Source organism: Pleurodeles waltl, chromosome 4_1, assembly GCF_031143425.1.
Source record: "Pleurodeles waltl isolate 20211129_DDA chromosome 4_1, aPleWal1.hap1.20221129, whole genome shotgun sequence".
Lineage (NCBI taxonomy): Eukaryota > Metazoa > Chordata > Amphibia > Caudata > Salamandridae > Pleurodeles > Pleurodeles waltl.
Genome location: NC_090442.1, coordinates 258,248,162 through 258,320,250, shown reverse-complemented (window position 1 = coordinate 258,320,250; position 72,089 = coordinate 258,248,162).

The following is a 72,089-nucleotide window of genomic DNA, read 5'->3' as shown; positions in this document are numbered from 1 at the left end:
CCATCTATGGCCTTGGCATACTTTGTAAACCCCTTCCTTCTAATTGACAATTGATATTTTGAGGCCCAATGTTTGTCCATATACTTTACAGAAGCCCTAAGTTCAACAGGGCAGGCAGGGTGACAGAACTTTAATGGGTAACCTGAAGGAATACTTGAAGCACAGAAAGGCAGGTTCCAGATCCTTCAGAAGAATTCAAACTCTTTAGTTTTGGGAGAAAAGACTCTTCAGTCCTTTTGTCTTCCTTTATAAAGGATGGGACTTGGCATTTCCCTGATGCTTGGAAGACCGGTGGGGATTTGCTTAACAAGGTCACCTGGGTATGCACAAACAAGCCTAGCCTATTCTTGTTTGGTTTGACCTTTTCAGCATAGGAAATAGGCCCTCTAGTGAATCTGATCTGAATGGACTCCTCTTGTGGTGAAGTTTCATTTTTGGAGCTTGGCTCAGGACCGTCTAAAACTTTGAGATGGAAAATTGAAGATCTGGACCAGCCCTTATATCTCTCCAGTCTTCTCTCCTGAAGCCTGTTCTCAATTAGTAACACTTTATTTAAGAGTCCAGAGACAGAAGTGGCCCATCGAGTTCTTGCTAGTTTGTCTTTTAGTTGTTTCCTTATCCCTCTCTGAAACAGAGTCATCTGAGTGCTCTCCATCCAAGTGGTTACACTGCCAGCCCTCGGACAGGGGTGATATATATGAGAACATCTGAACTTCCTTTGGGGATGTTGGACAAGTCATCCCCTGCAGAGACTTCTCAATCCAGTCCTTTGAACATCCTCGGAAATGTCTTCAAGAAGTTGAAAAAAGTTTTCATGGTACGTTATTCAGTGAAAACCAGAAGTGTAGCCCGGCTATCGTAGCACCAGACAAGAACCCAATCAAGTAACCAAACTTTCTCACACAAAAAATTGTCTAGGGTGAAAGACGAAGCTAAGCACAAGACCTTCCAGAAATTCTTTAAGTTTAATCAGATCACCAGAACATAGGCATCAAGGGACTAGTAAAAGGTATAGCTCCACTCCGAGACAAAACTCCTTGATGAAGAGCAGCTTTCTTGGGACCAGATGAACAAAGGATTTTTGTGGTCACAAACGGGCACATTTGTAAAATCAGCCCATTTCCCATGGGACACTGCCTGCTCTTAAAAAATTAAAATTAAACTTTCCAGTTTTTTTTTAAACAAAAGGAAAATGGGCTGCATTTACAAAACAAATTGCTGTACTTAAAAGCAATCACAGACACGATGGCCTGCTGTGGTCAGCAGGCCATCATTCCTGTGATTATAGCAATTCCCAATGGGTCGCAAACCAAGACCTACATCATTAATGTTCATGAGGTAGGTCTATTTGCGACCCTCTGGGAATTGCAAAATGTGTCAAAGACATATGTGTGCATTGGTTTTTGTGATTACCAAATAGTGAATCGCAAAAATTCGCTATTTGTGAATCACAAATGCTTAACTTTGTATATGTGGCCCTAAATGTTTTCAATATCTAACTCAACACACTGGTACCACTTTAAATTACCAACTGTTTTTTCCAGGTGAACAAGGGGCCAGATGTACAAAAGTTAGTTAGTGTTTGACACTTTCGTGCTTCCCAGTGGGCTGCAAATAGACCTACCTTATTAATATTCACGAGGTAGGTCTTGGATTGAGACCTATTGTGAAGGGCAAAAATCACAGGGATAGTGGCCTGCTGGGGTCAACGGACCACCATGTCTGCATTTGCTTTTCAATAAAGCAATCTCTTTTAAAACAAATGTAGACTGTTTTCCTTAAAGTAAAACAGGAAGTGTTTCAAAAAGAAAAAGAAAAAGTTTTCTTTTCATTTTATAAGAATAGGCATTAGTCCGTGGGACCACTGCCTGCTCTCAAAAAATATTTGAACATCAATTCCCAAAGGGCAAGGGATCCCTTGAAAATGACTTACGACCTACTTGAAGTAGGCAGTCAAATGCAAATGTTTTGTGACTGCATTTCAGTCACAAAAATTCACCCATGCCATCGCAATTCGGTATTAGGAAAGGACGCCCTAAAGACCCCCATTTTCTAACACTGAATCGCAAACCTTATTTGTGATTCGGTAATAGGTTACCGAATCGCAAAATGGGCCTTTGTACATGCCAAATGGCCCGATTCTGTGACCCAAAATATGTGTTGTACATCTGGCTCTTTGTGTATAAACACTAAAGGCCAGATGAATAAAATATTTTTCTGGCTGCAAATGGCTTGATTCACAGAATCGGTAACCCATTTACAAATGAGAAAGGGTCCCCTGGGGGAATTTCCCCTTAGAGAATGTTTAAAAAACATTTTGAAGAGCAGTTTGTGGTCCCAAGGATAACTGCCTCCTCCTTAAAATTAAAAATTAAACTTTCCATTTTTTCTTTTTATACAAATTCCATTTTTCTTTAGGAAAATGGACTGCATAAAAAAAAAAGATTAGTTTATTAAAAAGCAATCACTGACATGGTGACCTGATAACCTCAGCAGTCTACCACCCCTGTGATGACCTCGTTTACCCAAGGGTCACAAATTGTGAACTACCTCATTAATAGCATGAGTTTCATATATTCGGAATACCTATTTCCTAATTGCGATTCCGAGAGAATCGCAATTAGGAAATCGGTAGTCCTAATAGTAGCTCATCTGGCCCTAAACTAATAATTATATACAAATATCTTTATCTACAATGCCCACATAACACCTTTCCTTTATTTTAATTACATTTGTTCCTGCATTTTCTCAATCTGTACGCATACCTCTTTGTATAGCTGATACTTTTCATATGTTACTTTAAAAATAGCAATAAATTAACAAATTATCTCCACACGTTTTGCTTGTGATATAACAATGTCAACATGCCTCCTTTCATATATTTTGCCTTCTTCGCCATGAACACCTTTGTGTTCAAGTCTCCATGTACCAATTAATTACCAGACTTATCGGTTTTGTCGACACTTGCATGCATCACATCAGTCGACTTTTCATGTCAATGCAATACAAAGCAAAGCCAGCCAATTCTAAACTACAAGCCTGAGCATTCTTTTTTTGTTAAACATTTTTCAATGATGAATAATAAAATGCTTACTTAGGAAAAATATAAGATAAATAATAAATATGTGTAGCACTAAAACAGGTAATTAGGAATATTGAAGGCCAAAAAAGCCAACATAATAAGCCAACATAATAATAATAAGCAAAATCATTTCATAATTTTTTAATATCTAAAAAGGAAAGAAAAGAAAAGTGGGAATAGCAAGAAAGAAGATAAAAGAAGAGTGAGTAAAGATTATAGTATAGATAAATGGGAACATATATAGGTAGTGAAAGGAAACCAGTAAACATCAGATTTGATCTTTTGGTAAGTAGTCAATGAAGATACACTGGATGTTCTATGTTTATCACAAATAAAGTTCCTCCAAGCTAATACAGATAATTTGGAAATGTCTTTCCAGCATGAAACTATAACCTTAAAAGCAATACCAATGAAGAGGTCAAACAACTTAGGTTTAGGAGAACTATGCATAAAATCAGGAGACATAGGGGGTGATTCTGACCTCAGCGGTAAAATGCCCTTACCGCCGGTCAGAAGACCGCCATAACACCGCCGCGGCCGCGGTCAACCGCCACGGTCATTCTGACCCACAACAGCCAAACCTCCAAAAATACGTCCTCCACTGCAGCCCGCCACATCGGCGGGCAGCGATAAACTGGAGATGACCAAACCTCCACCGTCACGCCAACAGAAATACGCCCATGCCATTACGACCCACGAATCCACACGGCGGTCATTCAAACGCGGTATTCCATTGGCGCTACACACCGCCGCGGTCAGAATACACACACAGCACCAAAACACAGCCACATTGGACAATTTGAAAAACACACACCTGATACACATACACACACCACTCCCACACAATCAACCAACTATAAAACACACACCCACATCACCCACAAACCCCTGCGACCCCAATTAATGAGAGAAGGAGAGAGAGACACAGCAGACAATCCAAAGCAAGACACACTGAGGCACACTACACCATCACACACACCACATAGTAGCACAAAGCACCACTCACCAACACACTCCTCATCACATACACCACCCCACACCTCACCCACACCACCCCATGGCACCCCAAAGGCATCCACGATTTTCGGACCAAGAACTCCGGGTCATGGTGGAGGAAATCCTAAGAGTGGAACCCCAGCTCTTCGGCTCGCAGGTGCAGCACACCAGTATAGCCAGGAAGGCGGAGCTATGGCAGCGGATCGTGGACAGGGTCATCGCGGTGGGACAGCATCCCAGGAATAGGGAGGACATACGCAAAAGATGGAACGACCTACGGGGGAAGGTCCGATCGATGGTCTCCAGGCACAACATCGCGGTCCAGAAGACTGGCGGTGGACCCCCACCTACCCCTCCCGAATTTACATCGTGGGAGCAAGAGGTCTTGACCATCCTGCATCCTCAGGGCCTCGCAGGAGTAGCCGGAGGAATGGACTCTGGTAAGTCCCATCTCAACTACTATATCCCCCACACCCCACCAGCATGCCAACCCACACCCCCACCCTCACCCCCAACCCCCCAGCACACATCCTTCCTGACAATGTCTCACCAGCACAACCCACCCATCCCAACACCAACTCCTGCATGCCAACACAAACCATGGGCACCCATCACCTAAGCATGACCACTGCACTAACCCCTCCCCCCCACTAAATACCCTCACAACACCTCCCTCCAGGGAATGCCTGCACTGGGGGACAAGGGCACCCACAACACGCATGCTATTGCACACACAGAAACAATAACCAAACTCTCTTACCTCATGCAGGACCCGAACGACAACACACCAGCCAGGAGGGTCCAGAAGTGTCCATCCCACCACCGGAACAGGCCCACACTGAGGATAGCAGCTCTGTCGACAGTGAACCTGATGACCAGCCCGGACCATCGGGGACCTCTGGGCAGTCGGTTCCCCTCACCCAGACACAGGCCACACCAGACCCGACCCCCTCTGCCGACACCAGCACAGCTCCCACCCAGCGGGCCCATGCCTCTGTCTCTAGGACAGCTCAATCAGCGGTGTGTCTGCCACTACAGGGCACCCAGGCTAACCCGACACCCCAACAACAACAGGGACCTGGGGGCAGTGGGAGCGGGCACACCGGCCAGGGGACAGAGGCCGGGGGAAACCGGGCAGCTCGGAGGGCTGCTGTGCGACAGGGGGGGGAGGAGAGGCCCAGGGAACCCACTCTCCAAGAGGCCCTCACCACCATCATGGGGGCATACCACCACTCCCAAGAAACGATGGCGACGGTACTGGCCAGGTTCACTGAGATCCAGGCACAGCAGGAAGAACGCTACATGGGGTTCAGGGAGGAGCTGAGAATCATCGGGACCGCAATGGGGACCATCGTCCTGGCCCTCCACAGGATAGAGGACGCGTTGCGGGACCATGGTGCACCACACAGGGCCCCTGTCACTAGGCCGGACCAGGAACAGCCTACCACCTCCGCCGGCGCTAGTGGACAGGAGGTCCCAACACCTCGACAGCCCCCCAGAACCCCACCTCCTGCTGAAGAACAACCACCCCGTAAGAGGAGCCTGAGACCAAAGAAAAAGACAGAGTAGGATGTCAAGACCCCCGCCAGCAGGACATACCCCCTCAAGTCTTCCCACTGTCCCACATTGCCACCCTGTCTAACGATGAACTGCCTATGCTCCATCCTTCCACAGGCAAAAGAACAATGCACCTGTGAGACTGAGAACTGGACTCTGCCATGGATATTCCTCCACCCCCACCCATCACCCTTAGAATCACATGTACCGGTATCTAGCACTGTAAATAAATCACATTTTGCACACAAACCTGTTTTGAGTCATGCTGTATTATTAACAAAGGGATAACATATTACTGTTCAATTTCTGTCCTGTCAATTAGTCATGACAACATACCAATGTCAATACGCTGTATTTCATGGGCGAACCAAGCAGAAGTCAGGTACTGAGTCAGACAGCACTGAGAAGGGAAGGGAAAGGCATAAATTAATAAAAAACATCTGTGGGGAACTACAGAAAGTATAGATGCAGGAGGCTAGAAGCAATTGTGAAATGGCGTGGGTGATTCTTACCTGGGTGTTACTGGAAATACTGTTGTATCACTCTGTCCCTATTGTCTGTGTCGTCCTCAGAGTCTTCCTCCTCTTCACTCTCCACAGGCTCCACGGCTTCTACAACACCACCATCTGGACCATCCTCCTGCAGGAAAGGCACCTGGCGTCGCAAAGCCAGGTTGTGAAGCATACAGCACGCCACGATGATATGGCACACCTTCTTTGGTGAGTACATTAGGGATCCACCAGTCATATGCAGGCACCTAAACCTGGCCTTCAGGAGGCCAAAGGTTCGCTCAATCACCCTCCTTGTACGCCCATGGGCCTCATTGTAGCGTTCCTCTGCCCTTGTCCGGGGATTCCTTACTGGGGTCAGTAGCCACGGCAGGTTGGGGTAACCAGAGTCACCTATTAGCCACACACGTTGTCTCTGTAGCTGCTCCATCACATAGGGGATGCTGCTATTTCGCATCACATACGCGTCATGCACTGACCCTGGGAACTTGGCATTTACATGGGAGATGTACTGGTCAGCCAAACAGACCACCTGGACATTCATCGAATGATAATTCTTTCTGTTTCGGTACACCTGTTCATCGTCTTTTGGAGGTACCAAAGCCACATGGGTCCCATCAATGGCACCAATGATGTTGGGGATATGTCCAAGGGCATAGAAATCACCCTTCACTGTGGGCAAGTCACCCTCCTCGGGGAAAATGATGTAGCTCTGCATGAGTTTCATCAGGGCAGACAACACTCTGCTCAAAATCTTAGAAAACATAGGCTGAGACATTCCAGATGACATGGCCACTGTGGTCTGGAATGACCCACTGGCCAAAAAATGGAGGACTGACAAAACCTGCACCAGAGGGGGAATCCCTGTGGGTTGGCGGATGGGGGACATCAGGGCTGGCTCCAGCTGGGCACACAGTTCATGGATAGTGGCACGGTCAAGTCGGTATCAAAGGATTATATGGCGTTCTTCCATTGTCGACAGGTCCACCAGCGGTCGGTACACGCGAGGATTCCTCCTTCTCATCCCAAGTCCCAGCGGGCGGTGCCTAAGAAGGACAACATGGAGCACAGAGTCAGCCAAACCACAGGTACGTACAGACAGCTTGCACAGTTAAAGAATGGCAATGGGTTGAAAGGCGTGTATGTGTGGCAATGCAAGGCCTAGGCCTGTGTGTCGCAGTCAAAATTAAGCCATGTGGGCCCTTGAAATGGCGGCTGCCTGACCTGTGAAGTGGGACAATGGGATGTGAGGTCACTGCGCTGGCGGGGCACACCGTGGCGGTAGGCGGTCGAAGACCGCGGCGCAAAGCCGCATTGGTTAACATTGAAGCCTATGGGTTTCAGGAGCCAATAACGAAGTGCGCCGGCGGTCGCGGTACGTGCCGCCGCGGTACGCACCGCCGCGGACGTGACCGCCATTTTCTATCTGCTTAATCACTCGAGACCTGATCATCCACAGGAGAGGACCTATACTGCAAGTGCTGCTGTGACCTCGGTCTGGAAGATACAATGGCTGCTATGACTGGGGAAAGGGCCCCTGCCTTCACGTCTGAAGAATTGGACAAGCTCGTGGATGGGGTCCTCCCCCAGTATGCGCTACTCTACGGTCCTCCAGACCAACAAGTGAGTACCCCGGGTGCTAATGGAATGGGCTATGCCTGTGTGGATTGGGGTGGATGTAAGTTGGTGGGGTGGGGGGCGAATGAGGAGTGCAACGCCCGACAGATGAGAGCATGTGCCATATGGCAAAGTGGGTGGGGGGGGGCCAATTACATCTAACATGCAGGCCATTGATGATTTCCTCCTTTCCACCCTGTACATGTCTAATAGGTCAGCGCCCATCAGAAGATCGATATTTGGCGTGCCATCGCCAAGGAAGTCCGGACCTTGGGGGTCCACAACAGACGGGGCACCCACTGCCGCAAGAGGTGGGAGGACATCCGCCGCGGAACAAGGAAGACCGCAGAAACACTGCTGGGGATGGCCTCCCAACCTAGGAGGGGTGCCAGTCGCACCATGACCCCCCTGATGTCCCGGATCCTGGCGGTGGCCTACCCTGATTTGGGCGCTTTAAGACATCACAGCAGACACAAGGGGTTGAGTATCAGCACATTCTCCTATCTTTCTGCGCAGTGGAGGCGTCTGGGTGGGGGAGGAGGGCTGTGGGTGACATTAGGCCAGGGCGCTTTCTGTAGTGTAGTCCTCTCCCTTAGGCATGGCCCTGTGCCCCCGGCCCCCACCTCTGTAGGGTGACAAGTACAGCCATTGAAGGTCCAGCATCTCCCATGTGCGCGTTTGACGTCTCTTGGCCTGTTGTCTTAGTCAGTAGTACTGAGTAGTGTACCCCGAATGCGCGGCTTAGTGCATTAGGCACCTGTGTCTGTCCTCTCCGCCAACGGTGTTGACATTGCATGCACTCAACCTGGTCTTCTTCTTTTTTCTCCCCCCACCCTTTCTCTTCATCTTCTTGTGCATGTGTGCATTAGCATCATCAGGCGGAGGAGATATGGCATCGGAGCACGAGGGAGCTGCAGGACACAAGGCCCCGGTGGGCCCAGGAACAGACACCGAGGGCACCAGTGATCCGGAGGGCGAGGGGAGCACCACGACGGGGACCGCTGGTGAGAGCAGCGAAAGCGACACTTCCTCGGATGGGAGCTCCCTAGGGGTGGCAGCAACATCCGTGCCCCCCGCCTCTACAGGTACAGCCGCCACCCAGCGCAACAGCCCGCCCTCCCAGCAGCCCCTCAGTCTTCGCTCCGTGCCGCTTCGCCCAGGAAGGCGCGCGTCTCCTTCGCCCCAGGCACCTCAGCCCCTGCCCCTGTTGCCCCTGCTGCCCTCAGTGCGGAGCTCATTGACCTGGTAAGGACGCTCATTGTTGGGCAGACGACCCTTCTGAATGCCATCCAGGGTGTGCAAAGGGAGGTGCAACAGAGCAATGCGTACCTGGAGGGCATTCATTCGGGTCAGGCTGCCCATCAACGAGCCTTCACTGCTCTGGCCTCAGCACTGACGGCAGCCATTGTCCCTGTTTTCAGCCTCCCTCTTCTGACTGCCTCCAGCCTGTCTCTGTCGCCTATCCCATCCACACCATCAGACCAGCCTGCACACACCTCAACACCCAAGAGCAGCTCATCCAAACACAAGCACCACAGATCCCGCAAACACTCACCCGAGCAACACCCAGATGCAGACATGCCAACAGCCACTGCCACCCCTGTGTCCCCCTCCTCCTCGTCTCCCTCCTCCCTCCCTGTGACGTCTACACTCACACCTGCATGCAACCCAACATCAGCCAGTGCTTCCATCACCACCTCACCCTCCAGTACAGTCCACACTCGTGCAGTCACCACCCCCACTGCCATGTACACGTCCCCTGTGTCCTCTCCCACTGTGTCTGTCACCCCCTCTTCCAAGACACACAAACGCAGGCAGCCACCCACCCAACAGCCATCCACCTCACGACAGCCTACAGCACCAGCACCTTCACCCAATGACAGCACACCTGACTCTCCTACAACCACCTCCTCTACCTCCACTTCCATCTCCACTTCTCCTACCCTTTACCTTGGCCCTAAAAAACTTTTCCTGGCTAACCTTAACCTCTTTCCCCCCGATGACCTCCCCCATCCATCTTCAAAGAGTCCCAAGAGCACCGCAGCCACCACCAGCCCAGCTTCGGGTGTCACTGTTGTGCCTGGGTTCTGGAGCCCACCCTTTGCCAGCAGTGACACATCGATCAGCAGCAAGGACACGTCCAGCCCCCCCCCGGCAAGAGGACCCGCAAAACCAAGGACCGCCGTGCGAGGACCGACAGGGCTGCCCCCAAGGAGCAATGTGCGGCCACTTCACCACCCACACCATCTGGGGGAGGCAAGGGCCCGAGAGCCCCATCAAAGGAGCGGAAGGGCAGCAGGAGCGCGGAGAAGGTGGACCCCACATGCCACATCCCAGCTGGGAAGGAGGACACTAAGGAGGCCAGGAGTCCGTCCCCGAAGGGTCCAGAAACGTCACGGTCCGAGGGCGACTGAACAGGGAGTCCAGGCCAGGTCTGGCTCCCTTGACCTGCTGGATGAGCACCGCTGAACAGGGCCCCGCCGTGGAGATAGGCACCGCTGAACAGGGCCCGCGGTGCAGAAGAGTACCGCTGAACAGGGCCCCGCCGTGGAGATAGGCACCGCTGAACAGGGCCCGCGGTGCAGAAGAGCACCGCTGAACAGGGCCCCGCCGTGGAGATAGGCACCGCTGAACAGGGCCCGCGGTGCAGAAGAGCACCGCTGAACAGGGCCCCGCCGTGGAGATAGGCACCGCTGAACAGGGCCCCGCCGTGGAGATAGGCACCGCTGAACAGGGCCCGTGGTGCAGAAGAGCACCGCTGAACAGGGCCCCGCCGTGGAGATAGGCACCGCTGAACAGGGCCCGCGGTGCAGAAGAGCACCGCTGAACAGGGCCCCGCCGTGGAGATAGGCACCGCTGAACAGGGCCCGCGGTGCAGAAGAGTACCGCTGAACAGGGCCCCGCCGTGGAGATAGGCACCGCTGAACAGGGCCCGCGGTGCAGAAGAGCACCGCTGAACAGGGCCCCGCCGTCGAGATAGGCACCTCTGAACAGGGCCCCGCCGTGGAGATAGGCACCGCTGAACAGGGCCCGCGGTGCAGAAGAGCACCGCTGAACAGGGCCCCGCCGTGGAGATAGGCACCGCTGAACAGGGCCTGCGGTGCAGAAGAGCACCGCTGAACAGGGCCCCGCCGTGGAGATAGGCACCGCTGAACAGGGCCCGCGGTGCAGAAGAGTACCGCTGAACAGGGCCCCGCCGTGGAGATAGGCACCGCTGAACAGGGCCCGGTGCAGAAGGGCCCTTCCTCTCAAGCACCGCTCCGCTGGGCCCCGCCGTCTCAAGCACCGCTGAACAGGGCACCGCCGTCTCAAGCACCGTTGATGGTTCACTGTGCCCACCATGCCTCCTCCTTGACCAGTGGAGACTGTCATCCACCTGATGGACTGTGGCTTTGCACTCCCCAGGATGGTCCAGTGGGCAGCCCACCCACTGTAGAGACATTGAGAGACTGTGGCTTTGCACTCCCCAGGATGGTCCAGTGGGCAATCCACCCACTGCAGAGACTTGAGAGACTGTGGCTTTGCACTCCCCAGGATGGCCCAGTGGGCAGCCCACCCACTGTAGAGACATTGAGAGACTGTGGCTTTGCACTCCCCAGGATGGTCCAGTGGGCAGCCCACCCACTGTAGGGACATTGAGAGACTGTGGCTTTGCACTCCCCAGGATGGTCCCGTGGGCACGGTGGCTCCTCGTGGATCTGGCGTCGTGGACTCATGTGGCTGTGGTGCCCCCCCCTTCCCTTCCCCCTGAGGTGCCTGTAGTTTTTACATCTGATGCCCCTGCAGTGTTCTCTCCAAAGGACTCAGGTCTCCTGTGTGGGCTTTGCCCTTGTTTCTCAAGACTTTGGCCCACGGACATGCTGAATTGGTAGGATGTGCAGGACTTGGTACTTCAGTTATACACTGATGTGTATGTCATTTGTTTTGTTGTGGATATCTTTCATGGTTGTACGCTAATTTTCTGGAGCTTTTTGGTACATAAATATTTATTCCAAATTTGATTATGTCCTAGCATTTTTCAGGGGTGTTTGGGTGGTGTCACTGTGACTTGGTGCTCTGCATTGGTGAGTACATGATTGGGGGGGGGGGGGGGTCGCATAAGTGTGTGCCCGTAACCTTTCGTCCTCCCCCTCCCGTGTGTCGTAGGTGCAGTACTCACCGTTGTCGTCTGCGCCGGACTTCGTACTCGTGGTAGATGAGAAGGTAGACGAGAGCAGGTAGGATGTTTAATTCGGGTTCCATGCTGTCCTCCGTACTCGTGGAGTGTGTTTTGGTGAGCGTTTTCCCGTTCGTAGTCTGTTTCCGCCGTGTTTTTATCGGCGGTGCTCCCGCCCCGGAAAAGGTATGCGGATTGGTGAGTTATGATAGTGTGGGCGGTACATTGTCTGCCGCCTGCCTGTTGGCGGTGACCGCCGCGCTGTTTGTCTGTACCGCCGCGGCGGTCGGAGTGTTAAGTTGGCGGGCTGTGTTGGCGGTTCCCGCCAGGGTCAGAATTCCATTTTTTGGACCGCCAGCCTGTTGGCGGGTTGGCCGCCGCTTTAACACCGACCGCCAGGGTTAGAATCACCCCCATAGTGCCCAGGAAAACATTTTGAATAGATAATTAGACATTATGGGGGTCATTACAAGCTTGGCGGGCGGCTACCGCCGTCCTCCAAGCTGTAACCGCCTTGCGGCCGCCAATACGGCCGCACTCCCATGGTCCCCATTACAACATCCCCGCTGGGCCGGCGGGCGCAAACCTAGTTTACGCCCGCCGGCCCAGCGGGGATGCGGCCGCAACATAGGAGCCGGCTCCTAATGGAACCGGCGGTGTTGCGGCCGTGCGACGGGCGCAGTAGCACCCGTCGCGCTTTTCACTGTCTGCTATGCAGACAGTGAAAAGCTGCACAGGGCACTGTTAGGGGGTCCCTGCACTACCCATGCCAGTGGCATGGGCAGTGCAGGGGCCCCCAGGGGCCCCAGGACTCCCCTTACGGCCAGCCTCTTCCTGGCGGTGCAAACCGCCAGAAACAGGCTGGCGGTAGGGGAGTCACAATCCCCAGGGCAGCGCTGCCCTGGCGGATTATTACCGCCGGGGCTAAAACGGCGGGAAACCGCCGGCCCCGGCGGTGCGACCGCGGCGTTACCGCCACGGTCAAAATATGGGTCTCCGTACTGCCAGCCTGTTGGCGGTACGGACACCACTTTAGCCCTGGCGGTCTCCGACCGCCAGGGTTAAAATGACCCCCTATGTTTGAATACATGTGTGCATTTAATCCAAATATCCTTCCAAAAATGTAAGACATGTGGGCAATGATAAACTAAGTGAATTAAAGTGCCATTAGAGATAGAACAAGACCAACATAATGAGGAGAAATGTCAATCACATCTAGCGATACATTCAGGAGTCATAACAGCTCTATTGTAAATAAAAATATAGATGGTGTAATCTGAGCAGCTCTGGAGGTACTGAATAGTTTTAGCCAAACATTATCCCACAGCTGGGCAGTAAGCAATACAGAAAGGTCCTTTTCCCAAAGTAGTTCATTGAGGGTTTTTGAGCATGACATTTTTGGGGATAATAAAAGTTTATAAATGAGTGCAACTTTAGGGATAGAATCATGGCTAATTTTATATAACAGTGTTGAAGGTGTAATTGGTGTAAGAGATGTCTGGAAATATTGGTGTTTAAGAAAGATTGAAGAACAGGAGATATAAGCTTATATTCTTGAAGAAAAGAGCTTGGTAAATTGTATTGTGTTTGCAGTTGAGTAAAAGGTATAGCAGAATTATGACTTACCAACTGATGAACAAACAAAATACCCTTTTCTTTCCAATGTGTAAAATAAAATGATTTGCGACGAAAGTTAATGAACTTATATACCAAAGAAATGAGAAAAGGAACTGTTGAGGAAAATCCAAACCTTTAAAAAATATTGTATGCATTAAATGTTGGGAATACTTTAAGATTGGATAATTAGAAATGTAAGCACAATTAGACATGAAAATTACATCTTTACAAGATAAATCTTTGAGTAGTAATCTTTCAAGTACAATCCAACATGGTATAGGGGAAATACAAGAGGTATTAATTAAGGCATAAGAATGTTGGATTAAAAATGCAGAGTGGTACAATTTAAAATCAGGAAAGCAAACACCACCTTCATTCTTAGGATATTTAAGCTTAGACATAGCTATACAAGCCTGTGTATTATTCTATAGGAATTTAATACAAATAGAGTTGATCTGGGAAAAATAATATTTTGGTATTTTAAAATGTATCATGGAAAGTGTAAAAAGGACATGAGGTACAATCATCATTTCGAGGGTATCCAGTCGTCCCCACCACAATAAGTGAAGAGGAGACCAGGAGGAGAGCAAATTTTGAATTTTACTTTTTAAAATATTAAAATTATGACTGATTATACTGGAAATATCAGGAGAAAACCAAACACCTAGATATTTAATTTTGGAGGGACACCAGGTATTGGTTAACATGTATTGATAGCATAGAGAGTTCATAGGTAAGATTTCAGTTTTAGAGAAATTTAATTTATAGCCAGATATGCTAGAATATAGTTTAATTTCATTTAAAAAGGGTTGTATGGAGGATTGGGGCTTAGACATATATGCTAAAACATCATCAGCATAAGCTGACAGTTTCATTTCAAGTGAATTATGGGTGAACCCAGAAATAATCTTATTTGTGCGAATACATTCCAGAAAAGATTCTAAACAGAATGAAAAGCAAAGGAGAGAGATGGCAACCTTGTCTGGTACCTCTTTGTAGAGTAAAATATGGGGAGGAACATCCACTAACAAAAATACTGGCACGGGGATCAGACTATAATAGCTTAATAAATGAAATAAAATGAGGGCCAAAACCAAACCATTGAAGAGTAATAAACATAAAATGCCAATTAATGTGATCAAAAGCCTTTTCGGCATCCAGAGGCAAGGCTGCAAGAAGGGAGTTAATTTTTTTAGCTAATTGCAAAATATTAGAAAATAACCTGCCTTTATCACAGCAAGCCTGCCCTTAACAAAACCGGACTGATCTGATTTTACAAGATTGGGAATTACATTTCCAAGGCATGATGCTAAAATCTTAGCAAACATTTTGCAATCATAACTAATTAAGGAAATGGGATGATAATTTTGACAAATGGTATGATCTTTATCTGGTTTAGGAATAACCACAATTAGTGCTTCCAGAAAGGAGCCCTTAGCTTTTGAGTTGGAAATCAGGGAATTAAAAAGTTCAAGGAGTTTGGGGCCAAAGATTTTAGAAAATGAGGAAATTAGTTCTGTATAAAAACATCTGGGCCTGGGGCTTTAGCTTTTCTAAAGTATTTATTGGCATCAATGATTTCTTGAAGAGTTATATCAGCTTCAAGAGTTTCAAAATGATCAGAAATAGGAGGTGTAGGAAGGTCAAAAATGATTTAATGTCATGTTCAGAGGGATTGGTGTCTTCAGTATGTCAGGATTTGAAGTAGTTTTGAAACCTGGCTCAATGTTTTTGCGTTCAGATATAGGGCCAGATGTAGGTAGGTTTCTTTTTGCGAGTTGCAAATTGCGAGTCCCAGCGACTTGCAATTTGCAACTCGCAAAAGGAAATGCAGAAAGGTGTCTCAGACACCTTCTGCGACTTGCTATGGGGTCGCAAAGGCCCACCTCATAAATATTTATGAGGTGGGTCGCAGTTTGCGACCCCATAGCGAGTCTAGGCACTCACGGGCATGGTGGCCTGCTGGAGACAGCAGACCACCATGCCCGTGACTGCTTTTGAATAAAGCAGTTTTTTTTTTTCTCTTTGCAGCCCGTTTTCCTTAAAGGAAAACGAGCTGCAAATAGAAAAAATACCGAAACCTTTTTGTTTCAGTTTTTTTCAGAGTAGGCAGTGGTCCATAGGACCACTGCCTGCTCTGAAAAAATATTTTTTTTTGCATTCACAAAGGGGAAGGGGTCCCATGGGGACCCCTTCCCGTTTGCAAATGAGTTACCATCCACTTCAAGTGGATGGTAACTGCGAGTTGATTTGCGACCGCTTTTGCGGTCACAAATCAACTCTACATCGCGATGCGGTCGCAAATAGGAAGGGCACACCCCTTCCTATTTGCGAGTCGGAAACACATTTTGCGAGTCGATTCCGACTCGCAAAATGTGTTTCTGCATCGCGTGAGGCCTTTTGCGCCTCGCAAACGGCTACCTACATCTGGCCCATAATCTTTAAATAATTAGCTAGCATTTTACCAGCTTTGTTTTGGCCACCATGATATTTCGATTTAACTTTGAGCAGGATATTACATGCATTAATAGTCGCAAGTTTAGTGAGTGAAGATTTAGCCACAATTAATTCATGAAAAGCAGATAATGATTTAAAGGTATAATAAGAGTGTTCGAGTACTTTGATATGTTGTAGTAACCTAAGATATTGAGAGTTTCTATTCTTTTTCCGCTTAGCAGTGAATGTGATGGTGAAAGCACAGAAAGATGCTTTAAAAGCATCCCAGTTATTTGAAATAGAGATACCTTTGGGCGGATTAAATTGAAAAAATTCAGAGATAAAAGCCTTGGCTTCTGTGATGACATTTGTGTCTGATAAGAGAGAATTATTAAATCTCCAGCATCCAGTTTTAGAATTATTTCGAGATAAATCAAAAGATGATAAAACAGTGGCATGATCCGAAATAAAGATTGAGCGAATTTCGGAGGATTGAACGGAAGGCAATAGGGATTTAGTAACTAAAATATAGTCAATCCTTGACATAGTATGATGAACATTAGAGAAAAACGTAAATTCAGAACCATCAGGGTTACAAATCCTCCAGACATCAAATAATGGACAAGAGGCAATGGCCTACTGGAATGCTTTATGGGATTTATCAGGGTTAAATTTGCATTTGGATTGTCTATCAATATAAGGATCTAGCCATTGGTTGAAATCTCCTGCTACAATAATGTTTGGATTATCAATATTAGCCAATTTTATTTTAATAGAAGTCCAAAATTCAGGATCTGGTTTGACAGGACCATAAATATTAAGAAGAGATATTTGTTTATCAAAAATGAAAACATTGGCCAGTACTCATCGTCCATCATTATCATATTGAGTGGATACAATCTGTAGATTTAGAGATTTATGGAATAGAATAGCAACACCACCCTTACAATTAATGGCAGGAGAGAAAGCAATCTGACCTACCCATTGTCTTTTTAGCTTAAGTGATTCCACATCATTACAGTGGGTTTCTTGTAAAAAGGTAACATGAGGGTTAAATTTAGACAAATTAGAAAGTACCTTCTCTCTTTTAATTGGGTGTCCCAGACCACAAACATTCCACGAAACAACATTAAACATACTGGGAATTAAATGGGTAAGGGAGATAGGAATATGGATGAAGAGCTGCAAAAAAAATGAAATAAAATGAAAGGCACTGTTTATAATCACAACAAAACATATCAACACTGTAATTTTGATACTGACACATAGAAGAAAAAGAAAATAAGAAAGAATGAATTTATATAAATACATAGAGAAGAGAAAAGGGGTAAAAGGGAGGGACAGACTATGGATAGAAAGATGAAAGGACAGATCAAGGACAAAGATCAAGATCTGAGGTGAAGAATATAAAAAAATGAGCATGAGACATGTCGGCACCGGAAGAAGAGGAACAGCAGAGAGAGAAAAAGAAAAAATGTATATAAAAGAAAGCCTTTTATAGTAATAAGAAAAAACTATTAATATATATGTACATCATAAAATGATGTTAAAAACATTATGCATTGGTGTTTGAAATATTTGATGAAATATTCTGAAGAAATGACTTCAGCTTCACAGGATCATCAAAGGATCTTGAAGTGCCCTCGTATGTGATTTTACATGTACAGGGATGTAGAATGCCATAACGTAGATTTTATTGTCTCATTTGAGGTCGAAGGTCAAGAAAGTCTTTTCTTCTGGCGTTTGTCACATTTGAGAGATCTTGAAAAATGAAAATGTTATAACCAGACCAAATAAGACAATGTTTTTCTTCAGTAGCTTTCAAAACACACAATAGGTCAGTGAATTTCAGAATTAACATTATGATGCCTCTGGGTCTAGATGAGTGGGGTTGAAGACGGCCAAACGATGTGCTCGTTGAATATTCAGGAGTATCTTGGAGACCAAGCAGGTCAGGTAAGAGTTTTTTCAGGAAAGCAAGGAGATCATGGCCCTCAAGATTTTCAGGTAGACCATACAGGTGAAGATTATTCCTTCTATTTCTGTTTTCAAGGTCTTCAGTGTGTATTTTAATTTTTTTGAATTTCCTGCTCAAGTACAGAGATCTTAGTAACCTCATCCTGAAGATCACTAACTCTTTTTTTCCATTTCAAGTATATTACTTTCCATAGTAATCAAAAGGCCTTCGATTTGTTGCAATTTTTCTTTAGTTGCAGGCATAAAAGGTTTAAGGCCCCTCACTTCATCCAGTATGGTATCTACAACAGGGTTGTGAAAGGACAAGATGGGTGATGGGGGGGTCATTTTTGGCCCTTTTAGATTTTGCTCCAGATGAAGAAGGTTTCGAAGAAGCGATTAGATCACTGGCCCTTATGACGGATTACAGAAAACGCTGGGAAATCTTCTGAAGATGCCTGGTTCTGCCCATTTACTATGTAATAATGTATATGTGAAAATTTATTCGAAAATATATGGTGAAACAATAGTATTTGGGCCGGGAATCAAGTAGTACAATAGAGGAAAGTATCCAAGAAAATATATGCAAGCCCACACAAAGGGAAATAGATGAGGTACTTGTAGAGCGCAATGAAAGTGTGGAGGGAGAAAGAGTCACTTCATATTAAATCACATTCAGTAACTCATTATGAAAGTATTTGACTGTCAAAGTATATAGACTCATTCACTGCTTCAGTATGAATTACTACCACTCTTAATATTGATGAAATTGAAAGAAACAAAATGCAGGCATTGCATGAACATATTAGCAATCCCAAATGTCTGCCAGGAACTCACCGCCTCAATTCCAGGTTGAAGAATGGGCCTAGAAAGGTCACCCTATAGCTGAACATATTGTCAAAATAAAATAGTACCTGAATAGATCTCTGGTTCACAGCAGTACATAAGTAGAAGGCCAATGCATAATGTCAAGCGCAGTATTAAAGAAAAAAAAAGTAAACATGAGCAGTTTACAAAATGGCAGCCATTTACATCTGACAGAAATTCACCTCTGAGATTCCATAATAAAAGACTCAGAAAAGCCTTCTAGTGTAGTCAAAATGAGGCCACAGCAAAACAGAAACATTCTCAATGAAAGCATTGCACAAGCTTTAGGGCTTTAAAATAAAACAAAGGTCCACGGTGATACGGACCTCAGTAGTCCACCGCCATCTTGATTGGCGCAGAAGCCACGCCCCCCAAATCTGAGCTTTCTTATACAGGTTCATTTTAATTTGCGTTTTCTGAACTTTGCATGCTTTTGACTGTGATGTATCTGTTTCTCCTCTCGTACTGGCATGACTTTCTTTCCATTTTAGTTATTTTTGTTGAAGTCTGTAGTTTGCTTCTTTTGTAGGATAAAGTGTGCAATTAATTATCCAGTATGTGCCTGCAGTGACAACCATAAACGTAGGGCTTTTATGGCTTGCTAGCATTGCCTGTACACTTATTACGGCCAGTTTTCAGCTCACTTACTATAACATGCAAACATAAAACTTTCAAACCTGTAGTGATAAATATATCTGAAGGAGGAGAGGCAAACCATAATTAATCTGTTTCCTAAAGGAAGCACTCAGTTGCCCCTTTGTCTGTTCTGAGAACAAAGAAAGATGGAAATCAATGAAATATGTTAAAGTTGCCAGGATTCAGAACAAGTCCGCACTTCCAGTTGGAAGAGAGACACTTATAGGAACTACAGCGTGGAGGTCATACCAACTATACCAGTGTATATATGAATATTTATTTAACAGTTCCATAACGTCCAATCCAATCACTAGAAATCACGTGGGTGCTTTACATGTGAACAATACATTCATTATCAACAAGGTTTGAATAACTTGATAGTTGATTTGAATGTATGCTTATGGGCCAGATGTATGAACGAATAGCGACTTGCAAGACCTTTTGCTATGTACGAAAGCCATTTGCAAACCAAAAATGGCAATGAGACCAGTTTGTGAGTGAGTATTTTTGCAACCAATAAAACAGTCACAAACAAGAAATCCTAAATTGCAGATCATAAACAGGATGTTAGAGGCAGTCGGAAAAAGCGAATAGTCACTAAATGACCCCACTCATGCAATTTACCACCAGTTCAAAGCAGGTGGTAAGTGAGTACAAACTATACATGTTGGCCTAGAATGCATCAGGGCTGTCCACAATAGCTGTCCTGTACTTGATAGCAAGGAGGATGTGCATACTCGCTGCTCAGCTGAGGAGGAGGCAGAGACAAGAGAGCATTTTCAGAGTCAGGCTGACCATTTTTTTACCAAACATAGGAAGAAATTTATGACAAATACAGGCTAATTAGCACTGTAATTTTGGAATTACCAGCCCTTTTAAAGCCACACCTAGACAGCAGGACTCTGCGCAGCAATTCCATTCACACCCATGTTCAGATGTTGTTCTTGTTACACCTATTAGAATGTGGCAGCTGTTGCAGGTGGGGTGACCTTAAGAACACTTTCACGTTTTTTCCTCTCATTTCTCAATGTCATGCTTCTTTACATCCACCGCCACACATACATGACCAGGAATAATGAGGAAATGCATAGTACCAAATTGCAATTTTACAGGATTGTCAAATTTCCCCACGTCATAGGGTGTACAAGTGTGACACGTGCCCAGATGTCCTCCATACCATGTTGAATACCTTATTAAGAACAGAAAAAATACTCATTCCTTTAATATATAAGTGGTTTGCAATGCACACAATATAATAACTGACATTGTGTCACAATATCCAGGGAGCACCCATGGCTCCTTCCTGTTTATGCACAGCAGAATATACAGACGACTAGAAAGTGGGAAGTTTGATGATGAATACTTATTAGGTACTGATAATGATTTTAAATGCTGCTATGCGAGTGCCCAATCCTCACAATGTGTATGTTGTCTCACACTAATATATGTTTTTCAGGTGACAGGGCATATGCCCTACGCCCCTGGATTCTCACGACCTACCTTTCTGCCACCACCGAAAATGAAAGGCGATACAACACTGCACATCATCACACCAGGATTGTGATAGAGCAGACATTTGCACTACTCAAATCACATTTTCGCTGCCTACATAAGAGTGGGGGTGTCTCACAATATCTACAAGAAATCGCATGTAAGATTGTAGTAATGTGTACCATTCTACACACAATTGCACGCAGGAGAGACCTACACACTGCAGTGACTGAATCTGATTCAGAAAAGGAAGATCCTGGCCCACCTGCTCAACAGCCAACGGAGGAGAGCAGAGAAGTGGAGGGAAGAAGGCGCAGGGACCACATCACAACACATTACAGCACATATTCAAATTCACAAAAATTTAACAAAATGGCACCACACTTGATTGATTGCTCAAAGTAAAGATACCTTTAATGTCAGGTGTTACAAAACAGTTGTCAGACAAGCTTTCATTTGCATAAACGTTCACAAGATAAAGTCATGAAGTACGTCTGTTACAGCACCAACAACAAATGAACAAACTAATACAGATACTCCCTGATTGGTGCCTCTCAATCCATTTTGTGAATATTTCCAGAATGGGATGAGCCACCGTGCTGAGGCGTTGCAGCACAAGTGTATCTGTGGCAGAGATGCCACTGACGCTGGACAACTGCTCTCTAACCGGATGCTCTGCAAACACATAACTTCAATTTGCACTATTTTTGATTTGCTTCCACTACAGTGGTTATCTGGCCAAGGCCCCTCAACACATCCCCACTGAAGTGGCCCATATCAATCTGTAAAATCACATTACGCTTTGATAGGGTAGTGGTGGCTTGTGCAAGACTTTCAATGGACCTCGTCAAGGCAATCATTCACACACCACTGCTCCTCTAACTGCGCCTTTGAGTGCTAGTGTCCTCTGACATCTGTGTGCATAGTTTCTCAAGGACACTTGTTAGGTTGTCCACTTTAGTGACCCTCCTGGACTGATTGTCTTCAAACTGATTGGCCACTGTTTTGAAACCCACAGTCACGGAATGCTGCATGTTCTTTAATTTCCTATTGCCCATTTTGATTTGTTTCTGCAGGTGCCGAACATGAAGCCTCAAGCCCACCATACTCTGCCTTACCTGAGACGCAGAAGCTTGTGAAATGTTACAGCTCCTACAAGCATGCACTGTGTTACGCTGCTGTCAGGACGTGAGGACTGACTTCAGGATTGCAGTGGAAGGTTGTATGGAATCTACATCCTCAAATGATGGTGGCTATGGAGAGAAGAACACATCGCTAGTGTTGCCATGAGGTGTTGTAGGTGTTGACTCTCCAATACTACAGCTTTTTCATCAACCAGCTGTGCCTGTACTTCTCCCTCATCAATTGAGCATTCCATTTCTTCCTTAAGTGCATCTGTTTGAATAATGGAAATATTAATCATTTTCTTACTTGAGGAACACAGTTCTCTTTAGTTGTACAAATTAATTTAATAAATGTCTGACACTGACTGCACTGTATTTGTCTTTGACTACGAGTCCCATAATGCATCATGAGGACTATTTTTGCAATGGAATAATCCCATATTAATATATCTGATTTAGTTTGTTTTTACATGCATGTGGAGACCAATTTAGGTTCAGAAATGTTATAATTACTAAAATTGTGATGGTACAGGTGCAGATGTGTCCAGGTTGGCAAATTCAAAGACTACTTCTAGTTTGAGAGTGGTCTCCACCATTGCCTCAGTGTAGTGGGTGGATGTGCAGTTGTGGGTCAACATCCTGGAGCCTGGGACTCACTCAGGTGTTTTGCAACATTCTCTTTAGTGCGAGAACGGGGGTTGTACCTCTCTTCTGTATCTCTTCTATGGAGTGTTATGCCACACCTACAGCATTTATTCTCTGCTGCATTTTCTTGCACTTCTGTGTCTCAGGCACAGTCAGAGATGTCCAGCCAAACAAGAGGTTGTGGTTGTTGCAGCACTCTTCTGTCAGTATCCCAAGTTCTTTTTCTGAGAACTTCCATTTTTGCTTTCACCCCCTGCCTTCTTGCCTCCTTCACTGGCTCTTGGCTGGCCATTCTTGGTGTTGCAAAAAGTGTTATTTGGGATCCTCAGCTCACTGTCTGTGCACAGCAGCTCTCCAGCCTCTCTCTTCCTCTTTTCCTGGCTTCTGGGATCCCGCAGGCCCTGTTTTAGGGGTTATCTCCCTGAACCAGGAATCACTATCATACATTTGCAAATGTATTTGCTATTTGCGACCGCATTCGCAATTTCTCATTTGTGAGTCACAGTTTTCTCACGGCCATTGTTGATCCATGCCAATTTGCGGTTGCCAAATCGCAATTCACTAAATAACACTATTTAGTAATCGCAAACTGAATGTTTCGCACATCTGACCTATACTGCTTTTTTGTTTCCTTTTGTGACAATTGTTGATATTCCTTAATGAAGACTGTCTTTTGTTTGTTGTTGCTTCTAAATAGTGGGGAGTTTTGTTTTGTGAGCACTAGTGGCAACAGAACTCATGGAGTTTCACTCCACGGAATTCTGCGGAGTTAACATTAAAATTCCTTCAGATTCCGCGTAGTTCAGCAAGTGGGTGGAATCTGGCATGTTGTGCTGATTTTTAGCACTGGAAGCTTCTTCCCTGCTGTAAAATAGGCACTAACAACATCACATGGTGCATCGGAGCATCCTGGTTCTTTCTGCTATTTGAGTGGATTTTCTACTCGAGCAGCAGCTTTTTAAGGGCAAACAGTTGCTACCTGCTGCGACCGCCCACATTGAGTAATCTCACCGGGAGGTTACTAGCACCCATAAATTGCACTAGGGGACCCAAATCATCGCTCGTGTCTGCCAACAACATCAGAGAGCTTTGTGCAAGAAAAAACTCTGCCATGTGGAAGTTGGAGGAGTTTTGCAGGAACTCCGTGCTCTGAAAGCAGAGAACAGGGAATGGGCAAAGCTCCACAAACTTTGCCAGCGGAGCAGAATCCTTTGCCCACCTCTAGTGATCTCTCACTTACAATATATACCCTTTTCTTAAACACACTCTGATTACCTATCTAGGATGTACAGTGTCTGATGACTCACTGCTATCACTGTAAAACCAAATACATTATCATCACCATTGTGAAACTAAATGAGAACTGTGATCGTTTAATGGATTAACAATTTGTTGATTGGAAGGCCCTGATCCTAAATGGTTCTCAACTAGTGAATGCAACCCCCCACTGGGACTTCACAGGGTATTAAAACCCAGATATTAATTGTGCACGTCAGAGGATTTTGTCCTCCTGATTTTTACCACATCAAAGCTTGTACACATCAAGTGGGCAAATTTGTTTGCGATCTTCTGAATGGGGAATAACACACACTGCTAGCACAAAACAGATTACATAGTGAACACCAGGTTTATACAGAACCCTGTGTAATCCGTATTTTTTCGGGTGCACAATTCATGACCAGGAGGCAGTGCAGTTTGGAAGTCTCTCATGATATCTTCTAAATTTTGTGACCACACCAAAAGAACATATCATCAATCCAGTTCAATCTGCTGCAGAAGATAATGACATGATAATGAATATCCCAAACTCTTTAATATCTTGTCGACCTGTGTGATCAAAGTGTATTTAATGTCCACCTCTTTTTCAGTTGTGGGGTATTAGGGTATAATGAGAAATTAGATGGGAGTCAGATATTCTGATTTGCGAGTTTGATCACAGTAAGTTTTCTCTAAATAGTTCTTAATGAGTTATGTGGAGCACAAAAACTTGTATAGAGTCTATTAGCTACATTCTGGGTTAGTGAAAAGATCTTTATCTGACTCTGGGGGTCATTACGACCTTGGCGGGCGGCATCAGCCGCCCGCCAAGATCGGACCGCCCGGCGACCGCCAATGCGGGCGCACTCCCGCCACGACCATTTGGAGATCCCCGCTGAAACCTGGTTTCCAGCGGCCGGCCCAGCGGGGATCTCGGCCGCAACACAGGAGCCGGCTCCAAATGGAGCCGGCGGTGTTGCGGCTGTGCGACGGGTGCAGTTGCACCCGTCGCGCTTTTCACTGTCTGCTATGCAGACAGTGAAAAGCTCCAGGGGGCCCCCAGGGGCCCTGCGACTCCCCTTTCCGCCAGCCTTTTCCTGGCGGTTCAAACTGCCAGGAAAAGGCTGGCGGAAGGGGGACTCGTAATCCCCTGGGCAGCGCTGCTAGCAGCGCTGCCCAGGCGGATTATCACCGGCAGGGCAAATGTGGCGGAATACCGCCGGCCCCGGCGATGCGACCGTGGCGCTTCCGCCGCGGTCATAATAGGCCAGGAAGTACCGCCAGCCTGTTGGCGGTGCTTCTGTCATTTTAGCCCTGGAGGTCTCGTACCACCAGGATCAAAATGACCCCCTGTGATTGATGTTGGTCCTGCTTGTAGAAGACAACTTTTAGTCTTCTTATGGAAGTGTGAGAGATTTCAACCATTCTGAGAAAATGTTCCTGAAAAGTAAATAAGTAAAAAGTGAATTGTGTTTTAGATTGGTTAATGAATTAAAATCATTACAAAATACAAAGGAAAGGATTCATCATGTGATGGGAATTGTTCTTAAGAACACCACTGTTAAAGCAGTTGTGGGTTTGCCCAATAATATTTTGGAGCTAGCTTTAGTTAAGATTAAATGGATTTAGTGCCAGATGTACTAACATTAGGATTATCTGTGAATCACAATTAAGAAATTGTTATTCCTAATGTATGAAATGTTTTATTTCAAAATAGTGATTCCTAGTTGGTTGCAGATCCACCTACCTCATGAATATTATTGAGGTAAGTCACAATTTGTGACCCCTTTAGGAATCTCAGCCATCACAGGGATGGTGGCCTGTTTTGAAATGAGGCAATCTTTTTTTTAAATGCACCCGTTATTCTGAATGGAAAATGTGATGTGTTTGCAAAAAGAAAATGAAACTTTTTTATTTCATTTTTTATTTTTCATAGCAGGCTCCTAAAAGATATTTTTTAATATTTTCAAAGGAGATGGGCCCCTTCCCATATGTGATGGGTTACCAACTTCATTGTGAAGATGGTACAGTATTACTGTACTGGGACCAGGATTGGGTTTCAAAACAGTAATACACACCATATCTATTCGGTATTTGGAAGGGATGTCCCTTCCAAATACCGAATCGGTATTTGTTCCGAAACCTAAATTGTGATTTGGTAACAAGTTACAGAATCACAGTTTGTTGTTTGTACATGTCAAAAAGCATTTCTGCTGTCAAAATGTCCCAATTCTGTGAATCAGGCCATTTTGACAGCAAAAATTATTTGTACATCTTAATCCTTGTTGGTAGTGCTGCAAATGATTAATCTATGGAAATCTATTGGAAATAAGGTTGTGATGACATGGAGCAAGACAAAGGTACTTATTTAGAGGTTGGTGGGCAACCCCTTAGGTCTGGCTGAGGCATGCTGTGATATTTCCCAAATTCCATGGGCATAATTAGTTTGGCTTCCTGTTTCTCCTGTTTTACCCTGGCAGCCCTGAACAGGACACATGTACATTAGTATGTAAATTTTATTTGACGTACAATGATCAACTGCCCTACAGAATACAGATCATCAGTCAAATGTTTCAGGCCAAGGGAAGTACTGCTGCCCGAAACGTGGCTTTTTCCCCAAAATAAAGTGGGGAAATTGGAAGTTTGGCCGTTCGGATGTCAGTTCCTTTTTGAGAGGTGACATGTATCTCACAAACTTTAAATGAGCCATTTAATTTCTCTTTCAGCTAAGCAAAAGGTGATGTTTGAAAATAGATTATTTTGTATAAGTATGAGGGTATTTGATACAGTTTAATTACATATACATAAGCTGAGCTGGGCACAAATGTCTGCATAAAAGCGAAAGTGAAAGAATCTTATTTTTTTTAGTTCCCCTGTGGAGCATAGTGTGTTTTGTGTCACTGTTTAACTTCATTTCATGGGAGAAGTCAAGTAAAATACTCGATTCTGCACTTGAACTCATAAATCATCTGCCCATGTCTTTGTGGACTGCAAAACAGCACAGAAAGTTGCAAGCCAAAGCCATTTTTTATACAATTCCCAGCAGTCAATAAAGGTAGTCTAAATATAGGAATTGTTTATTGGAGGTGGCAGATCAAATTGAGTGAAAACAGGTGATTGCTAGCGTCCAATCAGTATAGCAGGGGATACACACTTCCTACTTTAAGGTGGCATGTGTTGTGCCACACAAGCTGGGTAGGCCAGCTGAGTAATAAGGAGGATGAGGAGAGAGGGAAAAGGAAAATCAGAGTGAAAAAACTGTGGGAATGGGAATGAACGTTCTTGAAATTAACTTAAAAAAAGTAACTTAAAAAAATGAAACGTCAACATCAACAGGAAAAGGGGATGAAGGGAAAAAGGATCCACGTAAACATAGAAAATTAACAGTAACAGATATTTTTCAAGATTAATAGTACTGACACCATAACATAGCATGCAAAAACTACAAGGAATATTTAAAAAGACATTCTGGGGCATATTTATCATTGAGTTGCGTTGCACTAAGTCAGATTTATCAAGCCACCCAACACCACCTTGCGTGGCCCTGGGTGGCTTGATAAATCTGGAGTAATGCAGTGCATTGCAAACAGTTATGTTGCAATAATCTTTCCCAGAGGGGCATTCCATGGGTGAAAAGTGGGTGTCCCCATGCATCCATCAATGGATTTTAGTGTATTCCCGAATTTACCAATACTGGCAAAACAGGGAATGTGTCAAAATGCTACACCAAGGGGAGCCACAATGAGGAGAAATATCTTTATTTCTCCTTGTTGTTTCCTATTTCTAAGTGTGCTGCAATCTGCAGTACACCTAGCAGTAGGAAAATTCCCCTGGTAATTGTTTTTGTGCATGAAGGCACACTAAATTAACCCTGCCTACAACACAAGCACCCCTGGCAACCTTGCACCACAGAGCAAGGGTATCTGCATTAGCTCTGGGCAACCAAAAGGGTGCCAGCTCAATGAAAGGACAGGATTGTACATATAATGGTAAATACAGCACATTACTGCCCTTTCCCTTTCACTCATCAAGGTTTCTTGCTGCGTGAAAGTTTGATAAATCTTCCCCTAAGTATTTATGTTTTGTGAAGCACAAAGCTGCCCCTAAGGCATCGCAGCATAGAGGCACGGTACTGGTAGAAGCTTATTAGGAGTAGAAGGCTAGAAAAGCCCAGGCTTCAGGTGGATTATGGTGAACGTGAAAGAATATGCTGTTCAGAGCTTGGGAGTAATGTGAGTAACCTCCTTGTGTAGCTAACCTATAAGGAGATATTTCACTAAGATAGAGGTTGCTGAATCAAAGGGGGTAGGACGTGGAGTAGGGGGACACAAGATGTCTAATGTACTGGAGACCAGTCATTGTCAGAGAACCTTCAATTTGGACCTCTTTGTGATGGTGATCCTATGCAGGGATTTTAGGTGAAAGGAGATAGGTTGGCACCTAGGTACATGGAGTAGAAGGCAAGCTGCTGTATTCTGAATGTCCTGTAGGTATCTGTGGAGGTTATGGACAATACCCAGGTGGAATACATTTCCGTAGTCTCGGTGGGAGATGATTGCCTAGATAATAGTGTTCTCTGTGGAGGGTGGTACTAGATCAAGAATTTTCCTCAAACATCCCAAGAAACTAAAACAGCATGAGCAATGGTATGTATTTGGTGGTTGAAAGAGAGCTTGTCATTTAACCAGGTGTCAAGATTTTTCACAACTTTCTTTGGACTAGGTGTAAGGTCAAAGTTATTGGGCCATAACCTGACTTGGCTTGCTATGTAGGATACACACAACACCTCAGTCTTTTCCCTATTCAGCTTCATGACATTGAGGCCCAGCAAAGTTGCAACAGCTGAAAGATAGTTTTGAAAATGAACAGAGCTAGAGGGGAATTTGTTTGTAAGAGAGATGAGTAGTTCAAATAATTCTCATAGCAAAAGCGGGCAAGACAAAAACAGTGGGTGATTTCTGCTAGGAGGAAATGATAGACATTGAACTTTTGAGCCTAAGGGAGGAGCCTTGGGAATCTCCACACAACTGGGGAAAGATAGAGATGCTTCAAGGCATGGGCAAGGTGGACAATCACCCAGGGCCCCCACCTTCTTAGGAAATCCCTGGGAAAGTGATCTCACTCTTTATTTGACCTCTGTCTCTTTTCACGTCGTGTTGAAATCTCTTTCCCTCTCTGTCTACCTCTACCTCTGACTCTCTCTTTCTACCAAGTGTCATCTAAAGGATTTTTGAAGTCCCAGTTAAGAGATATTACAGCTGTTTTTGTTTGACTCTATTAAACTTTAATAGATGATTTACTATTATGTGCATCATGTAGGCTTGGATTAGCAGCAAATAGTAATTCACTTTCAAAGTTATTCTCTATGGGGGTCCCCAAATTCCGTCTTGCCCAGTGCCCTCAAAATCCTTAAGATTGAACTTGGCAAAGGTAGCACAAAAATGTTTCATGGAAACTCTATAGGTTCTGTAGCAAAGGAAAAAAGAAACCATAATGAGGGCATATTTGCAGCTTCCCAATACAAGGGTCTGTTGGGCAGAGTATGGTAAGAGAGTGTGCTGAAAGGCACTGTGAGATCTAAGAGAATCAATGAAAGAGTTCTGCCTTGGTCTAGAGTAAAATAGAGGTCCTTTATAACTCTTAGGAGTGCTCATTCAGTGATGTCCATCAAGCAGAAACCCTATTGCAAGGAGTCTAAATGATTGTGAAATTGTAAATAGTGCCCAGTGGGGAATTTGATTTGACTCACTTTCTAAAGAGTCTTAATCAAAGGGGGACAATTTGGACAAGTAGCAACCCAAAAGGCTAAAGGGATCAAATGACACCTGGCTTCTGATGGAAAGACTGACTGGATGGTACTGACTTTTGAGGAAAGAAGTTGACCAAATTGTTGCACATCTCATAAGTGTCTGGGACGAAGAGGAATCTAGCAGCAGAATTCAGTACAGTTATGATAATCAAAATTATTTCCTTATAGGAAATTAGCAACTGCATTTATTTTGTCAGCATGAATGTTTGTCGGAGCAATCCTGATGGACTGATGATGGGACTTAATGGCTAATTTGAGCCTCAATTTGCTACTACAGTCCATATATTTTCTCTATAACGATTCAAGAATTTTGCATTTTCTTTTCAGAGAGTTAGGATGGCGATTAAACCATGGTGAAGTAAGGTTAGTTCTCTGTTTACAGTGAGTAATCAGGGGAAGGTGGAATCCATAGCAGTAGATATCCAGTTTGAGAAATTATTGTTAGTGTGGGTTATATCGTTAAGGAAGGTGGGTGGTGCAAGAGAGAGAGGCACAGAACTTAGCTCACGTAAATTTGGTCCAGCATTGACAAGAGGTAGGCATGGCTGCTGAAGGCACGATAGCAATGTCCAGAGAAACAAACTCAGGCACTACAAGGTGGTCTGACTATACAAGAGGTAAGAGAGGGGCCAGGGGAAATTAGATAATGCAGGGTCAAAGATATAAACAGCTGAGTGGGAATGAGAATTGATCAGCTGGGGGAGCTGAACATCAGCCAGATAGTCGATAAGGGTCTTGGGCCCTGATGTACAAACATTAGGAATACCAATCTCCTAACTGCAATTCTCTCTGAATCACAATCAGGAAATTAGTATTCCTAATGTATGAAACTCTTTGACTTTTATTAGCAATTTCTAGTAGGTCACAAATAGACTTACCTCATGTATATTAATAAGGTAGGTAGGTAGCAATTTGCGACTCATTAGGAATCACAGTCAGTACAGGGATGGTGGCCTGCTGGGGTCAAAGGAAAATGGATGCATTTACAAAGAAAAAATGTAAAGTGTAATACATTTTTTAAGAGTGGACAGTGGTCCGTGGACCATTGCCTGCTCTTGAAATTGTCTTTTAGACATTCTCAAAGGAGAAGGGGTCCAAAAGGGACCCCTTTCCATTTGTAACCGGGATACCACCAACTTTGACTTGATGGTAATGTGAAAATGTTTTGCGCCGCAATTCGGTTGCAAAACATTCATACATCCTCTTTTGATTTTGTATTTGGAAGGGACGCTCTAAAAATGCCCCTTCCAAATACCGAATCAGTATGTATTCGCAATTCCAAAATGTGAATCTGGAATGTTATTGAATCACAATTTGAGATTAGTTTATAGCAAAATGAATTTTACCTGTTGCCAACTGACTAGTTCTGTGAATTGTGCCATTTGTGACCAGAAAAATGTGTGATATATCTGGCCCTTGACATCTTACCAATTAAGGTCATTCAAGTGATAATTGAGGTCGTCCATGACTGTAATATTGGCAAATTTTAGGACATGAGGAGCGTCCCATAGTCTTTTATTTGTGAAGGTTGAATGAGATAATTAGATTAGATTAATAATAAGATTAGAGATAAAGTTACGATTGCTGCCCCGGGTAGATAAATAGGTACTTCTGAATAGCAGAAGGTGGGTTATACGTTAAGTAAAAATGCAAGACCCTTAATATCTATCGTAGACAAATCAGAAATGCCCAAGCTGAGGTGTGATTTAAATTTAATAGTGAAACTTCCTCTGTACTAGTTAAGGAAGCCCAGCCCGAGGACTGAGTAGTCTTCCAGAATCACAGTTACAACATCCTCTATGTAGGACTCCTTAAGCTAGATCTCAGTATGAAAGAGGACATCTGGGTGATAGCTCGAAATGAAATCAAGCATGCCTAGCCAGTGCTTGCCTAGGGATGTGACAGTACAGTAAAAGCAGAATTTAACTTTAGGCATAGAGGCAGCGACGGCAGCCCCAAATATCAAGGGGAGGGATGTGAGGGACGTCAGGGACAGGGGAACAAATAATAATAAAAAAAATAAGACTTACTGTTCCCGCCACTGCCACTGTCTCCTGCTGCCTTGCTCATCACTACATTCCTTTTCTGGTGTCCCAGCATTCACTGGGACACCAGAACAGGCTCCCCAGCAATCCCGGTGCTACTTTCACGCTAAACCTGGCATGAGAGCAGCATCAGGATTGGTCTCAGCAGCTTGGACTGCCGTTCAGACGCAACCATGGGTCCTGTGCAGTTTCTCCAGCCCAGCTCTACATCACAGCCTGGCTGGAGAAACCTAAGTTCTCGTGTGTGTTTGGCCGGCCTAAGACAGCTGGCCAAACACACATGCACACTTAAGCCCTCATTACAACCCTGGCGGTCGGTGATAAAGCAACGGGAATACTGCCAACAGGCCGGCGGTAACAAAAATGGAATTATGACCTCGGCGGAAACCGCTCAGACAAACAGCAACTTTAACACACCGACCGCCACAGCGGTGTCAACAAGCACCACAGCAGTAACCGCCAACAGCCAGGCGGAAGACAATGTACCGCCCACACTATTACAACAGGCCTATCCGCCACCTTTTCCAAGGCGGTACCAACAACATCAAAAGCACGGCGGCAAAAGAGCACAGAAGTCAAAGGACTCACTTCTGGAGACTCGGAACAACCACGATGCCATGGAGCCTGAGCTGCACATATTTCCGATGCATGTCTACCTATTCCTGCATTATGAACACTAGCGCCGGCGAAGATGACCATGGTGAGTACTGCCGCCTAGCACACAAGGCAGGAGGGAGGAAAAAGAGAGTGATACACACATGCAACACCCCCAACACCATACACACAATCAGATGCACAAACATTACATATCCACCCCGTACCCCTCAGGAATAATGATTGGAAGAAAGTGAGTGTAATACGATAAAATAACATGAATAAGTGCATCAAAATACAAACGTATATACATATTTACAAATGTAGGGACACTGCCCAGTCCTCACTGTCCATGGCCCACAGGGCCACATCATATAGGTCAAGGCCCCACCTCACTTCTGCAACAACACAGAGAGAACACTGCAGGGGCATCAGGTCGAAAATACACAGGCACCTCAGGGGGGCATGGAATGGGGGGGCACCTCAGCTGGAAGATGGTGCAACACCACTTGTCCTGGAGGGGGCTGCATGCCCTGTGCGATGTCCTGGGGAGTGCAAGGCCAAAGTCTCTCAAGTGGGTGGTTTGCCCACTGCTTGATCCTGGGGAGTGCAAGGCCACAGTCTCTCAAGTGGGTGGTTTGTCCACTGCTTGGTCCTGGGGAGTGCAAGGCCACAGTCATGGCTTCTCCACTGGTTCTGGAGGGGGCCTTGTGCCAAATGTGCTTCATCCTGGGAAGGATGGGGTGAGTGGATGGCTTCTTCCACTGGTTCTGGAGGGGGCATTTTGCCGAGTGTGCTTCATCCTGGGAAGGATGGGGTGAGTGGATGGCTTCTTCCACTGGTTCTGGAAGGGGCATTGTGCCCTGTGTTGCAGATCTTGGGGAGTGCAAGGTGACAGTCTCTCACCTGGGTGTCAGACCCACATGCTTTGCGGGGGCCAGGATGCACAACAGCCCATGGAGGCAGGACTACACACTGTCCGTCGGCGGTGATGGCTACTCAGTGCTGGCAGTGGTGCTGGTGGCGGTGCTGGCAGTGGTGGGCGGAGGCTCCAGCCCATCCCCTGCTGCCTCGGATGGCTGCCCGCTGGGGCTGCTGCTGCTGGCAGTGGTGCTGGTGGTGGTGCTGGCAGTGGTGCTGGTGGCGGTGCTGGTGGCGGTGCTGGTGGCAGTGCTGGCAGTGGTGGGGGGAGGCTCAAGCCCTTCCCCTGCAGCCTCGGACGGCTGCCCACTGGGGCTGCTGCTGCTGGCAGTGGTGCTGGTGGTGGTGCTGGCAGTGGTGGTGGGAGGTTCCAGCCCATCCCCTGCAGCCTTGGATGGCTGAACCACCATGGCTGGTGGTGGGTACTCTGAATGAGTCCCAGCACCAGGCCTCCTGTCCTTCCTGCCTGCTGGTGGTGCCTCCTTGCCTTTCTAGACACAGCTGGTGCTGCCTCCTTGCCCTTCCCTGTCCCAGCTGGTGGTGCCTCCTTGCCCTTCCCTGTTGCAGCTGGTGGTGCCTCCTGGCCCTTCCTTGATGCACCTGGGGCAGGCACCCTGTCAGTGTTGCTGTCTGGTGCCCGGGATCCTCTCCCACCTGCAGTAGCTGTCGACACTACTGTAGCCGTGGACTGGGTGGCTGAGGTGCTCGCCTGGGTTCTGACCACCCTGGCCCAACGAGAAGGACGGTGGGGGATAGGTAGGGAACAGGTCAACGGTGGAGAGGAAAAGCTTCTTAGGGACATTGGGGCGGGAAGAGGGTGAAGATTTGGGAGTGGAGGAAGAGGAAGTGGTTGTAGGAGGTGTCTGCCTGTTGTGTTTGGGTGCAGGTGCATGGGCTGGATGCTGTTGTGAGGTGGATGACTGTTGGATGTCTGAGTGCTTGCGTTTGTGTACTTTGGGAGGAGGGGGCACAGACACAGTGGGAGAGGACACAGGGGACGTGTGCATGGATGTGGGCGTGGTGACTGCCAGTGAGGGGCATGTAGCTCTAGGCGTGATGGTGGTAGTGGATGAGGATGTAGTGCATGCAGGTGTAGATGATACTGGGAGGGAGGTGGACGAGGAGGAGGAGGGGGACACAGTGGAGGCAGTGGATGTTGGTATGTCTGCATCTGGATGTTGTTTGTGTGAGTGCCTGTGGGGTGATGTGTGGTGCTTGTGTTTTCCTGAATCACTCCTGTGTGTTGTCCTGGGTGCATGCTGGTCTGTCTGTGTGCTTGGGATGGGTTGGGGTTGCGGGGAATGGAATTGGGCCGAGGAAGTTTGAGGGGGGAGGGTAGAAACAGGGACAATGGCTGCCATCAGGGAGGAGGCCAGAGCCTGGATTGATCTCTGTTGGGCTGCCATGCCAGAGTGAATGCCCTCCAGGAATGTATTTGTTTGTTGCAAATGGGATGCCAGCCCCTAGATGGCATTCACAATGGTTGACTGCCCAACAGAGATGGATCGCAGGAGATCAATAGCCTCCTCACTCAGGGCAGCAGGGCTAACCGGGGCAGGGCCTGAGGTGCCTGGTGCGAAGGAGATGCCCACCCTTCTGGGTGAGCGGGGACGGGAAACACGCTGAAGGGCTGCTGGGAGGGCGGTGCTGGTATGGGTGGTGCTGGCTGTACCTGTACTTGGGGTGGGCACAGAGGTGGCTGCCACCAACAGGGAGCTTCCATCGGAGGAGGTATCACTGTCCGAACTGTCCCCTCCAGTCTCTGCCGTGGTGCTCCTCTCGCCCTCCGTCCCACTGGTGCCCTCACCGTTGGTGGATTCGGCCTCCTAGGCCCTGTGGAATGCAGCTCTCTCCATCGCCGGTGCTTCTGCTCCTCCGCCAGATGATGCTAATGCACATAAGGACAGGGTGACAAAACAAAAAGGATGGGAAGAGACAAAGAATACCCTTGGTCAATGGTGGCAACAAACCACTGTTGGCCTACACTACACACACACACACACACAGGGAACAGCCCTACACACTAGTCAATGCACTAACAGTCACAATGCTAGTCACCAGCCCATGGACAGGGATACTTAACGCCAATTGCAGCATACCTGAGACCCACAGACACCTGCTCAGTAGTGGATGCCTACTAGCTTGGTTGGAGGAGGTGTACATCAGACCCTGCCCAACATGGGCCCTACCCTGCAATGTGCGGCCTGGCCTAGGGGCACCCATAGGCCCACATTGACCTGCAGAGAAATACACATAGGAAAAGGCATCAATCAGACCGTCCTGCCTGTTACACTCATGGCCCACCATAGCCCTCACATCTCCTTATGCACAGACATTGCCCACCATACATGCAGCACGCTGCACAGGGCCCTTCCACCAACCTCCCTACACGAGGCCCTCACACACAGCACTCCATTCATTCATGCTGCATGCATTGTGCTCACAATGTACTCACCTGTTGGTCTGGAGGCCCATACAGCATTCAATACTGGGGTAGGATCCCATCCACCAGTCTCTCCAGCTCCGCAGCGGTGAAGGCAGGGGCCCTTTCCCCAGTGACACGAGCCATGGTCGGTTCCAGACACAGGTCACAGCAGCACTTGCAGTGTAGGTCCTCTCCTGTTGAAGATCAGGTAGCAAGTGAGTGAAAAGATAGAAAATGGGGGTCATGTCCGCGGTGGTGCGTACTGTCACCGCCGGCGTACATCATCATTGGCCACTCTAACCCGCAGGGCCCAATGGTATCCAATGGGGAGTTGCACGGCAGTTCTCGACCACCTCCCGCAACAGCGCACAACGTCAGCAGAATTACCTCATTTCCACCTGTCCCTCCATACAGGACAGGCGGACGCCATTTCAGGGGGGGCAAGCCATGGCACCTAACTGCCTCACAGTACACATAGGCACCATTTGGGCCTATCCAACAATATACTGTTACAGTCACAACATGCAATGGAAATATGGAATACTGACCAGCTGCTCACCGTTTGTCCCCTAGATTGCAGCCACTGCAGATGAATAGGAGATGTAGACATCCCCCTGTGTACAGGCCCCTGGTTATCTTGGCAACAATGGAGGGCAGGCACATTATCCTCACCTACAGACTGGACAGGGCCCTGTGTGCCCAATTGGAACCTGACCTGATATCTGCTATCCGTCAGCCCACCGGGATCCCTCCTCTTGTGCAAGTCCTATTTGTGCTCCATTTCCTGGCAACTGGCTCCTTCCAAGTGACAGTGGGCTTGGCAGCAGGAATGTCTCAGCCAATGTTCTCAATAGTGCTGACCAGAGTGTTGTCTGCCCTGATTAAACACATGTGCAGCTACATCGTTTTCCCCCAGGTGGAGGATTTGGACACAGTGAAAGCAGATTTATATGCAATGGAATATATCCCCAAACATTATTATGGCAATAGATGGTACACATATTGCATTTGTCCGCCCTCGGAGAAATGAACAGGTGTTCAGAAATCGGAAAAAAGAGCTTTCACTCCATGAATGTGCAGATAGTGTGCCTGGTGGACCAGTACATCTCCCATGTCAATGCAAAGTCTCATGGGTCTGTGCATGATGGCTTTATCCTGAGGAATAGCAGCATCCCATATGTGATGGCTAAACGCCCTGGTTCCCACCCAGTAGGTGTTGGCGTGTGGGTATGGTGTCGGCCCTAAGGGTTAGTGTGTGTCTAAAAGTTGTCCCTCGATATTTGCAGGTGACTCTGGTTACCGCAACCTCTCATGGCTACTGACCCCTGTGAGGCATCCCAGGACAAGGGCAGAGGAACGTTACAATGAAGCACATGGGCGAACAAGAAGAATAATAGAATGGACATTCGGCCTCCTGAAGGCCAGGTTTTGTTGCCTCCATCTAACAGGTGGATCCCTGTACTACTCACCCAAGAAGGTGTGCCAGATCATCGTGGCATGCTGTATGTTGCACAATCTTGCCTTACGTCGCCAGGTGTCTTTTCTGCAGGAGGATGAGGCTGGAGATGGGCGTGTGGCAGCAGTGGACCCTGTGGACAGTGAAGATGAGGAGGCAGAGGATGAGGATGAGGACAACAGAAGTGCAATAATATGACAATACTTCTGATGACACACAGGTAAGACACTGTAATTTCACTTTAAGTTGACAGTTTTGTGTTTGACATTGTCACTGGCAGGCTGATTTTCCCACTTCTATGGCCACTTACTGTACCCTTTGGCGTCTCTATTTTCAGATATTTGTGCCCCACTATCGCTCCTGGTGTGTTGACTGCAGCCAACTACAGGTCATTCCTATGTAAACATTACTGTACAGTTGTAGTGCAGTGCTTATAGCTTGTTAAACGAATACATAGTTCAATCATTTGACAGACTCCATACTTGTATTTATTAAAATGGTGTTTATTTAAGTGCTAATAAGTAGAGGGGATGTGCAATGGACTGGGGTGATGGATGAGGAATGTCCAGGATAGAGTCCAGTCTATTTGTATCACAGGTCCATTGTCCAAGGGTGCATGGAAAGTGGAGCAATGGCAGTTCAAGGTGGACAGGGTGACAGAGTGTGACACAAGGGTGACAATCAGGAGAGTCTTATTTCCTGGCGGGGTCTTGGCAATAGTTTCTGGCTTCTGCCTGGATCGCAGGGACCATTTGTGGGGTGGTTCTCCTTCTGCAGGGGGTGGGGTGCTGGTGGCCTGTTGTTCCTGTGGCGGGGCCTCCTGTCCACTAGCAGGAGCAGAAGTAGAAGGCTGCTCATCAGTTTGGCTAGTGTCAGGGGCCCGCTGGTGTGCCACTTTTCCCCCATGGCGTTGGCCATGTTTGCCAGCACCCCTGCAATGGTGACCAGGGTGGTGTTGATATCCTTCAAGTCCTCCCTGATCCCCAGGTACTGTCCCTCCTGCAGCCGCTGGGTCTCCTGCAACTTGTCCAGTATCTGGCCCATCGTCTTCTGGCAATGGTGGTATGCTCCCAGGATGTTGGTGAGTGCCTCCTGGACAATCGATTCCCTGGGCCTGTCCTCCTCCTGTCGCACAGCAGTCCTCCCAGCTTCCCTTTTGTCCTGTGCCTCTGTCCCCTGAACCGTGTGCCCATTGCCACTGACCCCAGGTCCCTGATCGCCCTGTGTTTGTGGGGTGGCCTGGGGTCCCGGTAGTGGTAGACACACTGCTGATTGACGTGTCCTGGGGACAGAGGTATGGGCCCGCTGGGTGGGTACTGTGGTGGTGTTTCCTGAGGGGGGAGGCTCTGTGTTGCGATGGAACTGTGCCTGGGTTACCGACTGTCCGGAGATTCCTGTTGGTCATCCAGATCCAGGCGTCCAGAGCTGCTGTCATCACTGTGGGCCTCTTCTGGGGGTGACTGGATGTCACTGGCACCTCCTCTTCGTGACATTGGGTGGTGGACCTGTGGGGATGTAAATGCAGTGTTATTGTTTTTGTGTGTGTCATCTTGTGCATGTCTGTGTTGCCCTCTATGGTTGTTATTGCCCTGTCAGCTTTGCCTTGTGTGAGTAGGTATTTTGTGGGCCAGGTGATTCTCTCTAGTGTACATGCTTTAGTGATGGGTGTCCATTCAGGTCTGTGATGGGGGTCCGTGCATTGGTGTTACATGCAGGGCTTGGTATTGGGCGGGGTGGGTTGTGATGGTGGGGTGTGTAGGAGGTGGTGGAGTGATGGGAGCGTGGGTAAGGGTGGAGGTTTGTGATGGCATGCAGGTGGGGGGGTGATAGTAATAGAGATTTGACTTACCAAAGTCCAGTCCTCCTCCTACTCCTGCCAGGCCCTCAGGATGCATTATTGCCAAGACTTGCTCCTCTCATGTTGTTAGTTGTGAGGGAGGAGGTGGGGGTCCACCACCAGTCCTCTGTACAGCTATTTGGAGTCTTGCTGCTGTGGAAAGCACCTTCCCCCGTAGGTTGTTTCACCTCCTCCTGATGTCATCTCTTGTTCTGGGGTGCTGTCCCATGGCGTTGACCCTGTCCACGATTCTCTGCCATAGCTCCATCTTCCTAGCAATGGATGTCTGCTGCACCTGTGATCCGAATAGCTGTGGCTCTACCTGGATGATTTCCTCCACCAGGACCCTTAGCTCCACCTCTGAGAACCTGGGGTGTTGTTGTGGTGCCATGGGTGTAGTGTGAGTGGTGTGGGTGGGGGGGTGTGGGGTGTGTGATGTAAGGTGCGTGGATGGTGTATAGGTGATTGTCGTGTGTGGCTGTGGTCTTGTCTGTGGTCTTGCTATCTCTCTTGTGGCAATTGTTTGTATTCGTAAAGGGTTGTGAGTAACGTGGGTGTGTGTTTTATAGTGGTGTGAGTGTGTGGTTTGTATGTGTGTCAGGTGTGTGTAGTTTGAGTTGTCCAATGTGGTGTTGTTTTGTTAGGTTGTGTGTATTTTGAGCGCGGCGGAATGTTCCGCCAATGGTTTACTGCAATTGAATGTCCGCTGCGGTGATTCGTGGGTCATAACGCTGTGGGTGTAGTTCTGTTGGCGTAACGGTGTGGGTTTTGCTACCGCCAGTTTATCACAGACCTTTGGGCTGGCGCACTTGTGTGTGTGGCTGTATAGTGACGGATTGCTATGTGTGGGTCATAATATGGGTGGTGGTAATCCGCTGCGGCAGCGGTATGTTGGCGGCAGTCAGCATGTCGGTAAGTGGAACTTACCGCCAATGTCATAATGAGGGCCTTAGTGCCCTCTGTTCCTCATCCCCCCTCCTCTCATGGCCCAGCCCTGCCCCTCCCTTCACATGCTGGCTGAGCCAGAAGCAGAAAAATATAATATTGAAGTATCATTTTATTTTTCTGCTGCTGGCTCTTAGCCAGGGGGGTCGACGCTCCTCCGCCACTGCACAGAGGGAAGATTAGTGAATTCCTTTTTGGCCAGGCGATTAAGCTTCTTCAGACTATTGCCACAATATGTGCAGCTGCCTGGGTCTTCTGAGGGAATGAGTTTATGACTGCAGGAAGTGTTGCAAAGTGGTAGCAGTAAATGAAATGCATGTGAGAAATAATGTGACAAGTTATTGAAATGCCGGCCAGGGGGTTCCGCTGCCTGGTGAATTTCAGGGGCCGACAGATGCTGATGGATTTGCCTTTGGTGTACCTTTGGCCTTTTATGAATTGGCCATTGCCATTCAACCTCAAAACTCCAACTAAACAGTTTATGTGAAATGAGTACTGGAAGTGCATTGGCTTCGCAGTGGAAATTGATTGATCCTTTCCTTCTCTAACTATACTGTTTCGCTGTGCCTTGATTATTGCATTGATCACAATAAAAGCATGTTAAAAAACAGTTTATGTGAAATGGTTTCTCATAACTAGTATGCTACAAAATTGTTATTCTATGAAAACACATAAACACATGCAGAGCAACTTTGACTGTTACCTCACATTGATCTGTGCAACTTTGTTAATGCCTGTTTCTATTTTTCTTAATCTTGGATCATGTCTCCTCTTAGTTTTTTGTGTTTTTCTATTTTAATTAGAAAAGGCTATCTTATTTTAAACATGATTAACATGATTAACATGATTTGTGTTATGGATTCATTGGATACTAAATGCATTGCAAACAATATTTCTTAATGTTAATTCATAATCATTTTGGTGCATATTTGAAATACTACATTGTTTATCTATCGTTCCTCTCTTAAGAGCCCATCTGTACCATGTTGGAGGTAGTTGCATAGCCTAGGCGTGAGACAAACGGTTGTACAAGCCTGGCCCATCAAGAGCCTCCTCTACCTTTTCTTTATGACTTGATGCTCCTGTTTCCTATGATGCCAGGATTAAAAAGGACAGCTCTTGGTTAGGGAGGGGTAGCTGGATTTTCCCCTGATGATCCCTAACTAACCTCTAAGATGAAGTCTTAACAGTGCAACTCAGCACTAAAATACAGACAAACATTAACTAGAGTCATCAAAAAGTTCAATAAAGCTGCAACATTGTTATTGGTAACACTGGTCAGGCATGCCAAAATATGAGAGATCTGACATACAAGGTAAGTCACTTCGTCAGCTTGCACCTGTTGTCAAAGTGGCAGCCACTTTGTGCAGCATCCTGAGTGAAGTCCTCATGCATCCCACTCTGTAAAGTGAAAGAACCATAATTTCAAGCATGTGCGGAATCTCTGTTAAGGTATTGCCCCAACCTGTAACACAGAGGTCAGACAATTCTTGGTCCTCTTCACCTGAGGCAAACCTTCACGGGCCCATAGGGAAGGTCATTGAAGATGATGTAGACATATGAATTATTTATCAGTTCCACCACAGACTCACAGGCTAGACAACTTTTACAGCCAGCCACCAACCACTAACAACAATGGCCTTCCTCTTATGGCCTAATCCAGCAGTTTTTAACCTTTTTATTTTTGTGGATCCCCATTGAATCACTTTCGGAAGCCAGGGACTCTGACCTAAGCAATATGTACATTTCAACCTCAAATAAATACATAACAAGCATTGACAATGACAGTAGGTCCAGTTTATGAATGCACTGTCAAGCCAGACTAAAAAACTCCATGTATGTTAATACCTGCCCTCCACCCCTCTGTGCTGCTGCTAAAGAAAAATACCATAAATTATCTAGCTATCTAGGACACTTTAATAGCATTACAATGGCATGTGAGTGCCCCTGAAAGTTCACTCTCAGGCGGTTGGATAAATAAACAAAATAATCACTGGTTTGTGGAGGGAAAGCACTTTTTCGTGGAAGCACACAATTTAATTGGCTGCTCTGTCAAGCTAGACCATAAAAATGAAATAAATAAACAAGTACACATTAAAGACATAAGTTATTGCATATTTTATTTAATTCACAAAAATCACCATGTTAATTATGAGAAAGTTAAAGCTTTTCAAAAGTTGTTTTGTTTCTAAATGACAAACAATACGCTAAACTCTAGCATGTCACTTTGGACAAGATGTATGAAGCTTTTTTTAGGTTGCAAATGGTCCAATTGGCCGAAACAGGCTCTTTGAGACCAGAAAAAAAGCTATTTTAAATGTACAAAGGCCTTTTGCGTTTCGGTAACCTATTACTGAATCAAAACACGGTTTGCGATTCGGTATCAGGAAGGGGTGTGGTTAGGGCATGCCCTCCTTATACCAAATCACAGTGGTAAGTGTGAATGTTTTGCAATTGAAATGCGGTCGCAAAACATTTGCATTCTACTGCCTACTTCAAGTAGGTGCTGACCCATCCGCAAATAAAAAGGGGTCCCCAAGGGACCACGAAGCACACCAGTGCTCCAGTTTAGACCACTGACCTTCCGTTGGAGATTCCATTTGCTGTACTTGTGTTGCTCCCACTAATCCAGCCTGGGTCATTAATTTAGTTTTAGCTTCCAATTTCCAGGACCTTCATATTTGCAGAGCTTTTTAAAATGTAAAATGTTCAATTTTATCTTTAGCTGTCAAGTATATATTTATTAATTTGTTTATATATATTTTTTTAACACTTGTGGACCCCTCAGCAGGCATTGTGGCCCCCATGTTAAGGAGTCCTGGACTAATCTATATACTTCGCTCAAAATAAACGCAACTATCGTATCATTGTGATTACCTTTCATTTAAGGTCTAATGCCTGCCTAATCCGTTGGCTTTATAATCAACTCTAATTTAAGTATAGAGGTCCACGCCACGAAAATCAACAAAGTATCCCCACACCAACCACCGAGGAAAACCAAATCCAGTATTCTGCAGCGGCTGTTCAAGCCCTGATCCTTTTACATCAAAATGTAGCAAATACCTAACTCCGGGGATTGCCAAATTCACACTAGTACCGGTCAAACTCATACATTGCAGCATGTGGCTCATCTAGTCACTGTGCAAAAGAACGTGACCCCTTTACTCCACTTGTAATTGACTTCCAGGGCTTGCAGTTAAAGTTTGGAATGCCTTTCGTAATTGGACTAATGCACACCACCAGGCACAAACATGCACACAACAGTGCTGATAAATCTATATGCGTATTTATTTAATAAAGAGCGAGAAAATCATTTGGACCAGCCATGTTGTACATAGCAGCGATGATACCTCATGAGTAATGAATGTTGGCTTTCCGCATAGTGGGTGGACACAGTTTAATGAAATGTGTTAACAACTGAATCTGGTTGGGAAGACAAACACCAAGGAAAAGGGAACTATCTAAGATAATATATGATGCACGCAAGACACCAGAGTGGGTGATTATTGTCTTGTGTTTCTAGTCGCAGCAGTTGTCTTTTCAGTGCAAAGATAAACTCTTGCGTTAAATTGATGGCATGAATACCAGACGCAAGTAACAGGTAGAAGGCCGAGTCAGTAGAGGTGGTCTCTGGTGGTTAGGTGTTGCCAGAAGCTTATGTTCGGTAGATCTGTGGTTTGAGGTGGGCGTACAGCATGGCAAGGTACAGAAGAGATAGCCAGGAGGCTTCGTGATGTTACTACTATTATTAGTAATGTGTAGAGGGCAATATTCTTTGTAGTGAGCACAGCTTGGTGATGGTGTACAAAGGTAGGAGCTTGCTAAGGATGCCAGAACAGAGTGCAAGCTACAAAGTTTAGAAACTTGTCTAGTGGTGCAAAGGAAGTTGGGGGCGACCACCAGGAGACTGCTGCAGTAGTTACGTTTTCTGAAGTTGAGTGAGTTGTTTTGGTTGCACTGAATGGTATCAGTGAGCGGGAGGCGCATAGGTTAATTCATTCTAAGTGTGCTGCAGCAGGTGTATTGCTGATCTACGTTTCCTCCTCAGAGGAAGGGCTAACGAAGACTTAGAGGTCTCTAGGCTATGAGATGATAGCCAGTGAGCCAGGAGGATATGAGACAGTGTTGGTATGAGGGGCGGGTGCAGTACAGGAGGGAAAGCATAAGGCTTCCCTTTTGAAAAAATTCATCATGAAACATGTTACATAAAATATTACAGGTTCAAATGGGTTCTAGTGTGCAATCTGTTGTTCAAACCTCCCGTGTTCACTCTAAACACATGCATTCTGTGGCCTGAGAGTATGGTTCGGGAACATCAAGTTTTAAATATCATAGGAAAATAGCAATGACCAAACCTGGAGTAATAAAGATTACCAAATGCAATCTCAACATTACCTCCCCATTTTGCTTCATCGTATATCGTTCATCAGAAATTTGAGATTATACCCACGCTCACAGGGTTTAATAGCTTAAAATATGTCGTGCACAGGGTTTAAGGAATCAAAAGTAATAATCTCTACAATCCAGACACGTCATTACGTCATACCTAATCCAAGTACAAAATATCGCATCTGAACATAAGAACTCCCATCTACTATAGCCTTAGAACCCGCCGTAGCGGGCTCTACCGGCTATTAAAGGCCCGCTCCCCGCGTTAAATGCCCGAGCCGAAGGCGAGGGCATTTAACAAGGGAGAGGGACTTTAATAGCCGGTAGAGCCCGCTACGGCGGGTTCTAAGGCTATTAGAACATTCTGCCACACAGGGCAGAATGTTCTATTAAAAAAAAAAAATGTTCACGGAGCCCGAGGGGATTTAAATCCCCTCGGGCTCCGTGAGGCTTTGTTCACAGCTGTTGCTGTGAACAAAGCGAACATTGGAATGTTGGCGCTGCAGGCTTTTACCGGCCAGTAAAAGCTGGCAGCACTCCATTGTTTTCAATGGAGCCTCCAGCATTCCAATGTTCTAATAGGAGTTGGTAATGAACCACAAAGGAGAAGCACTAGTGACCACCCTATAGACCTCTAAGAGGTGACCTTTGACAGAAGCCCTAGAGGCAGCTACAGCTCTGGTTGGTCGACCCTGAATCAGGGGGAGGACCCACACACGAGTGCCAGAATAATTTCCCACTACAGCTGATCTAACCCACCAACCAAGTGAAGATACAGAAAGCCTGAAACTCTTATGCTAAGAGCCAAACGTTCGATCTAAGTGAGTCAAAAAGGTGTCCTGAACATTCAGTCCAAATAAATCAACTTCATCCTCCGAAACTCCAGAAAGAATAACTTGCTCATTTAAATAAAAGAAAGCTAACATTTTTTGCCAAAAAGGGGTCAGGTCATAAAGTCAAGGGATGAGCCCTGACCAACAGACAGGGAGCGGAACACACAAAATATACCAGGTCTCCCAACCACATGAGGGAGATCATAGCCTCGCCCTGTAAAATAGTAAGGTAACTGGGATTATAACTTTGTTTTTGGAAAACAGACTGTTAGACCTGGAATTCTTGACGTAGTCTTCCCTAACTTTTTGCCTCTACTTCACATGTTGTTGCTGTGTGCTGGGCTCTGTTTTTGCTGTTTTGGTTACTCTGGGCACTTTACCACTGCTGACCAGTTCTAAAGTGCAGGCTCCCTATGTGAAATTGTATGTGTAATTGTCTTTTTCATATTTGACATATTTGGTTTACTAGTAAGTCCCTAGTAAAAGTGCACTAGAGGTGCCTAAGGCCTGTAAATCAAATGCTACTAGTGGGCCTGCAGCACTGATTGTGCCACCCAGGTAAGTAGCCCTGTAAACATGGCTCAGACCTGCCGCTGCAGTGTCTGCAGTTCTTAAACTGCCAATTTGACCTGCACATGTAAGGCACCTCTACAGTAGGCCCTAGCCAGCCCAATGGGCAGGGTGCAGTGTATGTTAAAGGTGGGACATATACTGATGTGTTTTACATGTCCTAACAGTGAATTACTGCCAAATTCGTTTTTTACTGTTGCAAGGCCTATCTCTCATAGGTTAACATGGGGGTTGCCTTCAAATAACCTTAAAGTTCAGTTTCCCTTTGACAGCAGATAGAAATATGGAGTTTGGGATCTCTGAACTCACAATTTCCAAGTACATATTTTAGTGAAGTTTTAGAAAGTAGGCATTTTCTTGCTTTAACCATTCAGTGGCTCTGCCTGTTTGTGGATTCCCTGTCTGGGTCAGACTGACAGTTGGGCTGCTTGTGAATCTTCTCTAGACAGTGACACAAAGGTAGCTGGGGTGTAGCCTGCATATCCTGATGAGCCATCTGAGCTAGAGTGGAGGGATGAGTGGTCACTTACACCTGAATGGGCTGTGCCTGCCCTCACACAATGTAGTCCCCAACACTCTGGTGTGTGTCTGCGGCCTGGCCTGGGCAAGGCAGGATATTGTGAACAACAGAGACTTACCTTTGAAGTGTGCCTACTTCAAAGGCAGAAAGGGGTGTAAGTAGTGGGCACAAAACCCCAAACTTTAGATCACTGCCTACTTCAAAGGCAGAAAGGGGTATAAGTAGTGGACCCCATACTTTAGATCACTTCTGGATTCAAGAGGAACCTCTGCCAAGGAAAAGAGCTGAAGAGCTGAGGAGAAGTGCTGCCCCTGCCTGTGACTGTGCTTTGTTGGGCTATCCTGCAGTTGCTGCTTCTGCCTCTGAAAGGAGGCAAAGACTGGACTTTGTTGTGTATTCCTGCTTTGAGAAGAATCTCCAAGGGCTTGGACTGAGTTTGCTACTGTTTTGAAGTCTGAGGGCCATTAAATAATTCCTTTGCCAGCACCTGGAGTCTCTGCTGAGACTCCTGCCCTGCCAAGTGATGCTCCATACAGTCCCGGGGTCCTTGAATGGTGAAGTTGGCAGAACAAGGACTGAAATCCACACACAGAACACCGTGCAGGGAAATTTTCCATGCACCACCTGCAACGTGGCTGATAAACGGCGCACCACCCACTTCGTGACTAAAAGCAACACTCCACCTGCACCGCGACTGGGAGATTGACACATCGCGGATGGAGATATGATGCAACACCTGCTTGCGGCTGCTGATAACAACGCAAACCCCATGCAGCGCAGTTTTCCAACACTGTGTGACCAGATTTCACATGCATCGTCGCTGAGCATCAAAGTCATTGTGAACCTGCGCAGATCCGAGGGGTCCTGTCCGGAAATCGGCACATCGCTTTCTTGTGAGGGATAAAAACAACACATCGCCTACCCAACTGGAAAAGAAACGATGCACGGCCTCACTTGAGAGTAAGGAATCAACGCATCACTGACTTTTCCCACACATGCTTTCCTGTGCGTTTTTATTTTTGACGCAAACCAGGTACTTTGTGTAGCAACTACGTTTCTATTGTTTTCTATGGAGTCAGACTCCTATTCTTTGGAAAATTCATATCTTGACTTGTGTATGTTGGATGTTTGTCATTTTGGGCTTATTTGATTTAGATAAATATTACCTATTTTTTTTAAAACTGGTGTGGTGTCCATTTTGCAGTGTTTTCACTGTATTACTGTGTGTGTTGGTACAAATACTTTACACATTGCCTTTGAGATAAACCTGACTGCTTGTGCCAAGCTAGCAAGGGGGTGAGCAGGGATTATCTTGAGTGTGTAACTTCATTTCCCTGACTAGAGTGAGGGTTCCTGCTTAGACAGAGTACAAACTGACTGCCAGCCAGTGACCCCATTTCTAACACATACTATGTTGTGTCACCTGTCTTCACATTCTATATAGCTTTAGTGGCCAAGATGATGTCCATCACTGAACAAGGTTCTGATTGAGCTGAAACTCATCAAGTCCATTTCACTTTTGAAAAGATAGAGAATTTTACCCACCAGCTTCAGGTTTATCATGTGCTGTATTACAGAGGAGTAGTAGTTAGTGCATAGGTTGTGGGCATTCCAGACCCAATCACACACACCACCCCGACGGAGCAGAGATGCCAGATCTGGGAATGTGTATAAGCAACACTCTAAGTATATATATATATATCAATCACAAAAATGCCCTCTCAGGCTTAGAGTGCTGCATAAATTATGCTTCATCGTCGAGGCTGCCATCAATAAGCAATGTGAGGGCTTGCGGCAAGGATGCGTTGTGCAGCAGTGGTTCCGATGAGGCAATGAGCTGCGATGTGATGTGGATCTTTGCAACAGGACCAATTCATGCAACAGCAGATGCATTGGTTCTGCTTGGTGTTGCCCTGTGCAGCAGAGGAGATGCATCAGTCTTGCTGGATCCACAGAAGCTGGCAGAACACTGTAGGCCCACTTCCGAGAGTCCAGGAAAGGGGTGGCACCATTTGGTATGGTAGACACACAGATGGCAGAGTCCAGGTGCTGGTTTTAAGGTTGTTGAAGCCTTCTGTCCCTGAGGCTCTAGTAAGGAGGCCAGCCAACTAGCCCTTGGATTCACTTTGGGGTCCTGGTTTCACAATCCGGGTTCCGCAAGAACCACAGCACGGAAACCACCCTCATCGTATGCACTGACGACATTAGGAACAAAGTCGACAAAGGCAAGACCGTCGCACTCATCCTTCTAGAACTCTCTGCAGCCTTTGACACTGTCTGCCACCACACACGCCTCCACAACATAGGAATTCGCCACAAAGCCTTAGACTGGCTCACCTTCTTCCTCACTGACCAGACCCAGAGAGTCTGCCTCCCACCTTTCCACTCCACCACCACCAAGATCATCTGCGGAGTCCCCCAAGGGTCCTCTCTCTGCCCCACACTCTTCAACATTTACATGATCCCCCTAGTCAACATCCACCGATCACACGGGATCACTATCCTCTCCTACGCAGATGACACCCAACTCATCCTCTCCCTCACCCGCAACCCCACCACTGCCAAAACCAACCTGCACGCAGCTCTCCTCGACACCGCCAACTCGATGACAACTAACCACCTAAAGCTTAACTCCAACAAAACCGAGATCATCATCTTCAGCCCCAACAAAACCATATGGGATGACTCCTGGTGGCCCACCGCCCTAGGACCCGCACCCACCCCCGCAAACCACGCACGCAACCTCAGCATCATCCTGGACCCCTCCCTCTCCATGACACAGCAAATCAATGCTCTTACCACCTCCTGCTTCCTCACACTCCGCACTCTAAAAAAATCCTTCAAATGGATTCCCCCAGAGACCAAGAAGACAGTCACCCATGCACTCATCAGCAGCAGACTAGACTACGGTGACGCCCTCTACACCGGCACCACACTCAAACTCACACGCAAACTCCAGAGAATCCAGAACACAGCCGTGCGCCTTGTCCTTGGCCCCCCCCCGCCACAAAGAATCTCGCCACACCTCAAAACCCGAATCTCACCACACCTCAAAACCCGAATCTCACCACACCTCAAAACCCTTCACTGGCTCCCCATAAACAAGAGAATCACATTCAAGATCCTCATCCACGCACACAAATCCTTCCACAACACCGGCCCGACACACCTCAACGAAAGAGTGAACTTTCACATTCCCACCCGCAACCTCCGATCAGCCAACCTCACCCTAGTCACAGTCCCCTGCATCCAACGCACCACCACAGAAGGCAGGTCCTTCTCCTACCTCGCCCCCAAAACCTGGAACTCCCTCCCCACCCACCTCCGCAAAACCAAAGGCCTCCTGCTCTTCAGAAAAAACCTCAAAACATGGCTGTTCGAACAGTGACCCTCCTGCCCTGCCCCCCCTCCCCACCAAGCGCCTTGAGACCCGCTATATACATTTTTTTGATTGATTGATTGACAGATGCAGGTCCAGTCCTTCCCACCCATGCAGGAGTCCAGCACGTCAGCACAGCAGGCTAGGAATTCCTTTAGAGCAGCATTCAAGCAGAGGGGCAGCACTTTCAGTAGCACAGCAGTCTTTCTTCCTGGCAGGGTATCCACAGGTCCAGAAATGTACTGGAGACTTGGGGTTTGGGGTCCAATATATATAGCTACTGCCCTTCCTTTGGAGATGGAAGACACTTCTAGATTCCATTTCAAGTTCACAGGCATCCTGCCTTCCCTGTCCTGGCTCCAGACTAACTACAGCGTGTATGCAGCCCTTTGTGTAGAGGCAATTAAAAGCTTATTCAAGTGTAAATAGGACTGGACTAAGGTCCACCCTCCCAGCCTGCCAGTGATGGCCCATCCAGGCACACCTAAACTCTCTTTGTGACCAAGGGCCAGGTTACAGGCACTAAGGGGCCGCCAAGCGGGAACCGCCAGAATACCGCTGCGCGGTCAAAAGACCGCTGCGGTTATTCTGAGTTTCCCGCTGGGCTGGCGGGCGACCGCCAGAAGGCCGCCCGCCAGCCCAGCGGGAAACCCCCTTCCATGAGGATGCCGGCTCCGAATGGAGCCGACGGAGTGGAAGGGGTGCGACGGGTGCAGTTGCACCCGTCGTGATTTTCAGTGTCTGCTTGGCAGACACTGAAAATCTTGGTGGGGCCCTGTTAGGGGGCCCCGCGACACCCGTTACCGCCAGCCAGGTTCTGGCAGTCGAAACCGCCAGAGCCAGGCTGGCGGTAAGGGGGTCAGAATCCCCATGGCGGCGCTGCTTGCAGCGCCACCATGGAGGATTCCCTTGGGCAGCGGGAAAACGGCGGGACACCGCCGGCTTCCCTTATCTGACCGCGGCGGTAGAATGCCCATGGGAGCACCGCCAGCCTGTTGGCGGTGCTCCCGCGGTCGTTGGCCCTGGCGGTCCATGACCGCCAGGGTCAGAATTACCCCCTAAATGGCTAAGACAGGAAAATGCCAACTTTCTAAAAGTGGCGGTTTCAAAACTGCAATTTAAAATCTGACTTCATCACGTTAGTTTTTTTTCATTACAATTCCAAAGCCACCATGCATGAACTGGTTACCTCCTCCCATTTAGAAATTACAGCTTATTAAATGTAATAAGGTAACTCCAATGTAATCCTCTAGGAAAGGCTGGCTGTGCATTTTTGAAAAACCAGGACATGTAAACCATAAAAGTGCATGACCTACTTTTTAAAAACACTGCACCCTGCCCTCTGGGATGTTCAAGGCCTACCCTAGGCTACATTGGCAGGCCGAGACACATGTTAAGGGCTACTTAAGTGGGTGGCACAATCGGTGCTGCACACCCACTAGTAGCATTGAATTTACAGGCCCCTGGCACAAGGAGTGGCACATTACTAGGGACTTACAAGTAAATTAAATATGCCAATTTGGGATAAGCCAATGTTACCATGTTTCAAGGAGTGAGCACATGAACTTTAGCACTAGTTAGCAGTGATAAAGTGTGCAGAGTCCTAAGACCAGCAAAAATGAAATCATAAAAAATGGTGGAGAAAGGCAAATGGTTTGGTCAAAGGCCCCCCGAAGGCTTACAGGTCTTACACTCCTCCAATAAGAAAAAGTGAAAATCCTGAAGTTTGTGCTCCTCATAACCTAAATGAGCCAGTTTGCCCTGAAACTCTGCAGCTCATTGTGACTACCACTGTGAAGCTCTGGTGAGACCTTCTCTTAGTGACGACAGCAGCCATCTGTGTTTCCTTCTCGGTGTCTGCACTTTACTTCAGTGACCCGTTTGAGTAATTAAATTTATGGATCATCTGTATACATAAATATGGGCATGATTCATACACATTTACAAATTATCGAGGTCTCTATGCGTGTTTTTTCCACATTTGGGAGGTTGCTTCCTCTACTAATGTCATGGTGAAGACCATATTACAAATCATTTAATGGGTCGAAACGTCAACATAGTGTGCTGTTGACTGTGAAATACTACTGTATTCAATGTATACTTTAATTCTTGTCTCACTCTTGAGAACGTGATATTATTGGGTTGACATTGTATTTTGGAATATTTTATGAAACAGCTCACTGGCCCACATTGATTTCACTTCAGTCACCGATCAGCCTTCACTGTGCAATTTTTAGGAGCACCTATCTCTCAATAATAATTCTATTTTTACTATTGAAAGCAATTCTAAGCTCTGTGAAATTTTCTGAAGGAGGTGTAATGTATCCTTGCATTAGAAGTTTAAGAATATAAAACTTCTCCTGAGACAACCATTGTTGTTATTAAAACATTAAAATATTAAAACAAAAATGTTCGAAACTGGGTCTTTGGTTGGCAGTCAGGTTACCCCCTGTCCAAGCAAGAACCCTCACTCTAGTCAGGGTAAGTTACACACAATCCAAATTATCCTGTGCCCAGCCTCTGATAGCTTGGCACTGAGCAGTCAGGCCTAAATTAGAAGGCAATGTGTAAAGTATTTGTGCAATAACCCATGCAATAATACAGTATAAGCACCATAAAAAGACACCACACAGGTTTAGAAAAAATATAGAATATTTATCTGAGTAGATTAAGTCAAAACGATCAAGGTTTGATAAGTATGCGTTGAAATATCACTGTTAAATTGATAGAGTTTTTAGTTATTAAAAAGCAATAAGTGTCTGTTGCAAGCACAAATTACCTGGTTTGTGTCTAAATTATCGTCACGGGACCGCAGAGGAGGAGATGCATGGAAAACAGGGAGGTGTGGGTAGTTTTCGCTGGGCGCACACAGGTGATGCGTCGATGTTCTCCATGCAGCAAGGGCTCTGCGTCAATTTTCGGTGCGTGGACTTGGATCCTCTTCAGGTTGCAGGGTAGTTGGACGCCTCAGGGACGATGCAGGGAAATCCTGGACGTGCAGGGCTAAGTCACAGGAGCTGCGTCGATCCGGTGGGTGATGCGGGGAGCTTTCTGTAGCACAGCAGGTGTTGCGTCGATTCCTCTCACAGGAAGTCGGGCTGCGTCATTCCAGGTTGGCCATGCGTTGATCCAGTGGGCCGTTCCTTGAAGTTCTAGTCGCAACGCTGGCGCTGCCTCGATCTCCACTCGGGGAGCCGGGCTGCGTCATTCCAGTTCGGCGTTTCAGTGATTTTCTCACTGCAGGGCAGGCTGTGCATCGATTCCGGCACGCTGTGTTTTGATTTTCTCTGCACAATGAGTTCTTTGCAGAGATGAAGTCTTTTTGGCCCTGAGACTTCAGAAAACAGAGGCAAGCTCAATCCATGCGTTTGGAGAGCACTTCTCAGCAGAGCCAGAGAGCAGCAAGGCAGCAGGGCAACAGCAAGGCAGCAGTCCTTTGCAGAAAAGCAGTCAGGTGAGGCCTTCAGGCAGCCAGGCAGTTCTTCATAGCAGGTTGCAGGTTCTGGTTCAGAGTTTCTTTCCCAGGAGGTATCTTGTCAAGAAGTGTCTGAGTTGGTAGGATCAGAGGTCCTGTTTAAATGCCTTAGTGTGCCTTTGAAGTGGGGGAGACTTCAAAGAATGGCTTAGAAGTGCACAAGGTCCCCTTTCAGTTCCATCCTGTCTGCCAGGGTCCCAGTAGGGGGTTTGGCAGTCCATTATGTGAGGGCAGGCCACTGTCCTTTGACATGTGAGTGTCAGGCCCTCGACCCTCCCAGCCCAGGAAGACCCATTTAGTATGCAGATGTGTGTAGGTGTGACTGAGCATCCTGTGTTTGGGGTTGTCTGAGTGAAATGCACAAGGGAGCTGTCAACTAACCCAGCCAGACGTGGATTGTAAGGCACAGAAGGATTTAAGTGCAGAGAAATGCTCACTTTCTAAAAGTGGCATTTCTAAAATAGTAATATTAAATCCAACTTAACCAGTTAGCAGGATTTTGTATTACCATTCTGGCTATACTAAATATGACCATGTTACTCCTTTCACATCAGAATCTACCACTCAAACAGTATATGAGGGTAGCCCTAATGTTAGCCTATGAAAGGAGCAGGCCTCTCAGCAGTGTAAAACGAATTTAGGAGTTTTACACTACCAGGACACATAAACTACACAGGTTCATGTCCTGCCTTTTCCCTGCATAGCACTCTGCCCTTTTGGTTACCTAGGGCCTACCTTAGGGGTGACTTATATGTAGAAAAAGGGGAGTTTTAACCCCTTCGCTGCCATGCCTTTTCCCCCTCAGGTGCCAGGCCTATTTCTGGCTATTTGGGGCAGGTCCTGGCCCTCATAACTTTTTGTCCACATAAGCTACCCACGCCAAACTTGCGTCCTTTTTTCCAACATCCTAGGGATTCTAGAGGTACCCAGAGTTTGTGGGTTTCCCTGAAGGAGACCAAGAAAATTAGCAAAAATACAGCGAAAATGTTGTTAAAAGAAAATGGGAAAAAAAGGCTGCAGAAGAAGGCTTGTTGTTTTTTCCCTGAAAACGCCATTAACAAAGGGCTTGAGGTGCTAAAATCACCATCTTCTCAGCATTAAGGAGCAGGTAGACTTGAATCAGAATACCACATTTTTCAACACAATATTGGCATTTTACTGGGAAATACCACATTTTTACTATTTTTTCTGCTTTTAGCCTCCTTCCAGTTAGTGACAGAAATGGGTGTGAAACCAATGCTGGGTCCCGGAAAGGTAATTTCTGAAAAGTAGACAAAATTCTGAATTCAGCAAGGGGTCATTTGTGTAGATCCTACAAGGTTTTGCTACAGAAAATAAAAGTGGAAATACAAAAATATTAAAATTGAGACGAAAAAACAGGCATTTCTCTCCTTGCTTTACTTTGTTCCTTTTTCCTGTCATGTCAGATTTTCAAAGCAATATACCTTTACATCTGTTGGACTCTTCTGGTTGCGGGTATATATAGGGCTTGTAAGTTCATCAAGAACCTTAGGTACCCAGAGCCAATAAATGAGGTGCACCTTGCAATGGGGTTTCATTGCATACCAGGTATATAGCAATTTATTTGGTAAAATATAAAGAGTCAAAAATACGTATCAAGGAAACCTTTGTATTTCCAAAATGGGCACTAGATAAGGTGTTGAGAAGCAGTGGTTATTGCACATCTCTGAATCCAAGGGTCCCAATACTAGCATGTGAATTACAGGGCATTTCTCAAACAGACGTCATTTTTACACACTGTCTTACATTTGGAAGGAAAAAATGTAGAGAAAGACAATGAGCTCTAACACTTGTTCTGCTATTCTTTGTTTCCCCAAGTCTCACAATAAAAATGGTACCTCACTCGTGTGGGTAGGCCTAATGCCCCCAACAGGAAATGCAACATGGATACATCCATTTTCCCAAATAAAACTGACCTGTTTTTTGCATAGTGCCTAGCTGTGGATTTTGACCTCTAGTTCAGCTGGCACCTAGGAAAACCAAGCAAACCTGGACAGTTCCAAAAACTAGACACCTAGGGGAATTCAGAAGAAGGTGACTTGTGGGGCTCTCACCAGGTTCTGTTATGCAAAATTCTTTGCAAACCTCAAAATCTGGCAAACAAACCACTTTTTCCTCACATTTTGGTGATGGAAAGTTCTGGAATATAAGAGAAGCCACAAATTTCCTTCCACCCAGTGTTTCCTCAAGTCTCCCAACAAAAATGCTACCTCACTTGTGTGGGTAGGCCTAATGCCCGCGACAGGAAATGCCCCACAACACGGACACATCACATTTTCCTGAAGAAAACTAACCTGTTTTTTGCAAAGTGCCTAGCTGTGGATTTTGGCCTCTAGCTCAGCCGGCACCTAGGAAAACCTACCAGACCTTGACAATTCTAAAAACTAGACACCAAGGGGAATGCAGATAGGGTGACTTGTGATGCTCTCATCAGGTTCTGTTACCCAGAATCCTTTGCAACCCTAAAAATTTGTCAAAAAAAACAGTTTTGCCACATATTTCGGTGATGGAAAGTTCTGGAATCTAAGAGGAGCCACAAATTTCCTTCCACCCAACATTCCTCCAGGACTCCCGATAAAAATGGTACCTCACTTGTGTTTGGTAGGCCTAGCGCCAGAACAGGAAATGCCCCAAAGCACAACGTGGGCACATCAAATTTTTCTAAAGAAAATTTACACTTTTTTTAAAAAGTATCTAGATGTGGTTTTTGGCCTCTAGCTCAGCCGGCACCTAGGAAAACCTACCAAGCCTGGACATTTGTAAAAACTAGACACCTAGGGGAATTCAGAATGGGGTGACTTGTGGGGCTCTGACCAGGTTCTGTTACCCAGGAACCTTTGCAAACCTCAAAATTTGGCAAAAAAACACCTTCTCCTCACATTTCGGTGATGGAAAATTTCTGCCATCTAAGAGAAGCCACAAATTTCCTTCCACCCAGCGTTCTCCCAAGTCTCTCAATAAAAATGGTACCTCACTTGTGTGTGTAGGCCTGCTGCCAGGGCAGGAAATGCCCAAAACACAATGTGGACACATCACATTTTCCAAAAGAAAACAGACCTGTTTTTTGCAAAGTGCCTAGCTGTGGATTTTGGCCTCTAGCTCAGCCGGCACCTAGGAAAACCTACCAACCCTGGACATATTTAAAAACTAGACACCTAGGGGAATTCAGAATGGGGTGACTTGTGGAGCTCTTACCAGGTCCTGTTGCTCATAATCCCTTGCAAATGTAAAAATTTGGCAAACAAAAACACTTTTTCCTTACATTTAGGAAAATGTTAGGGGATCCACGCAAGCCACACCTCCCCGGACTCCTCCGGGTGTCTAATTTTCAATAATGTCTGGGTTTGATAGGTTTCCCCTAGATGAAGGCCACACCCAGGACCAAAAACGCAGGCCCCCGCCAAACACTGGTAGTTTTGCAATAGATTATTTTGTTGTGTCTACATACTTCTGTGATGTTCCAAACACTAAAATTTTGAAAAGAAACGCACTTAGGTTATGTTAAAAAGACCCCTCATCCACCAACCAAGTTGGTGGCATGCTTTATCATCGGGGTAACACCCGAGACACCTAGCAAGTCACGGATGTGCTGCGATGCCTGATTACAGCGGAGCAGGTTTTTTCATTTTTACCACACATACTGGTTGGATTTGGCACAAGGGTGAGTGATGGTTCAGTAGGTAAAATTTTATTAACAAGAGCTTTCACAAAAATTAAATACACTGTTAATAACTGAAAGGCCAAAACACAGAACCAATAACTCACAGCTCGTTAGCTGTAAAGCTGAGTCAAAGCACCAACCGCTTTTTACAGTCCAGTCACACACCTTTCATACATGTGATCCACAAGACCCTTCACGCTGCCAGCCACGGGCCCTGCACATTACAACACTTGCATCAACAGACAGCGCATTCAAGGTTCCATCACTTTCTTACACCCACATGCCTGATACAGCAATCACACCAGCTGATGGGAGTGTGTGGACGGGCGTTTTGCCAGCCAAGCGCCACTCCACGCACACCGCTAGCCAAGTGCCACTCCATGCACACCGCCGGCCAAGCACCACTCCACGCACACCGCCAGCCAAGCGCCACTCCACGCACAGTGCCAGCCAAGCACCACTCCAGGCATACCGCCAGCCAAGCACCACTCCACGCACACTGCCAGCCAAGCGCCACTCCATGCACACTGCCATCACTTTTTTTTTTAAACAACCAAGAAACCACTATATAATTAGAAATAAGTACAAAACTACAAACACAGAAGCTCTAAATAAATACATGACAGTAATGCCAACCGTGAAACTGAACATATGAAAATATAGTACAGGCAGTTTATGCTCACAGTAGTTCCCAATAATGTTTTTGACTGTGGAAACTCCTGAAACAGCCACCCCCACACAGCCCAGGGTTTGAAGAGCAATCAGGGCAGTACATCCTCGTCTCCTTCCGCATACCTGTTCGAGCACAGACTCTACATCTCTTAGCAAGAAAGTCTTTTGGCCGTGGGAGGAATGTGCTCAGCAAAGTGGCGAACTTTCAATCTAGCCACATCCTCCACCACTGCTTCTCTAGGAACTCTTGCCTGTTCCAGCATAACAAAGCTCACTATGACAGATTCCTGAAATTTCACAAATCTCATCCTTGACTCTGGAGAAGCATTAAAAGTTGCCAAGTGGAACAGGTGAACCGCTAATTTTGTGTACCAAACATAAGCCTCACGAGCAACAGTGTAAGGTTCCAACCTCTTATGTACTCTATCAACACCAACCATGTGCTTATTGCAGTCTAAATTGCACACAGGATTTGCGCACTTCAGCAACTTGACCCCAAACAGCCACAGGTGAAGTACTCTCATCATGGATGGTAGTTAGCATGTAGACATCCCTCCTGTCTACAAACGTCAGAGCTAGCAGCTCATCATTCCGCAAGGCACTGCACTGTCCCTTCTAAAGTTTTTTTACAGACAAGCTCTCCTGCCTAGCCTTTCTGGTTAGAGCGGATTCTGCCACGAGCAACAGTGCCCACTCTGAACAACTGCACTCCAGTGCAGAAATTATCTATGTACAAATGATGACCTTTGTTAAACAGTCGTCTACCAAGTTCCCACACAATTTTTATTCTAACTCCAAAAGTGGGCAGACAACCAGGGGGGTCAACACAGGAATTCATACCAGTGTAGACCCAGAAATTATAAACATATTCTGTACTACTTTCGGACAGCATATACAATTCAATTCCATACCGTGCCCTCTTGCTAGAATTATACCACCTAAAAACCAAACGACCCTTGAACAGTACCAAAGACTCATCTACAGATATTTCTTTGCCTGGAACATAGACCTTGGAAAACCGATCTACAAAATGATCGAGGACAGGTCTAATCTAAAAAAGGTCAGAATCAGTGTGATCTCATGGCAAGGCTAAAGCATTATCAACTAAATGCAGCATTCGAAGAAGAAGCTCATACTGGTTACGACTCATGGTTGCAGGAAATATAGCAGTTGCCCTCAAGGGACTAGTAGACCAATATGTAGACAGTAATGGATTCCTTATCAGCCCCATCAAAAAAGTTACACCCAAGAACTTTTTCAACTCTTCCAGATTTGTGGTAATCTACTGGCTAGCTCTAGAGTGTAGCCTAAGTCTGGCAGCGTGGTCCCTCAAATACTGCTCTGCATACAAGTTAGTCTGCTCAACAATCTCTTCCAAAAATACATAGTCCATAAACAACTGAAAGAAATTGACAGGCAAAACGTTTTCCGTATTCACTCTACACCCTGGGAGACCAGTAAAGGCAGGCAACTCTGGCTGTTCTATGTTTGGGGCAACCCAGAGTTCAGGTCTTCCAATGGGAAGCCTTTCAGCAGCTGGCTGCTGCACCATTGGCACATCAGTGTACTCCTCTAAAACAGGCACTTCATCAGCACTAACAGTGGTTTAATCATCAGACGATTCCTCTCTAACAGAAAATGCACTTCCAGAATCTTGCACTTCCTCCTCTGCCTCAGGTGCAGAGTCAGTTTCATAATCACGGTCAGAAGATGACTCAAAAAGCACACCGACATCCTGCTGAGCGGTCATCCTACGGCTTGCCATGATCCTTCTTACGAAAAGTAACTGGATAAATGCACCACCAACAACCAGCACTGTGTAAGACCAGTAATAAACAAAGTGTGGTTTATCACTAAGGGCCAGATGTAGCAACCCGTTTGCGAGTCGCAAACGGCGAAAATCGCCGTTTGCGACTCGCAAACGTGGGTTTGCTATGCAGAAATGCATTTTGCGAGTCGGATCCGACTCGCAAAATGCATTTCAGACTCGCTAATAGGAAGGGGTGTTCCCTTCCTATTAGCGACTCGCACTGGTATGCAATTCCATTTGCGGCCGCGAAAGCGGCCGCAAATGGACTCGCAGTTACCATCCACTTGAAGTGGATGGTAACCCAGTCGCAAACGGGAAGGGGTCCCCATGGGACCCCTTCCCCTTTGTGACTGGACCAGATATTAATTTTTCAGGGCAGGGAGTGGTCCAAGGGACCACTCCCTGCCCTGAAAAACCGAAACTAAAGGTTTCGGATTTTTTTAAAGTGCAGCTCGTTTTCCCTTAGGGAAAACGGGCTACACTTTAAAAAAAAAAAACCTGCTTTATTGACAAGCAGGTCGCTAACATGGAGGCCTGCTGACGTCAGCAGGCCTCCATGTTAGCGAGTGCCTATACTCACAATGGGGCCGCAATTTGCGACCCACCTCATGAATATTCATGAGGTGGGTCATTGCGACCCCATTGCGAGTTGCAGTCGGTGTCTGAGACACCGTACTGCATAGCAATTTGCGAGTTGCAAATTGCGAGTCGCAGGGACTCGCAATTTGCAAGTCGCAAATTGCTTTTTTCGTACATCTGGCCCTAAATGTTATAAACTCAAAAACTATACCACTCACTTGCCTGAAAAGGCTAGACTCACCAGCAACTACTCTGCGCAGCCACAGCAATCACCAATGATATCCCACTAAAAAGAAAAACAAAAAGATAATTACACAAGACAACACAAATATCATTGTGCACTAATCTAATGACAATTTCACACACAATCCTGCATTTAGTACACCATTACAAAATGTTATTCATGCATGGCAACAATACTCATTTGGAGTAAATTGGTTTTACTTTCCTCAAACATGCAACTATGTAAACCGCAGGTCAACCACTGCCAAAACGAGCCACAGCAAACGAAGAAAAAGCTTTCAACTAGAACAAAGTTGACCAGTTGACAAACACAGCGTCACCAAATATATATAAATTTTCCTTGGTGTTTAGTGGTTTCTGCCCCCCTCAGGGGCAGATGGGCCTAAAGACACTAGGCCGCATCTGCCCCCAAGGGGGCAGAAATGGCCATCAGTACTGTGCTGAATCCCATGCCCAAGGGTCCGCCCACACACAAAAAACACATACACACAATATCCCTGTCCCTAAGTGGCTTCTGCCCCCCTTGGGGGAAGATAGGTCTAAAAATAAAAGGCCGGTCTATCCACAAGGGGGGCAGAACTGCCCAACAGTGCTTTACCCCCTTTGGGGGGGACTCTTGCCCGAGGGGCCACCCCCCTCACACTAAGAAAACACAAAAAACAATCCCTGATTTCTAGTGGCTTCTGCCCACTTTGCGGGCAGACCAACCTAAAAATAAAAGTCAAGAAATGGTGTAAAATATACTGCCCCCTTTGGCGGGCAACCCTTGCCCAAGGAGCTGCGCCTCCACACAAAACACACACACAATATCCCTGGCTCTAAGTGTCTTCTGCCCCCCCTTGGGGACAGATGGGCCTAAAAATAATAGGCCAATTTGCCCCCAAGGCAGAACTGCCAAATGGTGCTTTGTCCCCTTTGGGGAGTTACTCTTGCCCAAGGGGCAGCCCCCACACAAAAACAAAACAAAAAAAGAATCCCTGGTTTCTAGTGGTTTCTGCCCCCCCCGGAGGGCAGATATGGAAAAAATATATATTTCCCCCTTAGGGGAGGGACCCTTGCCCAAGGGGCCACTCCCCTACACATAAACACACACACACACACACACAAAAACAAAATCTCTGGTGCCTCGTGGCATTCCTGCTGCCCGATCGCATCGCGATCGGGCAGCAGGAATGCTAAAACAGACATCAAGGGAAAGGAAAAGCCTTTCCTTCCCCCCAAGGCCTCTTTCTCCACAATCCTACCCCTGGAGAAACTCACCTCCTCTTCTGAAGACGCACTGGAAGCAAATGGCTTCCAGTGCATCAGGCACCTTCTGATGATGTCAGCGCGTGATCGCACGCTGACGTCAATAGAGGGGGGGAGGGGTCAGGGTGGAAGGGGAAGCAACTCCCCTTCCAGCCCTGCCCTCAGACATGGGGGAAGGCCCTTGGGAGTGCTAGCGCTTCCACCGAGGGCCGGTCCCAGGATGTAATGGTTATATCCGTGGCGCCTCAGCGCTGCAACACTGGACATAACCATTACGTCAATGGCGACCAAGGGTTAAGGCTTGGCAAGTACTTTTAAATGCCAAGTCGAATTGGCAGTGAAACTGCACACACAGGCCTTGCAATGGCAGGCCTGAGACATGGTTAGGGAACTACTTATGTGGGTGACACAATCAGTGCTGCAGGCCCACTAGTAGCATTTAATCTACAGGCACATGTAGTTCACTTTTACTAGTGACTTCTAAGTAAATTAAATACGCCAATTAGGTATGAGTCAATGTCACCATGTTTTAGGAGAGAGAGCATATGCACTTTAGCACTGGTTAGCAGTAGTCCTAAAACCAACACAAACAATGTGAAAAAGTTGAGGGTGACCACCCTAAGACTGTCAGGTCTAACATGTGTCCCCCCCAGCTGAAAGTGGGGAGAGTTACCCAACCTCCTAGGAGCTCTCATCACTAAGGCAGAAGTATCTGGAGAGACCATCAGTGTTGGCGTGGTCAATCCCCCGGCGATGCTCTACCGTAAAGTTCATCCCCTGTAGGGGAATGGACCACATCGAGAGTTTAGGATTTTTGACCCTCATCTGCATGAGCCATCTGAGGGGCCTGTGGTATGTCTGAACTAGGAAGTGAGTCCGAAACAGGTATGGTCTCAACTTCCTCAGTGCCCACACCACAGCAAGTGATTCTCTCTCAATAGCACTCCACCTCTGTTCCTGTGGTAGTAGTCTTCTGCTAATAAAGACTACTGGTTTGTCTAGGCCCTCCTCATTCAGCTGTGCTAGGACCACCCCTATGCCATGCTCTTAAGCGTCTGTCTGCACAAGGAATTCTCTGAAGTAGTCAGGTGCCTTGAGCACGGGGGCCGTGCACATGGCTTCCTTCAGAAAGTCTAAGGTTTTCTGACAAGCCTCTGTCCAATTCACCAACCTAGGTTGTTTCTTGTAGATCAGTTCTGTTAAGGGGGCTACTAGGGTGCCATATCCCTTTAAAAATCTGCGGTAATATCAGGTGAAGCCTACGAAGGCCCTCACCTCTGTTTGAGTTCTAAGTGGTTGCCAGTCCTTGATGGTTTCAATCTTGGCCTGGAGGGGCTGTACCTTGCCACCAGCTACTAGGTGTCCTAAGTACACCATGGAACCCTGCCCAATCTAGCACTTACTGGCCTTGATGGTCAGGCCTGCCTGTTGCAGGGCCTTAAGCACCTCCTTGAGGTGGAGCAGGTGTTCCTCCCAGCTGGAACTATAGACGGCAATGTCGATTAGGTAGGCTGCGCAGAAGGCATCCTTGCCAGCTAGGACCCCGTTAACCAACCATTAGAAGGTAGCAGGGCATTTTTCAATCCAAAAGGCATTACTCCGAACTGGTAATGGCCCTCAGAAGTAGAAAAAGTGGATGTTCCTTGAGCCCCTTTAGTCAAGGCGATCTGTCAGTACCCTGACGTGAGGTCAAAGGTACCAAGGAACTTGGCAGAGCCTAGCCTGTCTACGAGCTCATCAGCGCAGGGATGGGGTGAGCATCTGTCTTTGTGACAGAGTTGAGACCCCGGTTGTCCGCGAAGAACCTAAGTTCTGGCAGGGCACCAGGAGCTGCAGCCTTGGGAACCAACACCACTGGGCTGGACCAAGGACTGCTGGACTTCTCTAACATCCCAAGAGCCAGCATCTTGGCCACTTCATCCTTGATGCTGGACCTCACTTTATCTGACACCCTATAAATTTTATTGTTTACAGGTGGACTGCCTCCTGTGTCAATATCGTGGACACACAAGTGTGTGAGCCCAGTCGTGATGGAGAACAGGGATGGGAACTGCCCCAACAACTTGTAGCAGTCTCCTCCCTGATCTAGAGTCAGGGAGTCAGAGAGATTAACACCCTCCACTGACCCATCACCTTCCTTTGGCAGAGAGGAGGTCTGGGAGAGGCTCACTCTCTTCTTCCATGCCCTCATGTGTCACAAGAAGCATGCTGATCCAAGACCTCTCAAAATGAGGCTTCAGTCGGTTGTGGTGGAGAACCCTTAGGGGGTTTCTGGGGGTCTTGAGGTCCACTAGGTAAGCAGCCTCCACCTTTCGCTCCTTGACTTTGAATGGGTCAGTCCAGCGGTCCTGGAGAGCTCTAGGCTCTACTGGCTCCATCACCCATAATTTGTCTCCAAGTGAGAATTCTACAAGGGTGGCCTTCTGGTCATACCATTCCTTCATCACCTCTTGACTGGCCTCGAGGTTGCTCTTGGCCTGTTTCCAGAAACTCTGCATCTGGTTGTAACTGACCATATCCTGAGGAAGTTTCTTGAGGGCTTTCTCCCATCCCTCCTTAACTATGCTTAGTGGTCCCCAGACAGGGTATCCATAGAGAAGTTCAAAGGGGCTGAACCCCACCCCTTTTTGGGGCACCTCCCTATAAGCAAAGAGGAGGCATGGCAAGAGGATGTCCCACTTATGCCTCATGGCCTCAGGCAGGCCAGTGATCATGCCTTTCAGGGTCTTGATGAACCTTTCAAGAAGCCCATTGATTTGAGGCTGGTAAGGGGTGGTAAATCGGTAGGTTACCCCATCCTCATCCCACATGGACTTCCTGTACGCTGACATGAAGTTTGTGCCTCTGTCAGACACAACCTCCTTTGGAAACCCCACAGGGGTAAATATCCCCAGTAGAGCTCTGGTCACCAGCGGTGCAGTCACTGTCCATAGAGGGATTGTCTCTGGATAGCGGTTGGCATGGTCCACCAAAATCAGGATAAACCTGTTGCCTAGGGTGGTTTTAGGGTCCAAGGGGCCAATTAAGTCAATGCCCACCCTTTCAAAGGGGGTGCCAACAACGGGGAGTGGGATCAGGGGGGCCTTGAGCCTTTTACCTGTCTTACCACTAGCCTGGCAGGTTGGGCAGGACCTACAGAAATGATCTGAGGCAAAAGTCTTGCCTCAAATGTCCTGCCAGGGGGATGTTGTGAGCCAGGGCCAGTAGGAAGGCCAAGTAGCACTGGGGGACGACCAGCACACGTGCTGCCCCAGCGGCCAGTACCTTAGGCTCTCTGTAGAGGAGATCATTCTCCCAATATATGTGGTGATCGCCAGAGGCTTCACCTGCTGCTTGGGCTGAGGCCTGTCGCCTCAGACCCTCAAGAGTAGGGCACTCCTTCTGCGCTTTGCAGAATTCCTTCCTGGTTGGTCCATATCCTGAGGAAGTTTCATGAGGGCTTTCTCCCATCCCTCCTTAACTATGCTTAGTGGACCCCAGACAGGGTATCCATAGAGAAGTTCAAAGGGGCTGAACCCCACCCCTTTCTGGGGCACCTCCCTATAAGCAAAGAGGAGGCATGGCAAGAGGATGTCCCACTTGTGCCTCATGGCCTCAGGAAGGCCAGTGATCATGCCTTTCAGGGTCTTGATGAACCTTTCAAGAAGCCTATTGATTTGAGGCTGGTAAGGGGTGGTAAATCGGTAGGTTACCCCATCCTCATCCCACATGGACTTCCTGTACGCTGACATGAAGTTTGTGCCTCTGTCAGACACAACCTCCTTTGGAAACCCCACAGGGGTAAATATCCCCAGTAGAGCTCTGGTCACCAGCGGTGCAGTCACTGTCCTTAGATGGATTGTCTCTGGATAGCGGTTGGCATGGTCCACCAAAATCAGGATAAACCTGTTGCCTAGGGTGGTTTTAGGGTCCAAGGGGCCAATTAAGTCAATGCCCACCCTTTCAAAGGGGATGCCAACAACGGGGAGTGGGATCAGGGGGGCCTTGAGCCTTTTCCCTGTCTTACCACTAGCCTGGCAGGTTGGGCAGGACCTACAGAAATGATCTGAGGCAAAAGTCTTGTCTTGCCTCAAATGTCCTGCCAGGGGGATGTTGTGAGCCAGGGCCAGTAGGAAGGCCAAGTAGCACTGGGGACGACCAGCACACGTGCTGCCCCAGCGGCCAGTACCTTAGGCTCACTGTAGAGGAGATCATTCTCCCAATATATGTGGTGATCGCCAGAGGCTTCACCTGCTGCTTGGGCTGAGGCCTGTCGTCTCAGACCCTCAAGAGTAGGGCACTCCTTCTGCGCTTTGCAGAATTCCTTCCTGGTTGGTCCACCCTCTACTTGCCAGCCAGCAAGCTCAGGCAGGTTACCCAGGGCGGCAGTATCCTCCCCAGTTGGCTCAGGGGCCTCTTCTTCTAGGACCCCGTCAAACAAAGCAGTAATTGCTTGGGTCGGTTTCCCGTGCCCCCTGCCCTTCCTCTGTGCAACTGTCTGGGCCATTGATCAAGGCTCCGGGCACTCTTGACTCCCTCCCCAGGCAGCCATGGACTGTGCGGTCACACAGACCCATTCAGGCAAACATAACATTTCCAGGTGGGATCTGAGCTCTTCCACCTTCCAGGTAGTGTGCTCAAGTTCATTGCCTAACAGACAATCTACAGGCATGGCACAACTCACAGCAACTTTTAGAGTACCAGAGACCCCCCACTCAAAGGGAACCAGTGCTACCGGTAGGTGGCTCTGGTGATTCTCAGCGACTATGACCTGGTGGAAGGTATTAGGGATGACCTACTCTGCTGACACCGGCTGACCCCTGACAGTAGTCATACTGGCTCCTGTGTCACGCAGAGCCTCCACCCTTTGCCCATTAATGGTGATCCACTGCCTATACTTGGAAGTATTGGCATGCATGTGAGCTTTTGGCACCATTTCCTCATCTCCCAGGGATACTAGGGACACCTCTATTTGCTCCCAAAAGCTAACTGGGACTATCTCCCTCCTGGGCACTACACTAGCCAACCCAGGTGTCTGCCCTCCTGTGGGGGGCTGTGCCCTCTTGGGACACTGGGAGTCGCCCTTAGAGTGTCCATGCCTAAAGCACTCTAAGCATTTGGGGATACACTTCCCTTAGTTCTTGTCAAAGTACCCTGGCTTCTTGTTAGATTCAGGAGGGGACTGGTTACTGCCCCCACCCCCTGGGAATTGTTTTGGGGGCTTTTTGAGAATTCCTTATTTTTAAGTTTTCTCCCCCTCTTTCTTCTAGTGGGAACCGTGACCAACATTGTGGGTGTCCCCAGGTACCTTCTTGGACACTCTGGTGCTAACCCAGAGGTCCACCTCCTCAGCAAGCTTTCTAGGATCAGTCAGCTTACTGCCAATTAGGTGCTGGCGTAATTCTGTAAAGCAAACACTGAACATATGCTCTTTCAGGATCAAATTATATGACCCCAAATAGTCATCTCCTTTACTGTCCCACACCCATCAATTCTGTACCTTACTAGAGAAATCAAAAAAGCCTACCTAGTTCTGTGTGGAGAGTTTGGTGCTGTCCCTGAACCTCTGATGGTATTTCTCAGGTGTCCACCCAAACTTGGCAAGTAAAGAAGTTTTCATGGGTGCGAATGTATTTTGATCCTTTGGATACAATGCAAGGAGTGTGTCTCTCCCCACTACTGGTACATACTACCACAAGGCTGCCTCTCATTGCTCTTCAGAAACCCCATGAGCCCTTAGTGCAACTTCATAAGCAGCCAACCACTTATCAATGTCATCTCCCATCGCATAACTTGGCACCACATTTTTGGGTGTATAAACCTTCCTTTCCACAGCAGGTCCTGCATGTATGCTGCCACCATCACTGCTGACCTCAGACGGTCTTGCCTTGATATCCTTGAGACTCAGTTCATCAGCCAGAAGAATCTTACTCTCAGGCAAAGCCCTTTCAGCCTCAGCTTGTTTGGCTGCTCTCCCAGCTTCAGCCTGTTTGGCTTCTTTCTCTGCCCTGCTCATCTCCTGTTGAGCTTCAAGTTTTAGCCTTACCATTTGCAGTTGAAATTCTCTCTCTTCCCTCCTTTCCTCTGCAGTCAGGCCATGGCTAGAGACACTGCTCCCTAGTTTAGTAGGGGGCACAATTCCAGGGGTAACATCCCCCACTGCTGGCAAAAAATCCTCTGAGGGGAAATCCTCTGGCTCCTTCTCCTTAACATTCTCCATTGAATGGGCTTCTGCCATGGCCCTCAGCCCCTTTTGGTATTCCTCCTTTCTGGAGTCACCCCGGGTAGGTACTCCATCCCCTTGCAGAACCCCTTTAGCTGGTTAACAGTGTATGTCTCCAGCTTGGCTAGGTCAACTCTTCATCTCCTGCTTGAGACCCAGCCAGAGACATATTGAATGAGGGTTAAGTTAAAAATGTCAGACAGAAAACAAAATTGCAGTAAAAGAAAAAAAATCAAGTTGACCTTCAACTGTGGGTCGGATAGTGTACATGTAGCTATTGTATGTCACTGCACAAATACAAGTCCTATACTCACCGCTGATCACCAATGTTAGAAATGGGGTCTTTTGTTAGCAGTCAGGTTACCCCCTGTCCAAGCAAGGACCCTCACTCTTGTCAGGGTAAGTCATAAACAATCCAAATTATCCTGTGCCCACCATCTGGTAGTGGGGCACTGAGCAGTCAGGCTTAACTTAGAAGGCAATGTGTAAAGTATTTGTGCAATAACTCATGCAATAACACAGTATAAGCACCACAAAAAGACACAACACAGGTTTAGAAAAAATATAGAATATTTATCTGAGTAGAATAATGTCAAAACAATCAAGGTTTGATAAATACACGTTGAAATATCACTGTTAAAATGAAAAATAGAGTTTTTAGTTCTTAAAAAGAAATAGGTGTCTCGTGCAAGCATAAAGTACCTGGTTTGCGTCTAAATTATCCACACGGGACCACAGAGGAGAAGATGCGTGGGAAATAGGGAGGTGTGCGTCAATTTCTCTGGGCACACACAGATGATGTGTCGATGTTTTCCATGCAGCAAAGGCTTTGCATCTATTTCCGGTTCTTGGACTTGGATCTTTTTCGGGTTGTGGGGTATTTGGACGCCCCGGGGACGATGCAGGGAAATCCTGGGCATGCAGGGCGAAGTCACAGGAGCTGCGTCGATCTTGTGCGCGATGCAGGGAAATTTCTGTTGCACGGTAAGGGCTGCTTCAAGTCCTCTCACAGGAAGTCAGGCTGCGTCATTCTGGCTTGGCAATGCTTCGATCCAGTGGGCCGCGCATCGAAGTTCCGGTCGCAATGCTGGCGCTGCGTCAATCTCCACTCGGGGAGCCAGACTGCATTGTTCCAGTTCTGTGTTGCGGTGATTTTCTCACTGCAGGAAAGGCTGTGTGTCGATTCTGGCAGGCTGTGCATCGATTTTCGCCGCACAAGGAGTTCTTTGTAGAGATGAAGTCTTTTTTGCCCTGAGGCTTCAGAAAACAGGAGGCAAGCTCAATCCAAGCCCTTGGAGAGCACTACTCAGCAGAGCCAGAGGGCAGCAAGGCAGCAGGGCAACAGCACAGCAGCAGTCCTTTTCAGCAAAGCAGTCAGGTGAGTCCTTTGGGCAGCCAGGCAGCTCCTCTTAGCAGGTTGCAGGTTCTGGTTCAGAGTTTCTTTCCCAAGAGGTATCTTGTCAAGAAGTGTCTGAGTTGGTAGGGTCAGAGGCCCTTTTTAAATACCCAAATGTGCCTTTGAAGTGGGGAAGACATCAAAGAGTGGCTTAGAAGTGCACAAGGTCCCCTTTCAGTTCCATCCTGTCTGCCAGGGTCCCAGTAGGGGGTTTGGCAGTCCATTGAGCAAAGGCAGGCCACTGTGCTTTGACATGTAATTGTCAGGCCATCCACCCTCCCAGCCCAGGAAGACCCATTCAGTATGCAAATGTGTGCAGGTGTGACTGAGCATCCTGTGTTTGGGGTTGTCTGAGTGAAATGCACAATGGAGCTGTCAACTAACCCAGCCAGACATGGATTGTAAGGCACAGAAGGATTTAAGTGCAGAGAAATGCTCACTTTCTAAAACAGGCATTTCTAAAATAGTTATATTAAATCCAACTTCACTAGTCAGCAGGATTTTGTATTACAATTCTGGCCACACTAAATATGATCTTGTTACTCCTTTCGGATCAGAATCCACCACTGAAACAGTATATGAGAGTAGCCCTAATGTTAGCCTATGAAAGGAGCAGGCCTCACAGCAGTGTAAAACAAATTTAGGAGTTTTACACTACCAGGACACATACACTACACAGGTACTTGTCCTGCCTTTTCCCCACGAGCACCCTGCCTATTGGGTTACCTAGGGCCTACCTTAGGGGTGACTTTTATGTAGAAAAAAGGGAGTTTGAAGGCTTGGCAAGTACTTTTAAATGCCAAGTCGAATTGGCAGTGAAACTGCACACACAGGCCTTGCAATGGCAGGCCTGAGACATGATTAGGGGGCTGCTTACGTGGGTGGCACAAACAGTGCTGCAGGCCCAAAAGTAGCATTTAATCTATAGGCCCTGGGCACATGTAGTGCACTTTTACTAGGGACTTATAAGGAAATTAAATAGGCCAATTGGGTATGAGCCAATGTCACCATGTTATAAGGATGAGAGCATATGCACTTTAGCACTGGTTAGCAGTGGTAAAGTGTGCAGAGTCCTAAAACCTGCAAAAACACTGTAAAAAAAGTGAGGGTGACCACCCTAAGGCTGTCAGGTCTAACAAAAAACGTCTATGATGACCAGCAATGTAAGACCTGCACTTGGTGCTACAGCAATGACAGGCTGCAACACTCGACCTGCTCTTTACTCAGAAAGCCTCCTACTTGCGGCCTCCTTCAACACAAAGTTAAGAAGATAAGTTTTCAACAGGACTGACCTGAGGCCTGTATTCAGCCTGCGCTCCATCTTGGTCACCCTAAACTCCCTGTCAAGCGTGATCATATGACTGCAAGTGGTGATTTGTGCTTTTAGGTACTATTTTTTCACACACAAAAAATTATTGAATATCTACGATGCTACTGATTGTATTTTTGTCTTTCTGGTATTATTTTATTTATAAAAATGTACTTTATTTTTATAAATTTGTTTAGGATTTTTCTTATGTTGTGTTTTCACTTTATTACTTTTTGTGTCCTGAATAAATACTTTACACATTGCCTCTTAATTAAGCCTAACTGCTTTCTGACAGGCTACCAGAGTATTATACACAGGTTCATTTAGTGACTTTAGTTTTTGTAGTTCATCCTGACAAAGATTGTGGTTGTTGCTTGAGGAAGTCTCTAACCCCTCAATTAATAACTCAGTTTCTTATATATATAGATAAACATATATGTACACATGCAATCCACCATAGAGGACTAGAATTGTGCAAAAGGTTACACTTATTACCTATACAATAGCATTGCCCTAGATGTAGCTCACTAAATACCTTTCAGTGTCAGACGTGTATAGCAAACTGTCACACTCATTGGATGAGGTCATCAGTAATGTGATCAGTAAGGTTTTTAATAATGTAATTTCAGATGTCATTGGTGATGTAACCAATGATGTAATTTCAGATGTTATCAATAATTTAATTGAACGTGTCATCTGTGTAATTTCTGTTGTAATTTCTGAGATCATAAGCGGTGCACAGTGGGTAGTGATGTCATCACAAATTTCATTGAACATGTCATTTGTGATGTAATTTCTAAGGTCATAAGTATATACTTACCTCAGTAAACTGTAACTGATGAATTTTGAGTTTTTTGTTTAAAATGTATTTTTGTGATTGATATTTTCACCTAATTATAACCTCACTTTGGGCCAGATGTAGGTAAGTAAGAAATTGCGACTTGCAATTTGCGAGTCATAGCGACTCGCAAATTGCAACTCGCAATCCGAGATGCAGAAAGGTGTCTCAGACACCTTCTGCGACTCGCTATGGGGTCGCAAAGACCGACCTCATGAATATTTATGAGGTGGGTCGCAGTTTGCGACCCCATAGCGATTCTAGGCACTCACAGGGATGGTGGCCTGCTGGAGACAGCAGACCACCATGTCTGTGACTGCTTTTAAATAAAGCCGTTTTTTATTTTTTATTTTTGCAGCCCGTTTTCCTTAAAGGAAAACGAGCTGCAAAAAGAAAAAATACCGAAACCATTTAGTTTCGTTTTTTTCAGAGTAGGCAGTGGTCCATAGGACCACTGCCTGCTCTTTAATTTTTTTTTTTTGCATTCACAAAGGGGAAGGGGTCCCATAGGGACCCCTTCCCTTTTGCAAATGAGTTACCATCCACTTCAAGTGGATGGTAACTGCGAGTTGGTTTGCGACCGCTTTCGCGGTCACATAGCAACTGAACATCGCGATGCAGTCGCAAATAGGAAGGGAACACCCCTTCCTATTTGCGAGTCGGAATCACATTTTGCGAGTCGGTACCGACTCGCAAAATGTGATTCTGCATCGCGTTTGGCCTTTTGCGCCTCGCAAACTGCGTTTTTCACAGTTTGCGAGGCGCAAAAGGCTTGCTACATCTGGCCCTTTATTCTCTGTTTTTAGTGACTATAAGTATGTGTGTTTTTGTGTGTGTGTGTATGTGTGTGTGTGCCTGCATGTGTGCGTGAGTGTGTGTGTGTGTGTGTGTAATATTAGCCTCATGGTTATTGTATTGACTGATCAATAAGGAATGTCACTAGCTATTTTATGCAAAGCTGTGTAC